General features: G+C 37.9%; 2 protein-coding genes across 2 annotated transcripts; one reads left to right on the forward strand and one right to left on the reverse strand.

Annotated features, from left to right (window-relative positions):
• Nucleotides 1–1,599: 1,599 nt before the first annotated feature.
• CFAP43 (cilia and flagella associated protein 43) lies at nt 1,600–48,110 on the forward strand (the record flags this gene model as incomplete). Its single annotated transcript, XM_010080286.1, has 39 exons — nt 1,600–1,714; nt 5,812–6,076; nt 6,866–6,951; nt 9,758–9,925; nt 11,326–11,476; nt 15,071–15,221; nt 16,875–16,937; nt 18,036–18,115; nt 18,838–18,969; nt 19,990–20,106; nt 21,219–21,299; nt 22,126–22,274; nt 23,288–23,391; nt 24,419–24,559; nt 26,050–26,219; nt 26,978–27,130; nt 27,571–27,701; nt 28,424–28,589; nt 29,157–29,278; nt 29,934–30,003; nt 31,438–31,563; nt 32,000–32,104; nt 32,847–32,963; nt 34,329–34,535; nt 35,139–35,345; nt 36,159–36,257; nt 37,017–37,094; nt 37,901–38,026; nt 38,505–38,624; nt 38,700–38,807; nt 40,493–40,579; nt 40,879–40,967; nt 41,360–41,567; nt 42,356–42,468; nt 43,273–43,429; nt 44,279–44,443; nt 46,397–46,477; nt 47,224–47,377; nt 48,019–48,110. Coding segments are annotated over 39 exons (5,054 nt in total), but the record flags the coding sequence as incomplete, so codon positions are not given.
• Nucleotides 48,111–50,431: 2,321 nt separating this feature from the next.
• On the reverse strand, nt 50,432–52,545 carry SFR1 (SWI5-dependent recombination repair 1). Its single transcript, XM_010080275.1, has 3 exons — nt 52,437–52,545; nt 50,915–51,301; nt 50,432–50,683 (listed from the first exon to the last, which is right to left on the reverse strand). Exons 1-3 carry the CDS (start codon nt 52,530–52,532, stop codon nt 50,492–50,494), a joined length of 675 nt encoding a protein of 224 aa, XP_010078577.1. The 5' UTR covers nt 52,533–52,545; the 3' UTR covers nt 50,432–50,491.
• Between the last annotated feature and the right edge of the window lie 2,216 nt (nt 52,546–54,761).

Consider the following 54,761-nt stretch of genomic DNA (forward strand, 5'->3'; position numbering starts at 1 on the left):
TCCCTCACTGCCAGCCCCCCAGGCAGGGCCTCCTGGGCCAGTTCCTGCCGCGGCAGCACGGCATCACCTATTGCCCTTCAAAATCTGACCCAGTCCCATCCTGAGGACGATGAGGAGGGTTTCTCTCTCCTGCAGCTATTCTGCTTTGTGATGAAAACCCAAGAGGACACAATAGGGAAGGGGGTGCAGCAAATGTTAGATTTAATTACTACCTTGCAATCATCGAAGGATTCGTGCTTGCTTCTACATCAGTATGAGCAGAGAGCAAAAAAGAGAACCGAAGCATGGACTGAAGTGCTCTCCATCACTTCTGCTCCCTCTTCAGTTGAGGTGAGGGCACCAGGGCCTTCCTTGGACCAGCTTTTCCTGGGGTCTAACAGTGGAGATGGAGGAGCCTTTCTCTTAATAAATTTCACACAGTGTCCAAGTTGATCTATGGCCCCAGAAGTAAAACGCTTCCCTTCCTGGGGCTCCACACACACCCACCCACTTTCAGGGCAGAGCTGTACATCATTAGGGAACGGGACGCTTACAGACACCAGAGGGCTGGGGCAGCTATAGCCAATGGAGGGACAGTCCTGGGCCTCCTGGCAATGGACGCGTCCCTGTCAAGCCCCCAAGGCTAATAGAGGAACCAGAGCTTCTCCAGTCTCGTCAGGTGATCCGTTCTGCACAGTGGGAAAGTTTTGCCTGTTGGTGACTTTTGGTTTGGTTTTGTCACAGGATTTGGGCCTCAGGCATCATGTCACAAAGACCAGTATTCTCTGTGGTGATCTTTCCGGCAGGCAAACACCGAGAGGGCCACTGGTGCAGTGACCGTGAACCTGACACCATTATCCATTTGAATGGCAGAACAACATGGTTTTTTGTTAAGTCATTGCTGTTTGATTATGTAATTAATAAGCAACTCAGCAGTGAAAGGGAGTGGCAATCCATTACACAAGCCTCCCATGCCCTAGGCAAACAGGAACTGTAAATAAGATGTCCATTGCCAACAAAATAATTTCTCCTGTCATTAAAAAACTGTGTTAGAGGACAGATTTCTCATTCCCCTGAGAGGCTGTCCTTAGGAAAGTTTCAGCAACATTTTGGGTTGTGAAAAAAAAAAAGAGAAAATTCATTTTAAGTTTCTTTTAGCAATTAAGAGGAGCTAAATCACAGCCTGGAGACAGGCATGTAGGAACCCAAAGCAGCATCACAAGTCCTGCATGCTACAATAGCCCTTCAAAGGCACCATGGAAAAATAAACCCATTTCCTCATCCTATCTTGGTTTTGCATGGCATACAGAGCACCTGTGGAGACAAGAGGGAAGTTACGGGCTTGTCCTGCTGCCTCTGGATAGGAGTGCCACTCTCCGTGGCTGCTCTATAGCACTGTGAGCGCATAGCAGTATCGCAAAACTGCACATTGCCACTGTACAGATAAGCAATAACGAACTAACACGAGCAAGCCAGACACTATAAATAACATTTCTCCCTTTAGGAAAGGGAAAAGGAGAGGTTATTGCTAATTTTGCTTTTAAAATACGTGGAGGCTCGTACTGTGTTACCAGGCTAAAAGCTGTAAGTATATAGAGAAATACTGTCCCTTCTTTCCAGGGGTTAACTTCTTTCGGCTCTCTTTGAAGAAAAACACGAGAAGCACCAGCACAGGTACAGCTACCTCACTAAGTGAAAGGCCAGACACTGCTGGAACAGGAGCAGTGAGCGTGCGGCCAGCGCAAGGACAGGCAGGGTGGCCAACCGAGGGAACCCATGATGTTCCCTCCAGGCTAGCTCATTCCCACATCCCATACAGCCACCTGCTTTGCAGACGTGGCAGCAATGATCACCCGGGTTAAAGGGCACAGAATCAGTGACTCAGGGGCAGAGCTAGCCCATTAGCCACAGATCGGTGCCTGTACGAGAATGGCCAGAGTGACTGTAGACAGCTCCTTTCATGGCTTTGCACCGACATCTCTTCTGTCCCACATGCTCCTGGCCCTTTAACTACCTCCCGTGCTCATTGGTTGGTTGGCGCGCGGACAAGGGCCAATCAGCTGTCTGCTTTAAGCCTGGCGGACCGTGTGTGTCAGCTAATAGCAGAAGCTGTTCTTGTTGCTAAGAGCTGAGGGTAAACGGGCTGGTAGCGGTGCGGGGCGGATGGAGGCGGCCGGTGAGGAGCCGCTCATGGAGGCCCCGGCGGACCGCTGCTGCTCTTCGGCCGAGGAGGCCGCGCTGGAAGTGAGGTGGGGGCTGGCTGGGACAGCTCCACACACGGCACACGTTCCGGAGCCTTTTGGCCCTGGCGGCGTGCCCGGGGCCCTCTCCTGTGCCCCCCGGTCCAGCTCCCTCCCCCCGGGTCAGCTCTGTGTAGCGGTCAGAGGACAGGTCTAGCAGGGAAAGGAAGAGAGTCTGCTGTGTTGTGGGTCTGTGTTAGGGCAGCTGGGGGTGGAGAAGAGGGAGAGACACGCTTGCACTGCAGCATATACGAGGGACTGAGCCGTTGGTGGATTTGGATGAAATTTCAGTTCTTTGCCCTTAGCACTGGGAGGGTCTGAAATGAGAAGTAAGCAACCCTGACTAGTTTTAAGCTTGAGCTTGATGAGTTGATAAGAAGTGTGGCATGTGTTGTTGTCTTTTCCTGTGTAGTGGTTTTTGCAGAACGCAGTCCTGATGAACTCTTTGGCCATGCCTTTCTTCTTAGTACTTGGCCTTGTGAATCCATACAGTTCAGTTTTCTTCATGGCCACATCTCTCTTCTGTTTTACCCTGACTGCTTCAACATCTAGAATTTCTGTGGCTGTTCCATACCTCTTAAACCCCCCTCTAATCTTCTGCCGTGGCTCTTAATTTTCCTGGTATTCAGCATCCTCGCTCCTGCCTTTCTCTCTCAGCATCTTAACCTGCATGACGGGTAATTTCAGATTTCCTTTTGCCACAAACATAACCCACACTATATACAGGAAAACGCTTCTCTTTCAGAGCGCTTGGTAATCCAACAACTTGGTTTTTGGTTTTGAACAAACAGGAGCTATAGATGAATTAAACCCTTCCTGCCCTATCTCGAGTGAGACTTTCACAGCAATCTAGGATGTGTAGACATTTTTCTATGTACTGGGGCAGATGTTTAAACTTCCTTGCCCATTGTAAGTATTCCAGCAGTTCCATCAATGCTTATGGCTAGTATGGGACATAAATCTGTAATTATAGGTGCAGTACTTTTTAGTGGAAAGAAAATTTTTTTTGTTCTAGTAATTCTTTCTAGTAACGGGAGAAATGGGCTTCAGCCTTAACCATTCTGATAACTGCAGAGTAAAAAAGATACCATCTGAAGCATGTCATTGCTATTCAGGAGAGGATCCTTGTGCAAACTGGTGTTGCTTCGAACAGCCGTGACCCAGGTTTTCTGCTTTATGAAAACACCATTATGAAATGAAAACATCAGGCAAAATAAAAAAGAATGTAACTGTTTTGAATGTGAAGCAAAGCCCATTTCCATGAAATAGAAAAGTTTAAAGTTTGCCTTTCTTATAAATCAATGTTAGCAGTACTAGTATGTATATCAGTTTTAGATTAAAGTGACAAAAAATACCTTGCAGTGGGTAATTGGAATGCTGTGGTTTTTGTCTTCAGAAAACACACAGAATTTTAACAAAACTCATGGTTTCAAATAACCTGTTTTGTATGAAGTAGGATTTTTCAGTGGCAAAATGTTTGTAAGGAAATTTCCAAGCAACTCTAATTACTTTGCCCCATCTACATTTTACCAGCTGGCAAAGTTTATGACTGAAATGCTTCTGAGACAATGTTTATACAGAACTGGAGACAGACACAGCATGGAAAGCACGTGGGTGAGCCATGGCTAATTACCTGACTCAGTGTGTACTGCACCAGTCGTAGCTGACATCAGATAACAGCCTGAATCCTTGTCCCCTTAAGCCTTTACTGGTTCTATAAGGATGATTAATTGCACTGTCATCCCACTAATTTATCACTCCATACGTATTTTCTAGACTTCATTTTACTGCTGTGAATAGAAGTTAAGAATACTTAATTTCCACTGATTCAGATCTAGTGTTGGAGAAAAGCATAGATCTGGTCCTGTGAGCATGTTCATAAAGGCCTGCTTATGTTCCCTGGCAAGTCGTACATCTAGTTCTTGTGTAAATAGTCCAGAAAAATACTCATCAGCTGAAATGTCTTCTCTTTGTTGCCATGGTATTCAGTTCATCTGCACAAGCACATGGTCGGTGTGCTCCCACTCCTCACGTACTCCTCTGGTGTGTAGTGAAAGAGGCCAAGAGCAGAGACTATTCAGAAAAAAATAAGGAGAAGTTATTGCTGGACATAAATATCTTAAAATGAGTCATTTTAAATGTTCCTAACTATGAAAGTCCTGAGGCTGTACTACAATCTTCTAGTAAGAGTACAGAGGATCAGCAGCTGAGCTGATCTTATGACTCTTATGTTCATTGAAGGAGCATCAAAATGCTGCTTGCAATTGCAGAGGACACAGATCTCTTCCAGTCAAATGCTCTTATTTGGAAGAAGAGAAAAGATGGAAAGTTTCTGAATGAAAATTAGAAGGGAAGGTGCTAGTGACGGTGTTGTACACAAAGGATATCTGTTACACTGCTGAAACTTTTCTGTCATGGTACTAGCAGGCTAAGTTGTGGCTCAGTCAGACACCTGTACTTAGTGGTAAATGCAAATGCCTTTGATAAGAGGAGCCTGATTTTATCCACACCCTTTCTGAAAAGGTAAAAACATCTGCAGGCAGTTATTAATTTGTTGGTACGTGGTAAGTTCATAAGCTGACTCCTCTTCAGTAATTTATTTCAGTCCTTGTGTAACACATACTGTTTACATTCCAAAGTTTTACCATGTTAAAGTACTGGATTTTTTAAAGGAGAACAGCCCTGGTTAGGTTCATATAAATACAAGCCGTGCCTTTGTATATTTTTTTATTTCTTTACAGAGATGAGATAAACTATGAAAGTGTAAAAAAGTTAAGCAAACATAACTGGGTCCCAGGTGTGGCTCGCACCTGGGTAATTCTTTCAGAATAAAGGTATACTCTGTTACTATGACATATGAGTACATAAACAGAGCCTGTAAACTGGCTAACTTTAGTGAAAACTGAAAGAAATAAAAGTGTTTCTCCATGCTTTTATGACAGTCGTTTGTGCTTCATCAGGGTGAGATCTTCGTCCTACTAGATCTTGAAGTTACTGTGGGTTTGCAACACCGGTATGAGGATGAGTCTAAAAAATCATGAAGGTGGTCAGAGGGCTGGAGCACCTCGACTATGAGACAGGCTGAGAGAGTTGGGGTTGTTCAGCCTGGAGAAGAGAACACTCCAAGGGAGACCTTAGAGCAGCTTCCAGTACCTGAAGGGGCCTACAAGAAAGCTGGAGAGGGACTTTTTACAAGGTCATGTAGTGATAGGACAGGGGGTAATAGCTTAAATATGAAAGAGGGTAAATTTAGATTAGATATTAGTAAGAAATTCTTTACTATGAGGGTGGTGAGACACTGGAACAGGTTGCCCAGAGAAGTTGTGGATGCCCCATCCCTGGAGATGTTCAAGGCCAGGCTGGATGAGGCTTTGAGCAACCTGGTCTAGTGGAGGGTGTCCCTGCCCATGGCAGGGGGGTTGGAACTTGATGATCTTTAAGGTCTTTTCCAAACCAAACCTTTCTGTGATTTTTCGATAAATCTCAAGCATCTGTTCAGTGTAACTTAGGCTACAACATTCCCTTTATCACGATATTCTGTGTAATGTGTGTCTTTGATTAATGTTCTAACATTCAGTTGCTCTTTCTTAAGTTGGGTTCAGGGCTTCTCAAACAAGAACCTTGGCTTTGTCAACAATCAAACTGTCTGCTACCCTTGTGGCAATTATGTCCTCTTCCTGAATATTGAAACAAAGAAGACTACAGTACTGCAGTGTCAGACTGGCCAGGTGGGAGCCCTTGCAGTGAATGGGAACAGTCAAGTGCTGGCCTTTTCAGACCGGAAGCTGAATCCCGTCATATATATCTACAGTTTTCCAGAACTGAGTAAACTGGCAGAATTAAAAGGTAGCAGTGTGGTAACCCTCCTTGTCACTATTTCATTAAAACAGTACTTAAATCGTCCGCTTTCTGAAGGGTTTTTTTTTAATAAGACTTGAAAACCAGTGTGATGGGAAACTGTCTCATGACAAGATGCATGGAAAGAGTTTTCCAGTGCACTACTTTTAGTTAGGCTTAAGCTAGGGAGGAATATGACAATGCAAAATGGAAGTGTAACAAAGGGAAAATAAATGGAATGAAATAGAATTCATTTTAGGAAAATATAGTCAGAATATAAAAAAAAAAATTCATACTGCAGTACGCTTCCAAGCAGACTGCTGAAAGCCACAATGAGAAACCTGAGATGTGAAAGGAATGAGGATTCTAGCAGTTAAACTTTGGAGTCTGCGATCTAATGTATATTTTTGCCTGCTCCATAATATTCCTCTCCTTAGTTAAGTTCCTTACCCTATCCGATTTTCAATTTCCTTGCCATATAAACAAGGATCATACTACTTGCTTATCATGTATATGAATGAAATTATGACTGCAAAGGATTTCAGGGTACTTGGGGGAAAAAATACTTTACAAATTTGAGGTACTATTAAAAAAAATGAAAAAATTCCAAGCAGTGATACATAGGGAACATTTTTATGATCAAATCAAAACAATCTGGAGTAAAGCAAAGGAATCAGGGGCCTGAAGAATGTTTTTGAAGAATTGGATATAAAGGAACTGAGAAGAGTACTCTATCTGTGATAGTATCCAGTAAGTCCGGGGCAATTAAAAACCATGTTCTTTATTTTTACATTTCAGGTCATGCTCAGCTGGACTACACCTTACTTGCATTTAGTTTCACAGGCCCATATCTAGCCAGTTACTCTTCAATCCCAGAATTTGTTCTTTCAGTATGGTAAGAGTAAAAAAAAAATCTCTAATACCATTTACATTTAATTCATATTTTTTTGTGTGTGCTGTTTTAGCATAAATTAAGTTAATAAATGTAAAAGACACACTGGTGGCCTTCATAACTTCTTTTTTTTTCCTGATTGATCATTGCCTGCAAACTTCCTGTACCAAATTTGTTCTTTATTTTCTAGTATTAGTAGCCACTAATCAAAATGTTACTTTGCTACAGATGTCTTCTACCTTCTTCAAAATTTTGTGTTTTGGAGTACTTGTAAAGTCTTCAGCATCAGTTAATTATCTGTTCACCCTTGGAAGTTGAGTACCATCCTGTTTATGAAAGAAAGTTGCCTGCTGAAGAGGAAAAACGTTCTAAAGCCAGTTTCTACTTTTTTGTCCCCCTGGACCACTCAGTATTCCTCTTAATTACTTGTGCTTGATCTTAGTTCTGTCTTATAGTTGTCCTCAATGTTTACACTGCCACATGTCACTGGTTTAGATCATAATTTTCTGCTCATTTTCATTAAAAGAAATGCTATATAATACAGTGTAGATACAGAAAGTTAGAATATTTAATGTTTTTAATTGTTCTGTAAAAATATAATCCTGCTCTTGCCTTCATTGCCAGCAAGCTTCCATTGACTGTGGAGTCTGAGCACTTCTTCAAAACAAATGGGGAGGGTGGAGTAGGTGGAAGACAAGTAAGGACATGTAAGGAATGTTCTGTATACTCCCAATTTAATTTTTCTGGTACAACAATTATTGAAGAACCAGAAACTCCTGTAAATTCAGAATTTAGTACTGATAGTAGATACTATTACAGATGCCTCTTCTTTATCCCTTATGAAGAAGAATAATGTTTGCTGTGAACTCTGATAGTACACAGTAGTTCAGGGAGGATATCTGTGTGTATATTACAGTAGAAACCAAGAAGACAGCCTCACTGGCCTGAAGAGTTTACATGCTTATCACTTAGAGCAGAAATAATACATGTGGTCTAATGTGTCCATTGTATGCACTTAAGCAAAAATCCACTGTCTTGAAAGACTTCTCTAGATTGTTCTTAAAAATTGAAATATATAGAAATATTTAAATGCTTTAAAGTAGTGGCAATTTCTGAGGCCAAAAAATTTAAACCTATTTGAGTCAGCATGGATATGACTATCAGCAGCTAATTGTCATAAATGAACTATCCTAGATTCCAGTCAGAAAGAATTTAGTAACAAAGTAGAATTACCTTGCAATGTTAAATTTAGAATTGATAATAACTTGAACAGAGATTCAAGAATTTACTGTGAGATCAGGACCTTCATTTTTGCAATTGGATTATATCGTTCATTCCTTGTAGGAATGTGTGTGCACAGATAAAAGAAGTCTCAGTATTTAGCATTCTTAATGTATGATTGTAATACGATGATTGCATTTCCTGTATTTGAAGCAGATAGTTTGTAATCAGAGGTAAAAGAGATGTTTTCAAAGTTATGTCAGTCTCAAAATATAGAAAGCCTATGGATAACTAAAAGCTGCCTTTCATCTGAGATATTTTATCCCTAGATCTTTATTATTTTCTGTTCAAAGGAGAGGCTTAATGCCAGATTCTTTTTCAGATACATGTACCATATAGTTTCAGAGCTTAATAAATTCTCTACAATAAAAGAGTGTTGGCACTGTCAGTTAGGTATGAGATGAGAACACACTGACAGATCTTTAGAGAGCTACCCTGATATCTTTTAAAGTCAGAATAGCAGCTTACAGCTATCTGTAATTTTAATGAGAGTTACTATGTATGTGTGAATACTTGTCATTTTTTGCATATGCTATCAGTATTAACCAGTGTCTTGCATCCTGGACTGTTTCTGTGAGTGAATTTATTACAGGCCAAAACAGGACTAGTAAATCCATTTACAGTAGTGTGTGCATTTTAGGTTTTTTTTCCTCTCAGCAGTAATGACAAATACTAAAGCTATAAACGTTATTTAGATGAACAGTCAGATATATTGTCAAAGAAATTAAGAAACAATTTTAACCATTTTCTTCAAATGTTGTTAATCAGTTCTTGGACAGCATCTAAAAATGCACATGCAGGCAAGAATTAATCTGGATAATGGAGAAATATGCAAATTAGATGGTGAGAACATAAAATAGGTTACACTGGACAAAAGAAAAGTCAGTGGAAAGCAGATTCCGAGGCTTATGTCAGCTATACAAAACAGCCCCATAGAAATTCTGCCCTGTTTTGTGCTCAAGTTAGTAAATGCAGCCATAGCTTGTATGTCAGCATTGACAACACAATTACTGTATTGTCTAAGTAATCATCCATTGATAATCACAGGGTGAATGTGTTTTATTTCCTAATTATAATACCTTCTAACTGCAAGCCTGCAAACACTGTAATCATTATTTTATGGATTGAAAAAGCAAGGCTGAGGTCTGGGGTGCTGAAGTTAATTGTTTGGGCCCATTCAAATATTCACTGATGGAACTGATGAGAAAAAAATCCATGTCTCTTGACTCTGTTGGTCTTTCCACAAAAGGAAGTGCATGATAATGCTTCTGAAATGTCAATTCTCAAATTTATTTCACTATTCAGTCTTTTTGTAGCAGTATTAATTTTATGTGTGGCTAATTAACCACCTCCTTTTCATTCTCAAGAGGACCTAACTTGTTTGACAGAAGAAATATTTTGTCAGTGACAAAGTATTTGTTTTCCAATCTTCATGTTGAATGTTGGTCATAACCACATCCAGATCTTTGGCTTCAAGGTTTTTGACTTATTTAATGAATTTGATTTTCTTTTACTCTCCTTAATGAAGGAACTGGCGAGAAAATATCCTCCTGTGCAGTGAGTCTCAGCCAGGGGTAACAGCAACCTCTTTAAGTTTTAACCCTGTGAATTGGCAACAACTATGTTTTGTTAGTGAGAGCTCCGTTACTATCTGGCATATTGAAAGGAATAATGACGAGCATCACCTTAAGCGACAGTAAGTGTAACACCCTTCAGGTTAAGAGAAAAATCTAGAAGTATATTTTAATAACAAAGACTATCAAACTAAATCTGTTTGCAAAGAATTTGATCCAATTTAGTTCATCTAGAAATTGCAATCAGTAATTTGCTAAATCACAACCAATGTGTATCTGTCTAGTCAAGTGAATTGAATTTATTATTTCATTTCTTAGCACTCATGCATCCAGATTATGCACATCATGAAGCTAATACTGGTCAGCTGCTTTGGCACCCTCTTTGGCAAAAAATGTGCATGACTGAATTAAGAGGTAGTGCCTGGACTGCTTTCCTGCAAGTGGCTCTATGTCGAATGTTCCTTTTGTAACTATGAAATGACCAAATTTGGATCAAGTTGCTTCCTAGTAAGCATAATTAAACAATATGTTGTTGTAATCACAAATTATACCAAAAGCAGGATCAGTTTTCTGTGTGATTTCCAGCTTGTGTGGCCAATTTACAGGTCCAGAGGGGATGGCTCTGTCAATGCACTTCACTGAGCACGGCAAACCTAGGATCTGTTTATGCTAAAATGTTTTTTTGAGGCTGGTATAAAAGCAGTGTGTATCATTCAAGTTGGAGTCCTTGAAGTATAACACCTGTGCTGTTTCAGTGGCAGCTACTCTACAATTCCCAAGTATGCTTAACCTCATTAACTATGAATATAACCAACATATTGCCATTGACACAGTTATTCTAGTGAAAGTATAGACAAGGCCTTAATTTGCCATCTGAAAAGAATACTAAAGGGTTTGTTGCCTGTTGTCGTTACAGAGTACATGTGAAAATACACGTCTACTTTTTCCTCACTTTTCATTCAATTCAGTAGAGGTTAAACCTCCACTGAGAATTGTTTATTTTACATAAATGTTTTCCAAGTCATAGATCGACATGGTTTGTAAGCTATAGAATTCTCAACTCCTGCATTGTAGCATCATACACTGATTTCCAGAGTGCAATAGGCGAATGCTACTACTAATTTTTCATCATTGTTAAACTTTCTCCAAGTAAACATTAAGCATGAATCCTCACAGCATAGGCAACTTAGGTATGTGACTTTATTAATCCTCGTTAATGAGGAGACAGTAACATGGAATGGTTGTTTATACAAGGCAACAAGAAAAGGCACTGGGCTAGAACATGGCAATCCATTTCTGCCAGTGAGGAACATTCCTCTTTAGCAGTAGAACTGCGATTACTTTTCAGTGAAATGGTATGTGCCATGTAGAATTATTGCCTGCAACAATCCTCTTGCAGAAGTAAAGCCCATTAGCTGAGCTGGTGTCTCAAAGTTTTGAAAACATGCTTCTCAGTTTTGTATCAGCATTTATTATTTGTAATATTTCTTCTCCTCAGAAAGTGTCTTTTGCTTTTTCACAGCCCTGTGAAACTCCCTGATGGACAAGGGTCCATGAGTCCTCATAAGGATTTGTTTTTCCCAGTTTCTTATAGTGAAGATCAATACTATGGCCCTGATTTGCCAGTTTCAGCCATTGCTGGACTGGTGGGAGATGAAGCAGAAACATTCATGGTAGATACTGATTTTTTTCCTTTTTACTATTCCAATTCATTATGCTTTTTGGGCAAATAGGTGTTAATGAATTAATAATTTTAATATCTGTTAAACAGGTACATCCCAGTAAATAGGTCTGTTGTCTCAACAATATTTTTGAAATCCATTTTGACAGGAGACTTACAAGATACACTGCTGCTGAACAGTGTGGTCCAATGTAGAGATTTCGGACACAGGTCCTACCATAGTAATATATCAATGCAGTGGAGGTACTAATTTGTATCCCAGAAGCAGTGTAAGCATGTCAGCATTCAACCACGTCCACGCTAATATGACCTGCTTAAACCTGGAAAAACTATTTCCATGCTAAACTGATAGTAACCTTCAGGTATCCTTACTTCCCTTTGAAATTTGTTTTCTTTTTGACTCTGAAAATGTCTCAAGCTACGGAAACATTGAAGGCTTTATTCCAGACAGCAACCCTGGCTTCTGAAATACATTTCCATACCACTGTCAGTGTTGGACCTGCCCATTTGTCTCACATTTGATCACTTACTTGTTAGCCTCCCTTGAGAGGTGTTCTCCCTTCAAAAGTGTTCTCATTTTGTTTGAAATTTACTTTCACCTGACTACTAACTAGAAGCATCTGCGAGTGTGAAAACATTTAGTGTGCAAATCTGCGATTCTCTTCTAAGATTAAGACCATCAATTTCTATTTGGTGGCTTGTGATGAGACACCAAAAAGTACCATGCATAAGATGATACTGACATTATACTACATCTTTTCAGTGGACAGATGGAAATTCTGTATTCTCAGATTACCGCAGGTTTCTGCTGTAAACTTTACTTATAAAGCAGAATAAAAATGGGGCATGATGCTTTCCTGACTTCATCCTCTTTTCATGGCTTCATGCATTCAGATTTGCAGAGGTTTTTAACTGAGTAACTGCTGATGCCCTTGGTTTCCAGGACAATCAGTAACTACAAACAAACATCCTGTGCTGATGAGGATTACACGTGAATGGTTTATGTATCAGATTGCTTAGAACATGGAAAATGAAGTTAATGTGTGCTCATCAGTGACATTACCTTTTTCTTTTGCCTTGCTGCCTCTTGTATTGTGTGCAGATGATGAATTGCAAAAAAACCACTTTGTTCTTTAGCCAGTAAAGTGAATTACAAGAGGTATTCGGGAAAAAAGCAACTGCCATATTAGGTCTATAAAGCTTAATAGAGTTTGTCTGTCCTTGAATGGATGTTATTCCATTCAGGAACGGTGGGTTCTTATGCTTGAATTTGCAGAACCATGTTGTGAACTGTTCCACATAAAAAAGTTTGTGCACTCAGCCATACTAGATACCACTATAGGGTCTCTGCATTCCCATTTTTGGGGGGATTTTTTGTTCATTATAACTAAATCTGAGTCAGTTGAGATCAATGTTTTTCACGTTGATGTAAGCATTCAAAGTGGAGAACCATTTATTTAGTCTATTATTTAAAGGAGCTGTCCTCAACCTGTAGTCCATGGTCCTTGGAGGCTGCAGCCCACTCCTAAGGAATGTGTGAGGGGCAAGTAAGAAAAGCGAGCCCCTTGCCAGTGCACTTGTTTGCTTCTTTGAAATGTGTTAGGATTGCGTACTCTGGAACAAGATACTGAGGCTGGGTACGTACCACAGTGTAACCACAAAGGGGCAGCAGACTGAAAGGAATTGAAATATCCTACAGCTTTCAATCATTTTCTTTCTTGCCTTTGATTAAATTTTGTTTCAATATTTCTTACATTTGGGACCTGAGTTTTCTGAATATGCTTAACCATGACAAGACCACTTTTCCTAGTACTAACTTTGTTCTATTGACTTTTTATAAAACTTTTCATGACAAGGGTCCATCACAGTTTGTTTGTTTGTTTGTTTGTTTGTTTTTTCCCCTGAAGAGGTGCTACTCAAGAGGGAAAGAAGTGCAAAAAAAGACAACATTATTATTATGCACCACTGTACCAATGCACAGGTCAAGAAGCAACCTGGTTTGGGATTTATGTAATCTCATCCTAAGATTAACATATTTTATCTAGTTGATGTGTAAAGACAGTCATGACCGCAGGTACAAAGGAACATTACAGCAGTTGTCTTTACACAAGAAGCTTCTGATTCACTTCAGTTACAACCTTCACAAAGATTTGTGATGTTCAAGCCCCATAAAATCAGTGAAAATGCCTACATTAAATGTTTTTCTGGGTGATGTAAAGCCCCATTTGTTATAGATTTATTACTGTTAGTCCTATTTGATTTATAAAACAAATATTAATATACTTTATTTCTGTAACATTTTCACCTGAGAAATTAAAAATGCTTTGTAAGCATAAATAGAGAGTAAGTTAGTTACCCAGAATCATATAGCACGTCCTTGTCATATTTTACTGATGAAATCTAGGTACTTATGAATCTCTGTCCTTTGTTTTCATCACAAGTCCACCCATATTTCCTCTTTTTATAGAACAGTTAGACAGTAGTTGTTTTGTAGAATTATAGACTCTTCTTCTTTTTCATCCATCGTATTGCCTAGTGTTACTCACCATTTCTGCTCACATGCATGGTTCTTTGAATCTTCTCTTTTAAATGTTCTCCCAAGGTCCTCTTGTGTTCTGTTCCCGTCTCTCCCTCCGTGAATTCTCTTTAATCTGGTTCTATCTATCAAGGTATTTATATGACCCCTATTACTGTTGTATCTGAACAGGTCACTGTTTTTAATAATATTTGGTGGAGAAGTTCTGTTCTTCCTGTTTTATGGATGACGGATTTATGAGATTTATTTTAGCAAAATGGAATTCAAGGCATATGGGAAGCCTGTGGCAGGGATATTTCTATAACTAATTTGCAGATGACACAGAAGTTGACAGAGCTGCTTTATACAGAAATTTGGGTTATATGATAAGATAAACTATTCAAACAAAATACATTTTAGTACTACCAAGTATGCAAAACCACATGTGAAGGTTATGTCTACAGAGTGGAAGACTATTCTGAAAAGCAGTTTGAAAAGCATTTGTCAGGGTGAGGTCATAGTGGGTGACCCTTTCAATATGGGCTTCCAGTGCTATTCTGATGTTAAAAAAACAAATAAATCTAGGGGCTCAATGTGTTGAATTTTATCATAATATTATAATTAAAAAATCAGGAGATAACCTGGTTATGGTGGGTCAATATCTTTGCAAGGGTAGGGAAGATACTAGAGGGATTTCCAGGCTAGAGGAGAACACTGTAACAGGCGCAAATACTGGAGAATTAATCCAGATAAATTCAAATTTTAAAAGATATAATTTTTAAATGAAATACAATTCAGAATTTAAATAAGCTTCTAGGGAGAGAGGTGAGTTCACCACTGCTATCTCCAGTCATAGACTTTTCTTGAAAATGTTCTTGTTTCTCAAGTTACTAGCCCTCAGTGAAGGGTTAACTGAATAAAATAAGGCTGATGTTATATGAGTGGTCAGACTCTATGAGGTAATTATCTTTTTTTTTTTTTTTTTTTTTTTTTTTTGCTTTGAAGTGTATGTAACTGCTTGTACAGATATTGGACAATTATTGATTAAGCTTGTTTATTTTTGTGATGAAGCCTAGAAAAGATATTAAGCCTTCAGTGCTTCCTACTGCCCACTGCTGGACTGCAACCTCAGAAATTTACATGGGCTGTAAAGAAGGATATGTTTTGGCAATTGATGCTGAGACATGCAGTGTTTCTGTTCTTCAACAAAAACCCCTACCTGGTAAGAAATAGCTGCCTTGTGTGTTTTATTCAAGTAGGGAGGAAAGTGGATAGGTGAAAGCTTTTTTTGCTTTCTTCTGTTCTCCTAGTGTGTACGTTACAGAAATTGTAAAGCTATATTGTAGGGCCATATGTCTTTTATTAGTATGATAAATACTTGAGAATGTCTTTTGGACTTCTCTGTGTGTTTCTTTAGCACCCAATAATTGGCTTTCATTTTTCTTTGGAAAAAAAAAAAAAAGCTCTAAATACATCAAAACTGATAAAATGAATGATAGTTCCAGGACCTCAGATCTTATTAAAGAGCCCTACTAGATTAACATTAAACTATTAATATACCAGCTATGTACAGTCTTTTTGCTATTAGTTACATACCAATTATTTTATTTTGCATGGAATATTGGATTGTCCTCATTTGGTATGTTAGATAATGCTAGAACAGATCTTTGAAGACTCATGACAAGTCTTCAAACAACAAAACTGAATTCAATGTAACATTGCTTAATATAATTCCTTGAGGTCAGCTGTTACATAAACTATTTTCTAATGAAAACAAGGCTGTAAAGACTATCAGACTTTACTGCAGAAAGCATGAAGCACAGAGAGTGAACAGAGATGTCTTTGGCTTCAAACAAAGAAATATGCTTTTAATTTATTTTAGAATAGGAGGACTTGGTAAATGTCCCTCAGATTGATTGCAACTTGCCAAGGCAATTTGTCTGCCTTATATATATTCCCACCTGTCTTTTTTCATGGGGATCTTTGGCAGGCTAGTGACTGACTAAAGTTTCTGGCACCAGCAGCCCATTCCGTGCCTTCTTTTTTCTGGGAATCCTGAGATCTCTTCCCTGCTACCTGCCACCTACTACCCTTTTGTACCCATTCAGAGGGCTCCCAAGGTGGAGGACAGCAAGGCACAGTCAGCATAAAATGTTCTGGCAATGGCAACCTATACCCTATTGTCCTTTGCTGGGATGGAAGGTGTCAGTCATACTGTGCACATGAAGTTCACTGGTTCAGTCAGGTCTAAGAGGAGTACTGGAATATGTTTCTTCCTAGGCCTAGAACTAGGTAATATCCAGCTGTAGACCAGCATAGAACTCTTTCTCTAACAGACACTGAATCAGTGTTAATAGACAGTCTGGTAATAACCTTGTTTTCTTATTTGGCCATGTAATACATTATTTTTTAAGCTGCAGTAAGTGTCCCTGACTTTTACAAAGTGCTGTATCTTTGTTCAGTTTTGATAGTTAACACAGAAATGAAGGGCTGCTCCTAAAAAACCCCAACAAACCAGCATTATTTCTCTGCTATTGAGATTATCAGAATTTTAAGTTTATCAAATCACGAAGAAATCATCAGCAAATAAAAAGCTGAGGTCTGACCAGAAATGTTTTAGCCAGTTCAGCGGAAAGCAACAAGAATATATTCCATTCAGGCTTTTCCTTGGCCTGTGTATCCTTCTTTGAGTCCTGTCCTAAAACTGTGTAACAAAAGTGTCCGTATTCATGCTGTACTAAAGCTTCTGCTTAATTTAAAAGATACTGCAATCTGTATCTGGGCTTTTGTTCAGTAGACTGGAATACAACTGACTTTTATTGCAATATTGACATATAAACAAGGTTGACATTATAAATTGTTTTCTTTTGTGCAGAATACATACGTAAAGTATCGGATGTGGTGTCGTATGTTCGTAGAGAAGTACAGAAGAAGAAAGGTATTTCCATGTTCAAATCAAGCTAATAGATTTTTAGTCAGCATCAGTGATGTCTGGGAGTAAAAATATATGAGTACAGGTGGAAGCCACTGCTCAGAAAACTCGTCTCACACTGGCCTCTGTAAGGCACATTAATGGCAATCTTTTATATTTTTACATGACAAATGATTAATAGCTTTTGTGCTAATAGACAGCCAAATTAATAGCCTCAGGTGAAACAGTGGCAGGGAAATAATTTCTGTTCATTCTAATTTAAACTGGAGTAAGTGATGCTAGAAGAGTTTCTCTACTGCTAGTTTTAGCAACTTTTTTTAAAAGCTACAATCACTTGTAATTTAGTTGAGTCAGGATTTGGGGGTTTGTTTCAAATGCTTTGTTTTTTGCTCCACAGTACAAAAAAGATATTCACATAATGGACAAAGTTCAGCATAGGGCCACAAAGGTTATTGCTGAGTCTGAGTACATGACATAAAAAGGTAGGCTAAGAGAACTATGTTCAGCCTGGAGGAAAGGAAATGGGGGATTCTACCACTGCTTCAGCTACCTAATGAAAGATTACAGAGAAGATGGAACCAGACAGGCAAAGGACACAGTTTGCATCAATGGAAATTCTGGGTAGATATTAGGAAAAATAAATTAGGTAGTCAGACATTGGGACTAAGTTGCCCAGACAAGCTATGGAATTTCCATTTTGAGGATAATCAGACCTCAGCTGGGTGTGACTTTGGACAACATGATCTAACATTAAAGTTGGCTCTGTGCTGGGCGGGAAGTTGGATCAGAGGACTTCTAGGGTCCCTTCCAGCATCAATTACTCTATGATTCTGTTATTGAAAAGCTTTAACGTGGCTGTTTAGCAGCCTTTACAAAATCAAATGATTTCTCAAATTAATTTCCAGTTCATCAGACCACAGTAGGACTGTCCCTTCACATTATGTATACCAGCCTTTCAATTCATTATGGCAACAAAAAGTGCAAAGAATATACAGCCCATGGAGCCTTTTTATTCACCAATACTCAATCATCCCAGATTTGAAGTTGAGACACACTGTTGCAATAAATTAAATTTGATCTTTTATGTTGGTTTTGTGCTCCCAGGTGGCAAACTAAAGGATCTGCAAAAACAAGTTCTATTTGCTATGGCATTTTGTGACGAGGGGCTGTATGCAGCTGGAAGTGTAAGGCATCCTTTATGCTTTTAACTTACTCTCATTGTGTGAAAATCAAAGAACAATCAAATGGAGTATATTTGCAGAGTTTGCAGCAAAGACGGAAGCTAGAAAAAAGGGGACAGCTGCAGAACTATAAAGGTCCTCTCTGGTGTTGTATGTGTTTTCTTTGTTATGACTTGAGATAAGAAATCAGGAGCAGGGTGGGAAGAGATTCCATTTTTGTAGCCAAAGAAGCAACAAAAGCAATCTCATTTTTTAACAAAAGACAGAAAGGGAGGATAGATGAAAAATAGGAAAGGAGAGAAAATGGCAAAGAGAACTACCAAACTGTTTTACACAAAATCTGACTCAATATTTAACCCAAATTGACAATGCCGTTGTACATTGCTGTTCAAGAGTGGGACAAATTTTTATACTGTCTCAAAAAACCCAACATGAAATCTTAAGTATTAGCTGATGAGAGAACCTGTTGTTATCAAACATGGACTAAGACTTGTGTGAAAGAGCACCTTCATTTTTCAATAGATTTATTATCAAGGGTAAGAGTCCTCTGGATTTAAACATACTAGGGGCAAATGAGACCATTAGTGATGGGATACAGTTAAATGGGATACTGTGATGGGATACTGTTACTTTAGGGATTTTCAGAAGTTCTTGGGGTTCAGTTTGCCAGAGTGGGCTAGGATAAATGACCTAGACCTGATGTGGATTTGTACTTTTCTGCACAGGAGGGCATTTTATTCTTTTATCACATCAAAGATCTGCAGTATGAGGTGAAAATCTGCGCTGATATCTTACAACCCATATCCAGCCTCATATTCTCTCCTGATTACTCTGTAATTCTGCTTGTCACTGACCAGGTATAGGATTTGAGATAATAGCATTGCATAATGGGATGTTCCTGTGATTCTGTGTGTATGCTGATACTATTAGTATGAAATGTCTGTAATGTAATCACATGAATGAACAAGCTGTATTGCAGGTGAACTTAGTTCAACTTGTGTTTTTAAGGAAGGATTGGAAAGACTTTTAATGAAGCACAGAACAACTGTCTCCTACAGATGGTGGATTTTAAAGCGTCTAATGCCGAGATTTTCCAACAAAAATACTTGTGTGTGTCCAGTGGAGTACATGTTCAGGGTCTCCAGTGTGTCCAGGTCATGTGGGACCTACGGTGCATGAGCTCTAGGCTTGATGTGTGCCTGCACAGTAAGAAAAGTCTAGCTTGCATACATCAGACCTACTGTGGCTATGCAGTAGAGTTGTCTTGTCCAGAGATCTTACCTGAGGGGTCTCAAATTCTACCTGTTTTTCCAGACCTTTAATCATTTAAATTGGCATTTTTAAAGCTCTTCAAATGTTTTTGCGGGGGGTGTGTGTATGTATCGGGAGGTTCTGGGTTCAGGACAGCAGTGCAATGGTAACTCCGATCACACACTCTTGCTAATTTCATTCTCCTTTTATAAAACAAGTAGAGCAGTTCTAAAAGCTTTGACAGTATTAGTTATGAATTGTTTCTAAGGGGCCTTGAGATCTTCAGATAAAAACATATCTTAAAGCTTTATATTTTTGATTTTCTGTTGGTTTAGAATATTTATTGATTCCTGGAGTAACATGAAGTAGGGTGTTTTAAAATTATTTTATTAATGCAATTTTGAGAAACATAACTTATTCTAAAATTATCTTCAACTAGTGTAAATCAATATCATCCACTAAATCCAGCTGAATTCTACTGGGCACTTTTTACGTCAGTTTAGAGGCAAATATAAAACTCTAAAGAGCAAAGCTCAGAAAGATGGGTAGTTTTTGGTGAAGTCTTTGAAAGCTTTTAATTAAAAGTTTCAAAGTCCAGTGATGGATTATTTCTCTCTATTTGTCAGGGGACAGTCTATACTTACAAACCTGCCCACAGTGGAAAAGCTGTCAAACTCTTGGACACATGTAGCAGTTGTTTTCTGGCAGCTGATTTTCTTACTCCAGGGAACAAGTACTGTGTGGTAAGAAATGGTGTTCTTATATATAAGTATCTCTTTTCAGGTAACTAATATGTTGCTAAGGCACACAATCAGTAGCCTTGCAGAGATTGCTACTGTTGTGATATTTGTTACAGTTGTGTAACGTCTCATTAAAGGAAGTAAACTGCATTAATGCAGGTATGGCCCATAAAAGGATCAGAACTTGCTCTAGAATGGAGGGTGGATAATCACAGATTGCTAAATGTCATATTGGTTCTGCTGTTGATTTTTGTGGCTCACTATTGTTCAAGAACATAGCTGAGCAAAAGGTAGATTCAGTTCAGAGAACAGATGTGGGGACAAGAGATTCCTACTGATGTTTTCCACCTTCAGCACAAATTGGAACAGCCTGAAAGATGCCTTTGTCCTGAGTCCAGGGACAAAGGTGACCTTATTCATTGATCTCTCAGTTCTGAGAAATTCTTTGCTTTCGTCCCATGTCTTTGACTCCTGCAAGACATATATTTTGGCCAGCAAGTCTGATTCATCTCCAGCCCATGAATTCTTCAAGTAGCCAGACTAGGAACCCTGGGGTCTCAATCAATTAGGTTTGCTGAATCTCTTTGTTTGTCCTTATCATGGGAATGATCAATTTTACCTGACTCTGAATGAGTAATGTGAGGGTTGATTGATCTCTAGTCATACTTTAGTGTGGAATTATAAAATTGCCTGGATACAAGAACTCAAGCACCATTATCATATGCATCATTTGTCATGTGAGAAAACAAGACTTCTCCTTAACTCCTTTCCTATGCAAAGGAAATTATAAGGAGGTTTTTCTATTGCTGTCTGAATGGTGGGAGTGATAATATTGATCAAGCTTAAATGTTTCACCCTAGATTGTCTCATTCTGCTTAAAGACCATTCCTGTAGTTGCAGCAATTCACAAAAAATATTAAATGTTTTCCCTAGGCAGGTCTACCTTGCAGCAACTGGACTTAAAGGAAAAGCAAGATAATTCTAAGCAAAACTAGTAACCCTTGATCACTATGCTCAGATATTTGTTGAACTTATATTCTATAGAAGATCACTAGTCACTTCCAGACTATTTGGTTATTCCACCCTCTTTTGACTGTTTTTCTTCTGTTCGACAGTCTGTAACCATTTCAGGTGAAGTACAAGTTTGGTCCCTGGAAGATGGAACTTACCTCAGCAAGATAAACCTTGAAATTGAGGTACACGTAACCAGGAGCTTATGTAGTGACTGATACTTAAAATTTTCTTTAATATTTTTCAATTCATAGCATACTATTCCAGAAATTTGTATCAACCAGTGCTGAGGAAAGCTCCATAGTGTCTTTGAACAATCCATGAAAGAGATTTTTTAAAAATAGTTTTTCAGAATATTTCCTTGAACTAATCACATATTTAATCAGGCCATAAAGCAGAGGAAACATTTCAGCCTAATGTCCTAGTGATGTGCCTTTAAGCATATATTTGTAAATAACAATCTAAATTTTAGTGATATTACTTTAGAAAATTTTTATTTTTATTGAGTGTCAGAACTGAAAGAAGAGTTTCAAGTATATAAAAACTAAATGCCCTGACTGGTCTGAAATACAGGTTTTAGGAATTGAGTTGATAAAAGTATTTCAAACTGTTAATGATTTGTCCTGATTTGAGATGCATTCAAACCCTGAAATCTGACATAGTAATGAAAAAAATCTCTTTCTATAGTAGCTATAAACATAACAGTGCATTCAGTGTTTTATTTAGGTGGAACTTCCTTAATTTAAAATCTGGATGGTGGATATAATGGCTTTTTGTCTGAGGAGCTCAGAATTAGCTTTTGGCATTTAGATACAAAGCACAGGTAAAATTCTGATGATGTCTCTAAAATCCTTTCTCTGTCAAAAAAAAAAAGTTTTTTTAGATAAACCACTTGGGGTTTTTTCTCCAAGTTTTATGCATTTTTAAATAGTAAAAGAAATTGCATACGAACGTGTAGCATAACATATAGAAAGATATGGAACTGTTAAATACCTTTTACTTCTCAACTAGGCAACTACTATGGCTTGCTGTCCCTCCTCCAACAGTGTTGCTGTAGGGACCAAAAGAGGTCACATCTATTTCCTTGATGTTACCAAAGCTGAAGCTCCACGGGTTGTTCACAGAATTTTTCTTTCTGAATTTCCAGTGCTGTCTTTGCAGTAAGTATGTAGCAACAAGGGCAGGAATATTGTCAATTTGTTGCTTGAGTAATGCTGGTATTTGAACAAAATTATTGAGGTTTTTATTCTAAAAATAACAAAGTAAAATATTTTAACAGCTTCAATTTTTTCCAACATATTCTGAATTGCTTGCAAGAGCAGTAGTAGCAGGATTTATATGAGAGAAATATAATAAACCTGTATTGTAAGAAGGTTTAATTGTGAGCACTGAATATACTGATATGTAACATTCTTTCTGATAGATCACCATATGCAGCAGTTATGCATAAGTCCACATATCTGAATTCAGAGGGTTATTTCTCACTGAATATAAATTTGAGGTTTTGTTTAAGCCTTTCAGTCATCCCTTCTTATATGATGGATTTTTATTACCACTGTTAATTATTCATTTGCTTACAGTTCCAGAATTTACCAAGCCTCCTGTAATTAGCTCTAGTAATCTAAAAGGATCTCTTTGTTTGGTTGGGTTTTTTTTCAATTATTGAAAAATATGAGAATATTTTACTTCTACTTTTTAAAAAAAGAGAATGGATTTTGGACTGTTAAACTTTAATATAAATCTGCCTGTTATTTTCAGACTCAGGTGTGATTTCTTCATAGTTACCTAAGATAAAATACTAAAAATAGATACAGAAAGCAAATTATTCAAAGTCAAATCAATGCAAACAAAGAAATGGCTATTCAAGATAGTATCAAAATCTGTGTAGTAGTTTTATATTTTTAGAAGTGAACTTCAAATAAAGATTTAATAAAGTTGTTAACATAGAGTACTATGGAGTATCATTAGCTTTAGTTTGACCACCCACTCAATTAGAAGTTGCACTCATAGCACTGAGCTTTTTGTCAGCCCCTAACCCTGTAAACCTAGAAGCTGAAATTTCAGTTGCATTTATGCCCTCAATGAAGTCAACAGAGTTATGGGAGTGGAATTATTTGATCCTTTTTATTGACTGTATTGAACTGTTTTCTACTTGGATTTATATTTTACCTAGCTATGATCAGAGTGGCCAGTTCCTCATCGCTGGAGCTACAGAAGGACATATCTTTATTCTAGATGCCCGACCTTCAAAATTATTTGAAGTTCTTGGATATGTAGGTAATATATGTTAACAACATTAATCACATTGTGTTTTCACTATTTGCTGTATTTTAAGTACACTTGCTGATCAGACTAAGCCACTCTCCTTCATTCTACTTATTTTTAGGACAACTAAACATATTCTTCCCACTTATTTCCCAACCATATTTTTTCCTTGACAATATTTTTTATTTTCCCCTGTAATTTCAGTTAACAAATGCATCAATATTACTTTTCTTCCTGGGCACATATAAGTCACAGGGAAGACAATGGATTAGTTGAGCAAGTGATAACAACTCCAGCACAAAATAGTGCTGGCAAAGAATTTAAGACCTTTGTGGCTTACCATATGAGAACTTAGACTAAAAAACTGCAGGTCATGATAGCTGGGTGTAATGTCCTGTTACAAATGTCCACCCTAGACATCTTTAACATGGGGACTGCTAGAATTGTCAGCTTTGCTGGCTAATACTGAAGAATAAAAAATCTACCAAAGTTTGTGAATTTATTTATGCAGTCTCTCAATTCCAATAACATTATACTTACAAATCACATCTGTGCATACAGATCTTCATCATAATTTTAAGTATAAAGGACATTATTTTATCATTTTAATTGGTTTGACAATATAGCATTACATCTCCTTAGGTAATTTTCAAAATTTCCCTGATCATGTTCTCATTGTCTGGCTGGCTTTTTAGAGGAGGGCTTTTCTGTGCTTTATCTGACTGTTATCAGCAGCCAGCCTCAAAACTGCTGCAATTCAAGCTGGATGTAAACTCAGATATGAATGTTTAATGTAATAACAACACTCTGGTGCTTAGCATTCACAGCACTGATGCCTCAAGCTGAAGCTGTGTGCATGCAGTAGTTTCTGAAAACAGATTGTCGCTTGTCTGCCATTTTACTGCAAATTCAGAACAGTGTGGTTGAGCTGAGATGTATCCTGAACAGGGATCTGGTTTTGTTTCATGTGGTATCTTAGTAAAAACGATGTTACCATGATTCAGTAACAATTTGCGTCGGTGTTTTCTACCTCCTTCAGTGTTGGCAGATGAAGTGCTGGATATTTCTGTAGTTTCTGACTTCGAGAATTACTTAGTTGAAGTGGTGGTACTCCTTAATATAGCACAGGTCCACCGAACAAGACTGGAAATTTTTTGTCTGTCTTCAGCACTCACAAGAGGTAAGAATTGAAATATATACTATTTGATATTTTTATAAGGCAAGAACATATTATTACCGTCCCTTAACACAAAATACTAACAATCTTAATCTCTTTCTTCATCTCATTGGTACATTCTCCTGGGACACTATTTCTCATACAGGAGTCTGTAGACTTACAGTGAGCTGAATCATTCCAGCAGAAAGACTGTGATATTTTGTGGGAAAGCCAGGGAAGGAAGAAGTAATTCACTTGCAGAATCACAAAGCCACCACATAACTACTACTGCTACTGGTGGTTTTTGGTGGTTTTATTGTTGTTATTATTATTACTACCGTGTGGGCAATGCCCAAAGCCAACCATAAAGAGGCCTTGTGCTTGCATCACCCATGTGCAGAGTAGCGTATCAGGTGTTCAATGTGGAATCAATCCCACCAGCCTCTTCTAGGAATTACTATAGGTATATAATAGCTCAATAGGAAAAGTTTAAAGGTTGATATATCTCAAAAAGTAATGATTCCCTGTCTTCGTTATAGCTTTGCTATATGAAAGCACCAAGGAAAAAGTGTGCTTGGTTGGTAGTGGCACCATGCTCTTCCAGTTTATGTCTCTTCCACCTAAGAATTGCCAAATAAATATAGTTTGAGGTTTCGATACAGTTGAGGTCTTCTGTCTGTCACATTAAAGCAAAAGGCAGCCTGTGTTCGTTATTAACATAATTCTATTTTTATATCATTTTACTCTCATAATATGCAAATGAATTACTAACAAAGCCTTTTGTGGAGAAAACTTCTGTAAAACTGTTAGCAAGTCTAGTGTCAGATTTTCTAGTTATTTACATATAATTTTTAAAAGGCCTTAAAATTTACAAAGTTAAAAAAGTAATCTTCAAGCAAGTTAGTATTTTCTTTAAATATTCACTAATGTTGGGCTTCTTTTTGTGCCCAGTTTTAGACATATAAAATGGGGCTTTTTTTTCAAAGCTGATGAAGATCTACAGTTATTGTATCCGTTTTAATTTCAGGTGTCTCTTTATAGCTCAAATTAAGCAACCAAAAAGAATGTAATGCCTGTCTGAAGGTGTAAACTTAAGTATTTTAACCAATACCACCAAGCTGTGTGTACTTCATGGCAAAGATGCCTAAACAAGTTGTAGATTAAAGCAATGATGACATGAACCTCCATGCAAAGTAATTAGTGCTGCTTATATAATACCCAAGAAGCAGGGTAAATACTGTATACAAATTGTCACACCACTGTGGTTAAATTATTTCTAGTATTTCTTTAGAGCTAGTAGAGCTACCTCTCTGCTTCACTGCAGTGTGCTACATCAGCACAACCCACAGAGTTAGCGTTAAAGCTAGGTATCTTAATTCCCAGTCTCCTCCTTGAAAACTCACATCATGCTCACTCCTTGCTGAGATTAGTTTTCATAATTACTTGATAGGTGAAGCACCTGCATTAGTGGTAGTGATGCCTCTTCCTCCCAGTTTCTTGTTTTGATCTTTCAGATAATGATAAGTATGTTAATGAACAAGGAATGTTTAATGTTAGTGCCATTGAAAAGAAGCAATATGATCTGGATTACCCTTTGAGCTCAGCGGTCAGATTGAAGGATAACATTGTGTATGGCTACTGTACCTGTGCACCTTTCATCTGTAAATACGATCTCTCTGAAGAGGTAATTCTCTGAAGCTGCTTTATTTTGGGTGGTGGTTAAATACCAGTGAACAAAGGCTGTAGATGAAGTGAATACGCTAGGTTATCTTAAGAAATCCTCTCTGCACCAAAAATACCTACTCCATGCAGAAACATCAACTTTCAGTTTCCTACCACCTGCTCAGAAACCTGGCAAAAGCAATCTCCTTGTTCTATTACAGAGAAAGCCAAATACTGGTTCTTAAAACTCATACAGCTTGCAGGCACTTCACATGTAGCTTCTGTATTAGGCTTGTGCTTTTGTGCAATCTGGTGAGTAACTTGAATAGCCAGCTATTGAAGGAACTGACTCAATTTGAGCCTATGACTAAGAAACAACTGCAAACTCAGCCCAGCTCTGCCTTGCAATGAAGTAGTGGGAGCTTCAGGAAGCTGCTGTCATTGCCTGCTGATGAACTGGAGCGCTCTGCAGCTCCTAGGTCTCTGTTTAAGAGTCAGGTCAAGCAAGAAGGTGTATTCCCAAGGTGAACGTTCTTCCTTGACAAGTCCTGTACTTTCTGAGCCAAGAAACTCAAGGCCCAAACATACTGAATACAGACCGTTTTGAAGAGAAGAGACACAAATCTGCAGCACAGCAATGGTACTGCTTCCTGAGCTCAGTAATCCAACATTTTAAATTGCAATGCATGTGATAACCCACAAAGTTCTCATTAGTTTTCTCAAAATGGCATTGATATTTCTCTCGTCTGAACTGCTGCTAACATTTTGTTTGTTTGGCAGAATATGTTGGAAGATCCATCAATAGTTTTATCAGAAAAGAGGATTCCTATCAAGCAGTTTGGATCAGGTTTCCTCTGTTTATCACCCAACAGACAATGGCTGGCATCAGCAGCAAAAGACGGTGTTTTGTTCATCTATCATACTTTTACTATGGTAGGTAGGCATCCAGGCACAAGCCTTGTTTGGTTTACAAAAGAAAGAGGTGTGAAAGCTACTCTCTTTCACTGTAAGTTTTTCTTCACTTCAATATAAAGTGTACCAGAAAAAGTTATGTTGAACGTGAACTGACATAACATTATACAATACAATTATTTTTATAAAGAATATGTATACAATCATACAAACTAGTTACCTTCTTCTCTAGTAAATCTTGAGGTAGATAATTTTACTACTCTTCTTTATCTCCTGTAAAGTCAATATACTACTAACTTGCCCCATAGGTAGTCAAAAATGTTAAACTCATAAATCCTAGTCTTTTATGTACTTTGTATTGACATCTTGGATTGACTTTTATCTAAAAATAGAGGCATAATTTACAGACATATTCCATTAGAAAAACATATCTGCTGATACTGCTTCTATGACTTTTCTAGGATATATTTGCTCAAAAGCATTGTCACTCATATCAAGGAGGGGGAATCAGATCCGTGGCATTTTCACTGGATGGCAAATTCATCCTCGTTAATGGTGAAAGTGATGGTGCCCTGGTGTGTCTGAAATGGAAGTATGTATAAAGTGGCAGACCAATATTGATGGTGTAAATTCTTGTATCCTGGCAGACTAATTTTTACATCTGCTTGTGATTCTAGACTTTCTTTTTATTAGTCTTGAATTAAGAAGAAGAATTGGATAGAGATAAAATCACTCCTCTCATCTTTAGAGGCGGTCTCCCTAGCTCATGAACAGTCTTGTACTTTGGGTATGGTTGCAAAACAAGATATAGGAGTAACTTCTGATAAGTATTACCCATAGCGAGCTTCATATGACTCTCAAACAAACCATCTTGAAGGGGCTCTCTGGGGATGTAAGGGATGTAAAGGATGTAATCTCATGAGATATGATTTTAACACAGAGATTAGGAGACATCACAGCTTTAATGGAAATTCAACTGTGGCTATAGAGAGCTCTTAGCAGACATTAGGAGTACGAGACACTTAAAATTACAGCTTTTCTGTGATATAACAAATGTTCAGGTAGATGCACAGATTAAAGATCACTCATCAGGGCAATATTTCTAATCTGGATAATCCATCCTTCTGAATTTTTGTTTAACTGCAAACTTCTCTTAATTATGCAATTCTAGAACTCAAACAATATTAAATCATATGTAAAAATATCAAATAGGCATTTTAAAAGAGCTTACTAACTGTGTTATAAAGAATATTTAATACTTTGTCCTTTTCTGTAATGCACAAAAAATACATCAGTTCCCTTTCTGTTTACTAGGAAGATAAAGGAAATTGAAGTTAAGGAAGCTGCTTTTCACTGGCAATCTCTTCTTGCTCATCTGAGCAACTCTATTTCGAATGAAAATAGCGTTTTAAAATCCATGGCAGAATGGCAGTTTGACCCAGAATCGACATTGGAATCACTTCCAGAAGAGAAATTTAAGGTGGTTTTTTTATTTTTATGGGGGAAAAATGTTTGGTCATTATCCTAAGATTACACATGGTAAAATCTGTCTTCAAAACAAAATCTGATCCTTTTGTAAAAGTAGAAGAATACCGTTGAGGACAGGCTGAATATGCGTAATTATTAATTTATGGAATAGTATTATCAAGGAAATGGAATAGTTATGGGAAGATGATGTTCACATCAATTTCACTTGGTTTCTTCAGCCACAGAAAACTCTGTGAAAGTATTTTTCTTCTCATGTGAAGTTTTGTGTCACTCCCAGTGTGATGTTACTCCTATAAATTGTGTGTCACTAGTTGTATATTTTTCTGTTGAAATCAAGCAAAGCACTGATTACAGAGTTTAGTATTGTCCAGACTGTTTGAGTCAAAAGGCTTTGTGTAGTAGCAAGGGTCTGGGGACTGGTTAGGGAATAAAAATGTAAAACTCTGGAATTTGGTGGTGATGGTGTTGCTTCTAATGTGAGTCCATTTTTTATTTAATTTCTGTCTCTCTTCCATTCTCTCCAAGTACCTGAGATGGATGTTTATATCCTTAATTTCAGGAGGCACCACTTAAATCTTACAATGTAGAAGTGACAGAAGACGATGGAAACATCACCAGTTTGCATTCAGCCAGTACCAATGATATGACATGGATAGGTCAGAAAATAAAGAAGGTACTTTCGTAGAACAAGTATTAATCAAATCCAGAGTTTTCAAGAGTCGTAGTGGTTTAGGGTACCAAATTATATTCTGTAAAGGAATCTAGTTTTTAAAGCTTTTCTGACATTTTGACCTCTCTCTAAGGAATTGCAATCTAGACTTTTATGGGTCCTGATGGGATGCACCCGCGGGTTAAGGAATTGCAATCTAGACTTTTAGAAATCCTAGGTCAAGGTTATAAACACATTAGAGAAGGTACCTAGCACAACAGGAGCTCTAGAGACCAAAAGACCACTTCTACACAAGGAGTAAACTACATGAAAATTGCCAGAGAAATTTGCTTCCTTTAGAAATTTATAAAGAGTTTTTTCTTCTAAATGTCAAAAAGTTGCACAGAAGATTATTACCAGAAACCAAGCAGGTGCTCTCTTCTTCCCAAGGGCCAGAATAACAAATTCTACAGCACTGATAAATCGATACTCAACAATATAACATTAAGTACAAAACCCCTGAGGTTTATTTTAGGTTAAGGTTGAGGTGAGTATGTTATTTAACCAAATCCCTTGGCATTTTGTTTTCTGTACAGATAATTTTCCTTTAGATTATTTCAATCTTTTTTTATCTTCTTGTGCATTTGTGTCTTTTAACAATGTATTTGTTGTATGTCAGGTCATAAGCAAAGAGACTCAGAAGTTTGCTAACCAGAAGAAAGAGCTGCAAATGGGAATTAAAAAGCTGCGTAAAACTGTGAGTTTCTTACAAGGGTGAGGGCTCAGCTTACCAGTTTTTTGAGAAGTACACTTCCATTATGGCTATCAGCTCTAGCACTCAGTTACATTTTTGTCATAAACTCTGAGCAGACAGGTAATAAAGAGACATGCTTCTTCAGGGACTATACACTGAACCTGTCAGGAACTACTATCTGGTTCTCGGTTTCCTTTGCTCCACATAAATATCTTGTGCCACCCTTATACCTTGAGCAATCTATCCTCCCCAGCAGGCTAATTTCTGCCTGTCTAACAACCTTACATTGTAGAAACTACAGTCCTCTCCTCTTCTCTTCCTTCTGTTTCCTTCCATAAATGCTGCTATATGGAAGAAGATAAGGCAGAGGGTCACCTAGAGCATTCTGCGCAATACTATGTCCAGACAGATTTTGATTACCTCCAAGGATGGAGACTCCATGACCTTTTTGGGCAACCTGTTCCACTACTTGATCACCTTCACACTAAAAAAAGTGTTTCCTGGTGTTTGGGTGGAACCTCTAGTATTTCAGTTTGTGACAACTGCCTCTGGTCCTGTCACTGGGCACCAATGAAAAGAGCCTGGCTCTGCCCTCTTAGCACCCTTCCTTCAGGTATTTATATACATTGATGAGATTGCCTCCAAGCCATTTTTTTTTTTAGGCTGAACAGTCCCAGTTCTCTCATCCTTTCCTCATATGAGATATGCTCCAGTCCCATAATCACCTCCATTGGACTCCCTCCATTAGGTCCACATCTCTCATCTCCCTCAACCTGCTAGCGACACTCTCGATACAGCCCAGGATACCCTTAGCCTTTTTTGCCACAAGGGCACATCATTGCTGGCTCATGTTCAACTTGGTGTCCACCAGGACCCCCAGCTACTTTTCTGCAAAGTTATTTTCCGGTTGCTGAGCACCCAGCGTGTCCTGGTGCATGGGGCTGTTCCTCCCTGGGTGCAGAATTTTGCACTTCCCTTTTTTGAACTGTGTGAGATAGATAACAACTTACTAAAGAGGTAACAACCTAGTAAAGTGATAACAACCTAATAAAGGGCTCAGAACTAGGTACAGGAATTTGCAGTTCTCTTTATTGAACTGCATAAGATCGATAACAACTTAATAAGGAGATAACAACTTAATAAATTTCTCAGAACCAGGGAATAAAGAATTGCATACTACAGATTCTTAGAAAGTATACACAACTCCACATATAACATCCAGATCAACTTTAAGAGAAAGATGAAACATGTTCACTTAGTACTCTGTCACTAGCAACAGGCAGCACATTTTACTAATTACCATGAAGTGGTTAAAAGTGTAGGCAATTAAAGTAATTTTCTCTGATATCAAGTTCTATAGTGTTAAAAAAACCCATTTCCTCTATTCATATTCAAATTACTTTTTATTCCTTATACTTCTTTTAAAAAAAAAAACAGATTCAGGAAATGATGCATGAAAATGAACAGGTGCCAGACATTGAGAAACTGGAGCTGCAGGAGTTCAACCTGGATGTAGAAGAACAGGAAAGAGCACAAGCACAGGCTGAACAAGAAGTCGCTAGGGTATGATAGAACGAGGGGAGAACATTTTAAAACTGGTAGTGAAAAGGAGGAAGAATGATTGAAGAACAGAAGATGATCCCAAAGTTGTGGTTCACTGCTGGGAACCAGGAAAAAAAAAGTCCTTTAAGTAACTTTTTGAAGCAGATGGAGCGCTTATGTAGACATTGCCGACTGGAATATGATCTATACCAGAAGCTGTGAATCTGACACTGTGGCCTTGGGCACATTAAGTTCTATAATGCTTTTCTTCGCATATAAAATGATGCCTTTCAGTAGTATGCAATATAGTTTTTTAAGATAGCTGTGATAGTCTAAGATGATGCAATATTGGTAGTTAATTTCATCTGTTAGGTTTATTTCAATAACTCAGTACAAATTGCCTATATCTTGTTATTTTGCATCACATCTTGTTGTTTTCTTTTCTGAATCTTGAAAGGTGAGGAAGGAGATTGAGATGGAGAATTTAGCCAACCGCTATTTGCAGGATGTCATAAAAAATGAGTGTTGGAATGCCATGTGTGTAAAAGGACGTGCAGTTAAGGTAACGTCTGTTTTCTAACTAATTTTCTGCAGTCTTTTATTGATTCCTTCAGACACAGAGACAAAATAAATAGAAATATAACATATTTCTGATTTGCTTGTGGTGTGGGAAAAAAATTAATTCTTCCCAGGGCTCATGAAAATCTTTCATTCTGTCAATTTTGTCTGACCCTGGCTGATTTTACCTTTGAAGGTGGATAAGAGTGCTGATAAGCAAATAAGTAATCTTCAGTTCCTTGTTCTCAGATATTTTTGTGCAGTATTGCTAAAAGGAGAGGTAAATATTATTTTTCTGTGTGCAGTCAGTAGAATTCTGCAACAGAGAACATAAAGGAAAAAATTAACCCTGATTTTGCCTATTTTAAACAGAGGGAAATTGGTTAAACTGATAATTCTGGATTATCTCAAGGGTGGTGAAAGACCAAGTAATTTTACAAAAAAATCTAGTTCTGGTTGAATTCTGTGGATAAAGAGGCCATATCCATAGATTATTTAAAAAAAAAAAGAAAAAAAAAGACGCACATTTTAAACCAACCATTTTCACTACCAAAAAGGCAAGTGTGTTTTGTCTTACCCCTGTATTTTTACTATGTTGTCTATATTAATTGATCCTTGTGTTTTTTCCTGATTTTAAGAAGACTTTATAACAGTTTAGCATTAATGTACTGAACAGATTAATTGATTGATGCTTTTGGAAGAACTTTTTACTTTGGGTTCATTTTTTTTTTTTATAATTTGAACAGTGCTTCCATATGGCTTGTGAAGTGAAGAATTATCCACTGAAGGAACGTAGTGAAGAAGAGTTGGAAACTTTGGAGAAAGTTCTCCGGTTAAAGGAGATTGAGACAGCCAATCATCAGGTACAACCTATTTGATGTACTGCATAAAGGCATTGCAGATCAGGATGTTCTGAGTTGGCATCTTAGCCCTTCTTTACAGAGATATGTTTCTAAAGTCCATTTTCTTGCTGTAGAAATTGACCAAGAAAATTTAAAAATACAAATAAAAATGAAGTGTTGTATTTTTATTCTGAACTAAGGGATCAGTATTAAAGAATCACAGAATAGCTGAGGTTAGGAGAGCCCTTTGGAAATCATAGAATCATTTAGGTTGGAAAGGAAAAGACCTTTAAGATCATTGAGTCCAACCGTAAACCTAACACTGCCAAGTCCACCACTAAACCATGTCTCTTAAGTGCCACATCTACATGTCTTTTAAATAACTGCAGGGAAATCGACTCAACCACTTCCCGGGGCAACCTGTTCATTGGAACAACCCTTTCGATGAAGAAATTTTTCCTAATATCCAATCTAAACCTCCCCTGGTGCAACTTGAGGACATTTCCTCTTGTCCTATCACTTGTTACTTGTGAGAAGAGACCAACACCCACCTCTCTACGAGCTCCTTTCAGGTAGTTGTAGAGAGCGATAAGGTCTCCCCAGAGTCTCCTTTTCTCTAGGCTAAATAATCCCTGTTCCCTCAGCTGCTCCTCATAAGACCTGTGCTCTAAAACCTTCACCAGCTTCATTGGTTTTCTTTGGATGTGCTCCAGCACCTCGATGTCTTTGTTGTAGTGAGGGGCCCAAAACTGAACACAGTATTTGAGGTGCAGCCTCACCAATGCCGAGTACAGGGGGCTATCACTTCCCCAGTCATCTAGTCCAGCTGCTCTGGAGCAATTTACTCAGGGCCATGTCCAGTCAGGTTTGGAATATATGAAAGATTCCACAACCTCTGTGGCCTACCTCTTTCCATGTTTGACAACCCTCACAGGAAAAATGTTTTATTATGTTTAAGTTGGATGTCCTGTATTTTGATGTATACATCTTTCCTCTCAATCTGTCACTGAGCACCACTTAGAAGAGTCTCACTCTGTTGCCGTTACTCTTCACCATCAGATTTTATATGTATTACCAAGATCTCCCCCAAGCCTTTTCTTTCTTGAGGCTAGACAATTCCAGCTCTCTCACCCTGTCATCACATATTATATACTTCAAACCCTTAATTGTATTAGTGGCCTATCACTGGACTTGCTCCAGTATGCCCATGTCTTTCTTTTACTGGGGAATTTACAAATGGACCCAATATTCCAGATATGATCATTTCAACTTGTATTATTTTGATCAGTGAGCTTAATTGCAGAATATAACCTCTATAATATTTTAATACATGTGCCACTGGATTGTGTACAAAATTAACCCAGCTATTGTGTTTGTGATATTCAGGTTCAGAAGAAAAATCTTGAGATTGAATCAGAGATTGCATTATTTAAGGAAGAAGGAGAGAAGGCAGAAGTAATGACTGATGATAGTGCATCTTACTGCCTCACTGGAAGTCTGAGCTCTCAGTATGGTGGAGACACATCTATCCTATACCGCCAATGGGACTTGTACACCAGGGAGCAGAAAGTCAATCAGATAGTATTATTGAAGGTGATGGCCTCTGAAATTTGTATTACAGAAATGACACTGTCATATCAGTTGGTCTCACAGCAGTCACAGTCACTGCTAGGTTTTGGGCATACTGACACTATACAATGGAGAGTTGCACAGGTCTCTGAGTTACTGAGATGAAAGCTGATGCAGTAGAGCACCATGTGGATTTGCCAGTTCAGGTCTGGAGATGAAAGCTGATGCAGTAGAGCACCATGTGGATTTGCCAGCTCAGGTCTGGAAGAAAAACACTTTTATGGACTTGGTTACCCAATTTGAGAGTATCTGTATTTGCCCACTGGTGCTTCAGCTTAAGAGTTTGTACAGCCAAAGCTAGCTTGCCCATCTCAGCATGCCCTGTCAAAACATAGCCTCTTTCCATATTGTTTGCTGCTGAATGAAAGATCATCTGGATCTCCACACCATTTCCTTTCTCTCCAGTCTTACCATCCCTTCATTTTGAGTTTTCAATGTTTACCAGTTTCTCTCCCTGTCACACAGAAAAACATACGCATTTGTGATTCTGATGGCTTGGGGAGTGGTATATAATCATGGATGGATATAACTTGTGCAGTATTGCTGTTTCCTTTTTTGGTATTTCAGGACATAATTTACAAAGTGAAAACTGCCTTTAATAAGGAATTTGATGTAGTTGCACGACAAAAGGAGCAGGAGATAGCACGAGTGAAAGAAAGAAACGTGAAGATCCGAGAAATCTTGTCCCAACTTGACCTCCAAGTGGAAGTGTGGGAGCCAGCTCTCATGGATGATGAGATACCAGAGCGAGCACTCACTGTTCAGGATTCAGAGGTCTCTGAAAAATAGATATTTCTCTTTCACTCACTCAAATACAGTTCTCTAATTTCTTTCCTTTCCAGACATTGTGCCAATACTAAAAAAAACTTAAAACAGATGTGTCTGTGTACTTAAGATCATCTTTTTAACTCTTTTGTTTCCCTTCCCTTTTTAGGGATAAAGGTCTTAATAAGTCAATCTGGAAATAATAAAATGTATACAATCTTAGTTTATTGCATACAGTCTTAATTTATTGCTGTTAAAAGTTTTTAATTGCCCATAAATTAGGTAGAAATTCCCCCTGTTCCTGACTATAAAATTCAAACCAGGCTTGCAGGCATTACTTCCATAGATCAGAGTTCCTCTGTTTTCTTTGAGCACCATTTTGAAACTAAGTAGTTTCAAACTAAGTATCTAGGTACTAAAGCATACTTAGTACTGTACTTATAAATTCAATTGATAATTTCTAAAGAAACACTATATTTCTTATACAATATATTCCACTGATCTTATCTGCTCTTTTGGTCAGTCTTTCCCCACTTCTCTCTGCTCTCCCACCAGTCCATGTTATACCACTGTCAGAAAACATATGCACAAAACACAACTAATATCAACAAAAATTACGGTAGTTTGTATTCTAGCATTTTTAAATATAGCTTTTGGAGCTGTAAAAAAGAACAACTTTCTTCTTAAGGAATATCATGACAGAGCAGAGATACAAAAAGCACTAAGAATTAGTATTACACCATCTTTCCAAATTTTCTTAGTCCACATGTGATCACGTTTGGAGAAAAGAACCCTGATGTGAACCTCATTTCCTTCCTTCAGATTAAAGCTGAAAAATACTTATCTCAAGAAGAAAGAGAGAAAGCAGAAATCCTGGCTAAGCTTGAAATGGAAAGACGCCTTGCGGCTATGGTACTTAAAGTAGTATACTTTTTACTGAATAGCCCTTTATCTCTGGTTAGACTTATTTAGTTAATGCTGCACTGGAATATTCCAGTAATGTAGTATGGGAGAATAAATTTTAAATGGTAGATGATGATGATGTGTGCCTTTTCCCTCTTATTATTTACAATCAGAACTACATAAAACAGCTGAGGGAAGAAAAGATTTAGCGTTAGGCTCACAGTTTTGAAAAATGTGCTTAGTGGGAATTAGAAATGGCATATCAAGTGTCTGGGGACTACATACATTTCTAAATACATGCTACTACTCAATCAGGAGCTTGGTGCTTGATATGTGTTTGTTGACTGAGCAACCTCTGTTCGTCAGGGATCAGACTGGAAGATCATAATGCTTTCCTCTGGATTTGAAATGCATCTGTGAAAAGCCCAAGGTGGTTCTGGCCCCATAAGAGATGTACAGTAAGACAGTGACACTACAGCTTCCTTCATCCTAGCTTGACAACTGTCCAGGAGTAGTCTATGCATATGTATTCTTTCCAAAACTGCCAGAATGGCAGCTTTAGTAAATTACTTGGTATATGAACTCTATCCACTAGAAAAAGCTGTGAGGATTTCAGCATGTTTCACACACATCATCAAACAGCATTAATCTACTTGGACTATACACAGTATAATGGTATGGGTGATATAGAGGTGAACTACCCTGTTATCATTCCCAAAACTCCCAATTACTACACTTCCTTTTGTACCCTAAAGTATTTTTTGTGGTTGTTCCCAGGACAATGAAAGACTGCGTGCACTTGATGACATGATGGGTGGAGTGCTAGAAGTCAAAAAGGAAGACATCTTGAAAATGGTGAGCTGTGTTTCTGCCTTATCATTTAGGTAGCTTGTGGGCTTTTAAGGAAATGTGAAATTGAACTAGCAAATATTTCTAACCTAAGTGATAGGAGAAAGTAGGAGAATTGTAGAATTGCATTATGCCTAGATAGACACTGGACTCAAAAGAGACCATAAGAATCTAGTGCCCGCATATAATTTACTCATCAACACCTGTCCATATCACAATGGAATACTACAGGAACCTTATCTACTGTTACTATTACAACAACTGTATTGCTGGAGGAAGGGTCTATTATCCATGGCTGTGATCTTATACAGAAAAATACTGTGTTCCATTTAACCCAGCAGAGATGATAGTACAGTAGTAAAGGAAGGAAAGAATGTGAAGGAGTGTCACAGAAAAAGGATACGGGAGACCCAAGTGGTCTCTCTGGAATTGATCTGTTTTGGTAAATTAGGACTACATTTAGAAGGATACATTAGCGTGGAGTTAGATTTGGGATTCTGAAACAGAAAATGTGGTATATCTTGTACCAACAGTAGTATGTTTGAGTACAAAATACTTTTATATTACAAGATCCAGCAGTGAATTCCTGTAAGTGAGTGATAAGAGAGTAGCACAATATAAATACACCAGAACTACTGGTGCAAGTAACAGACCAGAGAAACAGAATATATATGTTACTTGGACTTAAGGCTTGTGCCTTACTTACCACTAAGAAATATATTTTATTAAATTTCATGTGTGCTATTGTTTGTTAGTGTGCTGATCGTGACTTAATATTGCTTTTGAAGCATAGTTGTCTTTAATACTTCCAGGATATTCCTCCACCTCCTTTTATATCCAAGCCTGAGGATGTTTGGAATGATGAAGAAAATAAAATATTTAGAGAATATGAGAAAAAAGTCAAGGAGCTGAATGAAGAAAAAGAAAAATATAGAAGGGTAAATTAAAATGAGAAAAGGAGTGGTTTTGTTCACAGTGCTCATGACCAAAGCTTCTGATCTTTCTTAGTAACTACTTCTAAAAATTAACACCGATAAATAGAATAAATCAAGAACAAAGGAAGAACAAAGACCATGTGGCATACTTAATAAGTGCTAGCTTAGATAGTAAAATAAGGCAATTTCTACTTATACCAAATGTTATAGGTCCTTCCTTCACAAATGTACCAGTATTCCTAAAATGTTTTTTCAGGTTCCCTTCCCAGAGTTGCTGATGCCATACACAAATAACAGAATTATACTTATCCTTCAAAGTGTTATTTGGACAACATAATTTGTTAACCTGCCAGCACCCTCCTTCCAAACAAGTAATTACTGGGACCTTTTGGCTGAAGGATATAGTGCGATATTGTGCATTCTCCAGCATCTTATAACGATATCAGAACTTCTTTGGTCCTCCTGTCCTTCCTTTCCCCAGGCACTGGAAAATGAATTGAAGAAAATTGAAGCTTCCATCCAGGAAACAACACAAAATTTTGATGAGACTGTGTGCAGACTCTCTGAAAGGAAAGTGAAATCAGAGATGGTCATCTATCAGGTATTGCAGATAACGTTAAATTTTCATCTCTGCCTCTGTGCAGCAGGAAACATTTTTGTTACAATCTTTTCACAGGAAGAACTCAAAATAGTCAATCTCGTTTATGCTTTACTGTTGAATGAAGAGTTGGACACTAGAGAAGCTGGACTGAATCATTTCCTTATGAAAAAGGAGAAAGAAAAAGTAAGTTATCATTTGGAATGCTGTTCTTAGGAAAAGTGTAATATTTACAATATAGTTTCTTGTGAAAACTGCTCTTTCCAAATCAAAATTTTGCCATAAATTATTTTCTGACAATTTACAGGGTCACTGATTGTTTTTCAACTTGTACAAGTGACATACATTATATATTCATATGTTTTTGAACAGATACTCATCTTCGTTCTTTGGTAAAACTCCATACCTTCAGAAGGGCATACTGATATTTGTTTGCTATATAATTTTTAGTATCCAGTATCAAGCTGGAAGCACCAATTATGATGCTTTTATGACAAAAAGATGCACAAAATAATACGTAATGCGATCACATTTTTCACTGAGGTGTCTAATGTAGGCCAGGGCCACGCTGACTTGTGTTTGCCAGTTCAAAGCATAGACAGAGGTGGCATGTGAGTATCTGACCGTGGAAACAGAACACACCATGGAGTTCAAAGCGTTTGTAGTCTCATCGACCAGTTTGATCTCCTGAAGAGTTTACCCATCGCTATCAAACCATATGCAAGTCAATGACAGGAAAGCACAGGTAGTAGATCTGGATTTCAATACAAGTGCTTACTGCTCCTGTGTGAGCTGATCTAGGTGTTCCTGCTCTGGCAGGGGGATTGGACTAGATGATCTTTCGAGGTCCCTTCCAATCTCTAACATTCTGTGATTCTGTGATTCTGTGCCCACAGGAATAATTTTTACTAACATTTCTGATTCCTGTGTCCTGACAATACCTGGGTGACTCAGGTGATCTAAATGGTGGTAGTCTGCAGGTTGGTTCTGGCTCTTGGGACAATATTATCTCATTTGCCTGCTTTGTCTTTGTGGAGCTGTTCCTGAGTCCACAGGGAATATGTTAATGCCTCCCCATTATCTCCTACTTGGCCTGTACAGATCTCTGTGTTTGGAGCTGCAAGCAGCCACTTGTATGTGAGCTACAGGGAGAGGTTCCAAAGTAGCCATCTAGCCCTTACCACTGAATAGGCTGAACTAGTTTTAAAATTATCTGAGGCCGAGTGTATATCAGCTTACATTTTTCAAAATGCTTTTTTTTTTCCAAATTTTCTAAATGTTTCCATTGGTCTATCTTTTGGTCTGTGGAAACTGTCAAATACAATAAAATGGTCTCTCCAGCCAGAATAAAAGCATTTGACAGCCTTGATAAAACAGATGAGCTTAGTATTCTGACACGTAGCAGAACTATGTCGTAACAACAGGGAAACTGCATTCTAAAATGAAGAACGCTCCATGAACAGCATTTGAGAATTTTTGACTGGTCTTGAACAGCATTTGATAATTTTCGACTGGTCTGACCTGTGATGACGTGAAAGGAAAAGGAAATCTCTATGCAAGTGAAAACAAGTATCAACATAGGTCATTACATCCAAAGTTTAAACATAAGACTTTTAAGCATTTGTATAAGATATTTCTTACACAGATTTCTTACTTCCTTAAGCAGTGGAATAGTTTAATTTTGCACCTTCTCACCTTTTAGCAGTATCTACCAGTGACCCCCTGAAGAAGGCATTATATTGTTAGTAAAAATAGCTCACAAGGTTTTCTCTAGAAATAAGAAAGTGTCAGCTTCATCAGTATATATGAGTGGCCATTCAGTGCTTCTTCTGGCTGAGTTTCATTCCTGAAATCTTTTGGTTTTGCTATAGATCAAGACTGCAAGAACAATCCAGACTACAAGAAAAAAAATCGAAGCTTACATAGACACCTATGAAAATGCAATAGATGAAGAGAAGGTAAGACTCTCAACAAACACAAGGAGTTTCAGAAATTAAAAAGTCAATGCTGTGTCTTGATAATGAGAAGAACATACTTCACCATAAGCATGGGATAAGTTCTGGTCAACTTGCTGGTCACTGAAATACAAGCAGTAAAGGAGTATATGTGCATAGAATGTATTAAATAGTCACAATTCATGTGATGCTTGAGAGTGCTTGGAAGAGCAGCATATTCTGTATTTCTAATATATGGGTGGATTGATGCTTTTTAAAAAATAACATTGTGGTAACAAGGAAGCTTTCTGTTTTCCTCCTAGAATCTGGAATACGGTTTTACAAAGGATTTTGCAGATGTACCTGCCGATCTCCTTGATGAACTTTTACAACTTTACAAACATCGACCAAAGTAAGATCCCCCCAATTCCATCTGTTTCAATACTAATATTTCTTGTGTGTCAAGAATGAGAATGCTATTTATTTCAATAGTCTAAGTTATTTTGATAATCAGTAGACTGCCTGTTTTTTATTGGATAGTTAACGATTGATTTCTTATCATACCAAGGATTGCTATTTTGAGTACTTACATTTCCTTATTCACCCCACACAATCTATTTTAATGCAATCTAAATAACCACCAGTTCTCAAAAACATATATTCTTAATTTGTGTAAGATGCAGTCTTACCTATTTGCTCTTTTCAAGAGATTGAGAGGACAAAATGTTTTTAGTTGATGTTGAGCATCTTTTATGCAAGAGAAAATAAAAAGTAAATACTGTATATATTGTGTATGTGCACTAGGACCTCAGTGACAGAAGTGTTCCTTGACACCGCTAACCCATATGGGGATTGTTCAGGCTCAGATGAAGATTACAAAGATGCACTTACTCTTTTAATGAAAGCCATGGATGAACTGGATAGTCCTGAGCACATGCCTAATGGCTTAGACACGTCTATATGGGAACATTTTTGTCTAGCTAGACGAAATAAAGTGGAGATTGAGGAGCTGGTATGTAAAATTCTTCATTTTACTAGTATACTTTGTGATATTTTCAGGTCTTAAACTTCAGTGGAGTTCAAGTGTAGGGTCAAACTAGTGGTGAAATGACAATGCAGCATACATAAGGTGTATTTCAATTTGAACATTTCTTCTGGCCACATTCAATTCAAAATAATAGAAATGTCATCAAGGGAAACCAGCTCTCGCTCTCCTTCAGAGGAAAAATTAGCATATTAATGTGGATGGATTTGATCAGAATTATTGTGACTTTATTATGGTTTCATTAAAAAAAAAGTTAATTCTCCTTTTCTCTATCCATAGCAAAAAACTATTAAGGTTTTTGATTTCCATTATTTATGGAGTCGTTCCCTCCCATTAGCATTCTACATTTGCACTGATGCATTCTCATATTTTTCTAGAACACCAAGAGCAATAATTAACAAAGGGTATTGCTGGAAAGTTCTAGCAAGCTATTTGTTCAGTTTAAAAGGATGAAGGTATAAGTCTAAATTATCCAGAGACAGAAATACATGATCTTTGACCAAGAGAGAAGGAAATGCGATTTCCCTTCATGTGAATAAACTATGCATAAATGAATACATTATTTTCTGAGCAGAGCGTAGGAATTGTAACTGCTTTGTCTCATGTGCTCTACTGCGATTCTGAGAATACCAGGCTGCATATTTATACATATGTATGTCTTCTTAACAACTTGCCTTCTCTGTTCATCAAGAGGCTTTCTCTAACATACTGACAAAGTTGAAAAAGTTCAAAATGTTATGATACTGCTTGCTTAGGTGAAATGGAAAACCCTAACACTGGCAGAGATTCAGTCCTTTCTCCTGAGAAGAATCAATGACAATGAGATGATTAAGTCAGAAATAGAAGACATAATCCAAGAACTCGCTTGGTAATTTTGTTTCTTTTCCTATGTTCAGCTATATTTCAATACTCCAACAACACAGAACGAGAAGTTACATGAGGACTTACACCGCTGAGTTCTCCAACACTCTTTCATCTAGAATTCATCTGAGACCTGTGATATTTCTGAAATAAAGTGTTATTGCCACACATGCGAGCAGGCCAAACCGGTCTTAATCTGCCATCTTAAGTAACAATATCAGTAAGGATGGGAACATCATCTTCAATGCAAACTGACTGCCCCAAAAGCTACATCATATAGTGAATCCCCGAAAGCCTTCATGGCTTGTGCTAGCTAGCTCAGTTAAATTTTGCTCATGTAGGTCTAAGATACAGTGACCACTCCTAGCTGCAATATGTGTTCAGTCACGTGACACCTGATTTCACTGAGCTGCTTGGACCTGCAATATTTCCTTTTTTCATGTACATGACATAATTTGCACATTCATTGACATTCAGGAGCAAACCCCAGGATAAATTATATAAGAAGACAGGTACAGGGAGTCTCCTCTATTTTCTTATCAATTGTTAAGATTTCTGTTCAATAAGAACATGTTCTCTCAGTACATATGCTAGAGTATGTTAAACTGAATCCGGTGGTTGAAAACTTCATGTATGGAAATAAGTTGCAAATTCTGTTGTCACTTTGGGAGCAAATAGAAGACAGGCTGTCAAAGAGTAACCCCTACATGAATATACCACTTACCAGTAATAAACATTTTGAGAATCATGGGAGGATTTATATAATCCTGTTGAAATCAATAAACATTATTTTTCTTTTCTGCCATTTTAGGCTGCGGGAGGAGAAGATGAAACTTCAACTGAATTTGACTGTCCAGTTTTTGCTAAAACAAGGACAGGTGGAATTGGAAATTACTGAGATCCCAGACTACACTGATGCCATTCTCATTAATAAGAGTGTTATTGAAGAACTGAATTGCTCTATCATGGTAATTTACATTATCTGAAAGAAATTTAAGCTTTTTAAACAAATGCACTGTCTTTCAGGGGCTCTGCTTTTTCTCCAGTTTGACGTTAGTTTCAGTTCATTACTACACACCAGTAGGCTCCTTTGTAATCTAGAGGCTACTAAGAATTCTGTAATGTCTCTTAACATGACGCAAAGATTGCTTTCTTGATTGTTTGATCAATACAATTCAGAGCAATGAAATGGCAACAGTTTTTAGACATAGCATCACTTACACACACTCTGTAAATAGAAAATGCTGATATCCCGGGCACCAGTCCAAAAATTCCCTCAAGGCAGTTATAGGCACATTAGGAAGCATTTGAACAGTAGCTTACATTAAGATTTAAAAAAGTAATACACTTTTTAATGTAAGGTGAAATTGGTGATTATAATTTAACCAGTTTTTCATACTCTCATTAAACGTTCTTTTTTTTTAGGCATTCTAGCTGTACAAAAATTGCTTGTTGCTGCTACTGCACAAAGCCTTCTGTAACAACTGCAGAATACCTTATACAGAGCAAATTTGTATTTTGTACAGATACAATGCCTTTGCCTTCTGATAAAAGATAGAATGATGGAGAGAGGAGTTAGTTGTAATTTTCTTCATCAAAGATGAAGAAATTAATCTACAATCCAAGGCTGTGGCATAAAGCATTAAAGGGAACAAAACTCCATGAAAGAGAACTATATGGAGCGAAGTCTGGAAAGAGGCTGTGGTATAGCATGTTTTCCTTACTAAAATTATAACTTTGGAAGCTTGCCCATCTTGTTGTAAATAATTATTCCATAATCTGTAAAGTCTGTTAATTAAGATTAATCTATTTTTCAGGCTCAAGGGGAAAAAAAAATTGCTAGTATGGTGGAATATAAAGACTTCTCTAAAGAGATACTTCAGCTGGAATGGGAACATAAGAAAATGAGAATGCAGATAGAAGACCTGGAACAGAAGGCTCGGGATATTGTAACATTACCTATATCAAAAGATCGCCAGCTAGTGAGTTACTTTTTCTAATTTATATTTTGACCAGAGAAAATTTGGCTGCCTGTAGGCATACCTCTTAAGTTTCTTACTACTGCGGAGAAACCCGATGCCTAATAGGTCAACAATTGAGCATTCAAAGGGAAGTTTTACTCTTGAAATTGATCAGTGATGAAGTTCTTTCAGATGTTCAGGTGTAAATAAAGGCAAAATTAGCCCTAACTCTTAGTGTTTCAAAATTGGCACTGAGAGTAAGGAATCAGGATTTTGCAACCACAAGGAAGAGATCTTTTAAATGAGGCACCGTAACTTCCCTTTAAGTGAAAGGTCTGAGGTGCTCCCATCTGGTATCTCACAGAAATACCCTAACTTTTCCTCAGTATACAAAGATAGAGTGTTCCTACAGAAGCCTCATTGAGCCCCACTCACTGCCGTTTGTTGGCCGAGCAGCAAAATGACAGGGAACTGTTTGCCATGTCTGGCAAGTAAAAGGCAGCAGCTGGCCAGCAAGTCAGGACCCACATAGCTTTGAATAAGCCCAGTTGGCAGGCCAGAAAACATAGGCAAAGTTTGTGGGAGAGGGCCAAGGATACCAGTGGGAGAAGAGAGGAGGAGGAGGAGGGGTCGTAGGGGAAGCCTGAGGGTATTGCAGTATGGGATGCAGAAGACTGCAGGGAAAGCTGATGGGTTTGTGATGATGAGGTGGGGGGCAGAAGGGTTTGGAGTAAGGAATTTTGGAGTGAGGAGGATGGGCAGGCTAGAGATATTACAGTGGGAAGAGCTATAACGCACAGAGAAAACAAAGAATGTTGGAGAGCAGGTAAGAATATTGCAATTCAATCAAAAGATTAGAAGAAATTCCAAAACACATGTTTTGCTCAGGCTTCATTTGTTTTGCTGTTCACCAAACTGCTTGTTCACTTCTGAATTCCAGCCAAGGGACTTCCGTAACACCAACAAAACAGCTTTCCGAAAAGGTGATGTGACAACACACTGAAAAGTTCTTGTAGCAAATTCATCACTAGAGTGTTGCTGTTAGCTCAAACTTCATTTAAACTGTTGCCCTTCAGAGTTAGACTTGCCCATAGCAAAGGCATATACCAGTTTAATCAGAATTTGAATGCTCTGAGGGGCTTGACTTTACTTCACTGAGTAGAAATGCGGGGTTACTAGGAAACACAAGGCAACAGAGACCCCAACAATAGGAACAGAAAGAATAAGGGCTTAGATAAATGCATGCGGGCAAGGACCCGAGAACACCTGGAATGAGGGCTATTTGTGAAGCAGTGAGTGAAAGCAGCTTGGTGCTGCAGGCAAGGAGCCTGCTGGGTCTTTCCTGTTTCTCCTTTTCTAACTAGAGCAGCATTTTACCTCTCCCTTTGGTGAGACAGTACTCTGGAGAGATGACTCTGCTTCTATAGAAACCTGTTTACTACCCATTACGGGTCATACAGCCTTTTTTACCATTTGTCATTTGATAAAGAGATATTTTAATAGCAGTGTGCCCAAGAAAAAATCTTTAATAAATTCTCCGAAACCTGAATTACTATGCAGATATAAGAGGAGTAAGAATTCCTAGGAAGCCATTTGACAGAAAATAATCATGTTTCTCTGGCCTAAACACAGACGGTATGTGTAGCACTTTGGCCTCCAGCTGTATTAGCTTAGACTACCTTAAGAGCAAAAGCATAGCTTGGGTTTTTGACAACCTTACAAATTTGCTTGGTCTTTTTTTTCCAGTAACACATAATAAATAACATTACTTTTAACAGCTGTACAGTCTAGTATTCACATGGCATCCAAGGATATCTTTACCATGTCCATTTATGGTCACTAGTAAGCCTTTCCACTGTGCAGAATTCTATTTTTTTTGAGTTCCATACAGTATGATTGTCTTTACAGAAGTGTGTAATTGTCGAAAACAACTAGGCTTAATAAGATGTCATCTTTTTGTTTTTAATTCTTCAGTTCCTAACTGTGCCGAACTATGACAGCTGCGTTGCCAACCATATTTCAGTGATGGAGCAGACTCTTGGCTTCATGGATGAGGTAAAACCTAAGTGAACCACCACATTTGAGAGACACATCCTTAGGTTAAGTGCAACTCCTAAATATTTCCTTCCTGAATATCTGAATGCAGATCTGCTTATCACTTTCTACACTACATTGCCTATAAAAGTCACTCTTCCATTTCTAATGAAGCATTCTTCCAGTCTTCACTGCTTAATATTTTTCTCCAGGAGTGCCAGCCTGATCATAATATCTCTCTCCCCCTCTATTCAAAATAATACAGACACAACAATCTGACTTACTGGCTCCCTCATCTATTCCAACATTCAAATTATTATTATCCTTGGTTTTAAGTGATTCCACTGGATTTTCTCCACGTTGCTCTAGCTGGCATCAGCCTCCTCTTCAAGCATTAGTGTTTAACTTGTATTTAACTTACAGCCCATCTGACAACTTCAGCACAACCTTTTCTTCAGCAGCTCCTGACTTCCTTTCCTCCCTTTGCCTTTCAAGTTTTATCTTTAATATATCTCTCTCCCCAACCCATACCTCCTTGTTCCTTGTCTGCTACTTATATTAGAACTCCATAAAGCATACTGGAATACAGTGTGTGTGAAAGACACTATACAAAGTAAAGCTAGAATGTGCCACTAGTCAAATCAAAATACATGAAAGTTTATTGTGCTACAATGAAATGCTTAGGATTATAGGTTTCATTCAAAAGTTTGTCTGAACAGCTTTTGTATAAGCTCATATATTTGCTTTATTCACTTGGAAATGGACAGCTGCACAAGAAGAATGTGAAGAACCGACAAAAAAAAATTAAAGAGTTGAGGAAGTGCCTCAGTTTGAAAGAGCAAGAAAACTATGACCTCAGCCTGGAGCTGAAGGAAATGCTTGTCTCTGTTTCAGAAAGAAGACATATCTTTGAGGCAGCCGGTGAGTCACAGTAATGCGCTCTAAGTCACAAGCAAAAAACATTCAGAAAATATCTCCAAGACTAGACGGTCCTGTTCTCCATCAGCATCAGCTAAAGGGCAAGGAGCACCTATTTATTACTGTATGTGCACAATTAGCAGTGCCCTTTCTACCACAATTTAACATTGTTTACTTAAGAACATACCTAGAGATTGCTGTTCTTGTAACCAAAGTTAATTGACTAAATTGCTGAAACTATTTAAGTCAAAATATTAGTCATTAATGCCATCATCAGACAACATGCTTTCCTTTTTTCTCAGAACTGTTCAACCCACTTCTTTCCACTCATTCAAGGGAACAGAGGAAGTTGGGAATGGTATTCACTGCTAGGAAAACTATAGAGATCTTTCCACTGGTAAAACAGCTGGAGATTTTCAAACAGTGGGTACTTGCTAGAAACTAAAGGAACCAGGCCCAGTGCCTTTTTGAATTTTTTTTTCTTTATTCAGTACTAAAAGACTCTTAAGCCCAACTGTGAGACATTTAAAAATGCTTGCCTATTTTATACAGAATTTGGAATAACCCCAGGACAGGTCCAATATAAATATAGATTATGCATCCCCTACAAGTACAGTCTAACCTTTATGTCTTGTTTTATGCAGACACACAAGTTTCTGAAAAGATTGCAAAGCAGCGTTACCGAGAAATTTTGAAGCAGAAACACCTACAGCGTCTTGTAAAGGAACAAGAATAGTTTGAAATTTTTCAGGCAGAAGTTGAAAGACTGAGATCAAGAACATTCCCTATTCTTTAAAAACCAGAGTCCAGGTAGATATATAATACTATGGCCTTGTCTAAAATGAAGAGCTTGGACATCTACCTTTTCTCCCCAAACTTTTTGTTCCACAAATTATTTATGCTATAACTTCTTAAAAAAATAACTTCAGATTGAAAGATGCATGTTTTTCTGTTTTTTTTACATTTTATACCTAGTGTTATCCCCCTTATATTTCAGTTCATAAGATGTAATTCTGCTGTTCGGATTACATAAACCATATAGTGCATTACAGAACACAAAGGGTAGAAGAACTTGTAGACTGATAGAAGAACAGGTGTATTTGTAATCCTTAGTCTGCAATATGCAGTTGTAGAACATTTTGAAGGTGAAGTACTGCAAGAAATCCATGAACTTGCACTTGCTAAAATTCATGTCTGTGGCTTTGACTTCGTTTTGCTTTTTAGTATTTACACCTGTGATGGCACAGGTGCAGATGGCTGAGAAGATGAAGGTATGCTTCAGCATGACCATGTGTGCTACTTGGCTGAGTCCTGAAAGCTACTGCTTATGTTAGCATAGTTACCTGCAGCCACCAGTAGCTGTGGCTGCTGCAACTGGCAGAATCACAGGAAAACCATATTTGGAAGCATCTGGCCTCCTGAAATAGTTGCTGCTATCTCTCCCCCCTTTGCATTGATCGGTCTATTCTCGTGCCAGATCTCTCCAAGACAGCTAAGAAAGATAAAGAACCTTTGATAAAATTAATGGCTGCTGGAGACTGATGTACCTACTCAATTCTTATCCTCCTTTCATAAATTAACATAAAATCTGAACTCATTCCATTGTGAGAGCCTTAATAGCTTTGATACCTTAGTTTAACAAAATTCTACACTTTGTAAGTAAAAACTATTTCTGTTGCCATCTAGTACACCATCTCATTACAGCTGCACACCACCTCCTTTTTTGCTTTATCATCTCTAACTGGAGCGTGTAAGGATTCTAATTACATCTCCATTCTTCTTGCAAGACTTTTTTTTTCCTGATGAAACCTCCCTAGGAGTAACACGTTTCCAAATTTGCCAAGGATCTCAGGGAAGAGAGGAAATGCCCCCTTCAGCAGGCACCATCATCTTTTTTTTTTTTTAACCTACTGAGGCAGAAGAAATAGTGTCTTAATATAGAAAATGTGATTAGCAATAAAAGGTGGTTCTTCATTAATTCTCTGTGGACAGCAACATTCAGTATTTTTAAGAGCAAGTTGTGGGTACAGGTTTAAGTCTAATGAGCCCTATCAATGTTAAAGGATCTTTGATTTTCTTTCCCTTGAGTTATGTAAGGAATTACTTCCTTATTAAGGAAACAGGAAATGTCACCCATAAACAAAACAGTTAAGGTACAACCAATAAGGAATGTAGTTAAGTAGTTAAGATTCATGTATTGTTACACTTGACAAGTGATGATTTTAAGGAGAATAAAAGCAGACAGAAGTCACCACACTATATGCACAGGCCATCGTGAGAAAATAAGCAATTTCAAGTTAAGATTAAAAAAAAAATTAAAAGACAACACTTATTCGATAATAAATGAAATGCTGAAGTTTTATTCAGCTTTATAATGCTGTATTTGAAGCACTCCCATTAGGCAAGGCCTTGCTTTTTTTTTTTATTGGAAGAGAAAACACCTGGGCTCGCCCAGGCAGTAGTAGAGTAGACAGATGTTGGTTGCAATTTTCTTGCCTTCCCTTCTATTATTTCAGACTGTGGCAGAATGCTTAAGAGACAGCTTCCCTTAAGACAAGTGTCCAGACCAGTATCTGAAAATCATCGCATTATGGCACATTTACCTCAGTAATAATTAAAGCTATTGAGAACATCTCATTGCAGCTTCAGAATATTAACAAGGAGAAAAAGTTATCTTTACTTAACTCACAAAATGCTGTCATTAACGGAGTGACAGCAGGAAAACATTTGTAAAATGGGGACGTATCTATGAAAAAAGAACTGAACTCTTCCCCATCTGAACATCAACAGAAATTACAATTCATTTCAGTTCCTTATTTCAAGACAAGTAACTATGCAAAGACTACTAAAATAATGGCCTGCCTTCTATTAAAGTATGACTTGATTTAATTTTATTTTTATTAAATAACTATTCACTGATCAAGTTATCAAGACAAGTTTTCCATTAAGTAGTGCCTTTTACAGTGCCTGCTGTCTAAATACGTAGCTTTACAAGTATCTCCTGAGAAAACCTGCTAAACTCAGAATAAAGTCCACTCTCTGATCAACGCTTATGTGATCAGCATTCAGTCTTCTCTGCTTATGTGTGTGTGTAATTGAAAGCTTTGCACATGTAGATTATATATCTACAAAATCTTCTTCTGTTCTGCTGTAGTGCAATAACTGGTCTTCTAGTCCAAAAGTATCTATCAGCTGAGTGAGACTCACTTTCTTGCCATCTGCAGAGAAGGCTGACTGTAGTTCATATAGCATCAGCTGGGTACTACTTCTCCATTTCACTATCAAAGCCTGCAGTTCAGACAGGTTGTTCTGAAATTGGGAAAAAAAACAAATAAAAATTTTGTCATTTGCTGAAATGTTGGGTTTTTTGATACCCTGCAGATCTATTTTTATAAAACAGCTGTGACAATATATAAACTCTACTACACACAAAGGAGAGTGAGTCAGTATTGTTGTTTAAATGAATGAATGAGGATTACACTAAGAATCCTACTTCAAAGAATTACTTCAAAGTGGGTTTTTTCCAGAGGTTTGCCTCACCTTAGATCTGTACATCTTAACCAATTTGAGCCTCCGAAGTAGTTCTTCCTTCTCTTGCACTTGTTTCACCAGCCTTACTTTTTCTTGCAGGGTCTGTTGCTGACTAAGATCAGCCTGTAGCACATGAGAATTCCCTGCTGATCCACAGAGATCATTTTCCTGTAGGGGACTTCTGGAACATGTATGTCCAGTGCCATTTCTTTCCAGGTTTTCAGAACCATCTTGTGATCTGGAACAATCTGTACTTGTCTTTGCCAGGCACCCTTTGTCAGCATCAGCACAGTCTTTTTCTTCAGTGTCTATTTTGAGCCGCTTTGCCACTGTAAAATTAGCATTAAATGAACGTCTTGTTTTCCGTAATCGCTCCCTCAGAGCTGCACTCATTGGCTAAAAAAAAGAAAAGAACAAAAAGCCCCAGAGGATCAGAATAATCTAATATTTCGATGAAATTTCAAAGAACTATTTACTTCAGTTATTATTTACATAGAATATATCATACATGTAAAGATCATCATAAAGGCAGACTTCCTAATTCTTACTATAACTTCCACAAACAAAGTTTTCTTCCTTTCACATGTGTTTGCACACACAGCTGCAAGATATGGAAAGATGTACTTCCACATTTTCTAGGAGCAAATCCTACCACTGAGGCAAACCTACTCATCTAGTCTTTGTGCAGAAGATACATGGCATATTTCAACTTGGCTGATTTTATTCCATCATGTTCAATTTCCCCTCTAGTTTAATGGAGATAAAGCATGAGGGTTTTTTGCTGTTATGTCCCACCACACATACACTCTGTATTAGCACTAATATAAAACTTCTGTATTCTACTTGAGAATATTAGAAATTATCTGTATAATTTTGACTTGTTCATGCTTTGAGATCCTTCACTGATAAGCATCTAAAAAGTGATTTTTTTTCTTCAAAATAAGTTAACAATTATTATTTTTTATAATCTGTTTCTAACATTTTTACCTGTGAAAATAAACTAAAATATGGGAGAGAAGTGTTAAGAAACACTTGCAAACTAGCCCTATCCAGCATAGGTCCAGATGCCGTGCATGACAGCATCACCATGACACATGCAAGGATGGATACCAAAGTAGAGCTCAGCATTACGGAGAATATACAAACTGAAAGCAGTGTACTTTGTTCAAGTGCAAGCAGAACTCACGGGAAGTCATTCTGCATACACAGCAACCCAGGAAACTAGGATTTGAGAAGACTGATGACACATTAAAAACAAAACAAAAAAACCCATCACAAACCCTAAATAGTATTTAAATTTATTGGTATGGCATTGGGACCGTACTGCTCGGTCACTTTGTATTCACAGCAAACATCTGCATGATCAGAGCAATGTATACCAAGCACATTCTTTACATGGACAACCTTGTAGCTATAAGGTACTTATCTTTAGCCATCCAGCCTTCAATGACTTCCAACTACTTGATGATTTCACAAGCATTTTTGTTACTATGAAAGTCATATTACTGTAAAAACTAATAAATTTCCATACCTGTTTCCCTGAACTAGTCCCCTGTGGAGCTGCTGTCCCTGAATCCTTTGGTGTATTGCACAAAGATGTCAATTTATCAGACACTGGTTCTTCCATCTCCAGATGGATAGCAGTTTCTGTTAAAAGATGGAGTGAATTATGTATGGTACCATTTTCACACGATTATAATGAGCCATGTGGCCATAGAAATGAGTAAAAAGCTCTAATAAGAAATACTAGAGCTTATTTTCTAATTGTTAAGTTCAAAAAGACATCTGCGTAAGTTACACAACTGCTTCACGTGCTAAGTAGCATCTTGCTTTGTGAATGGATTTTCTTCAAGAAGAGAAATGACACTAGTAACTGGTATAAAGCGTCTTACTATGAATTTTGTATATTATTTTTCCCTCACTCATGAAGCTCTATAGGATTTTTTATTTAAAAAGTTGAAAAATATTATAAAAATTCTTGCAGATATTCTCCATCATAATTTTTTTTCTATATGATATCCTCTTCAAGTGTTAAAAAGGAGCAAGACAATTTATGAAGTACTTGAACCCATTATAGCATGCCTATAAATCCCAGGCTGAATCCATCAAAAAAGTTCACTCCAAACAAACTGTATTTTCTCAACCTGAATGACCCTTACTGCTTGTCTAACTCAAACAAATAATCCTTACTAAGCCAGGTTGTGAAGAACCAGTTCTTTCATTTAACTACATCCCAAGTAGTGATAAAAGGATTGTTTGGAGCATTCTGGGTATACTGCTTAAAAAAGTAATTACTCACACAAGTAGAATTTTAGATTAGAAGAAAGCATCCCCAGTTTGCTCAGAAAAGCACCTTAATTAAAATGATAAGTCATGCCTCTCAGCAGGTACCAACTTCAAACTGATTTTGCAATGTTTAACTTAGTTTAGCACTTGTGACCCATCTGCTAACGACCAAAATGCAACTGGAAAATCACCAAGCTACAACTCTGTTTACCTGCAAATTGCAATTAGGAGTTTCAAAAGAGAAGCCTCTTAAAAATAAAACCCTTCAAACAAGTCACTAGGCAACACAAGACTGGCATAAAGGGCTTCCTCTTCAGAGATGAAACATATGAAAGCTTCAGGATGCCAAAGCCTTACCAACCCAGCAACCCTGGTCTTCCTGGCTCTACACCAAAAAACCCAGGTCCTCATTTATCTTACAAGTCAACATTCCCCTCTGTTGTTCAAAATTCAACATATGGTATTCTATTGAGAAACACCAGACTTTAGTAAAGAAAGGCTAGTTGGGTATTTTAACAATCTATCAATTAAACAAGAAACCCACAGCAGCCATTAAATATAATGGAAGTTATCACTATTATTACTTCATGTAAGTCAGAGCCTAGAAGAAGCTACATCATGCCTACATATATAGTATATCACAAATATGTAATAAATCTTACTAAGCAACAAAATAAATTCGAGCCTAAGAGCTAGCTTCAGACTTGTTCCACTCTTTCAAAATAAATACTGTGACTCTCTGCCTTTACATTCTAATGCAGATTTTTAATAAATTCAAGCCTAAGAGCTAGCTTCAACAGACTTGTTCCACTCTTTCAAAATAAATACTGTGACTCTCTGCCTTTACATTCTAATGCAGATTTTTGTCTTCAAGCAACCATGATGTGAATACTTTTTCCAGTGGTTCACTAATGCTGTTACTTTAACTCTCTGTTTGTCAGCACATTCACATAGATCTCCTGCACCCTTAAATCCTTCCCCAAGACTTCAGCCTAAGAATCCATTAAATTTTCAAACAATGATACTATTTATAACACAGAAAAATAATCCTGTCCAGCAAGAAGAGCAAAAACTTGGGCTTAGAAGGGGAAAAGACAACTTTGCACTTCAGTACTTACTTGATTTTGTACTTCGGCAAATCCTCGATGTCACCTACCTCAGTTCTCCTGCTTACAGTTACATCATGTAAGGGCAGTCACTCCTTTTATGTTCTCCTCTCACCAACCCAAGGCTCTATTAACACTCAGTAACAATTTTCCCGAGCTAGTTTTCCCCCCTAAGGAGAAACAGAAAGGAGGCTGGGCAGCTCATGAGGAGGGCCACAGATCCAAGGAGCTTTCCGAGGTGATGCACCCTGCAGGGACGAGAGGCACCCCAGAAACGGAGCCCAGCGGAGAGCCGCAGCGCAACCACAGCCCACGCCAGAGGCTGCCCACAGCCCTGGAGCGAGGGGAGGCCCCTCACGGGGCACAGGGCCCCCAGCCCTAGCGAGGCCTGGCCCGCCTCTGGGAGCTGGGTGGGCCAGGAACAGGGGCGGGGGTCAAGGAAGAAGACAGCCCAGGGGGACCCT

The sequence above is a fragment of the Pterocles gutturalis genome, unplaced genomic scaffold (assembly GCF_000699245.1).
Source record: "Pterocles gutturalis isolate BGI_N339 unplaced genomic scaffold, ASM69924v1 scaffold12451, whole genome shotgun sequence".
NCBI classification, from domain to species: Eukaryota; Metazoa; Chordata; class Aves; order Pterocliformes; family Pteroclidae; genus Pterocles; species Pterocles gutturalis.

What these genes read in the sequence shown, in the direction of transcription:
- SFR1 (XM_010080275.1), bottom strand. Translation starts at nt 52,532, where the DNA reads ATGGAAGAACCAGTGTCTGATAAATTGACATCTTTGTGCAATACACCA. An exon ending in GGACTAGTTCAGGGAAACAG is followed by an intron (nt 51,302 to 52,436) that starts GTATGGAAATTT and finishes TCTTTTTTTTAG; the next exon opens with CCAATGAGTGCAGCTCTGAG. An exon ending in TTAAGATGTACAGATCTAAG is followed by an intron (nt 50,684 to 50,914) that starts GTGAGGCAAACC and finishes TCCCAATTTCAG; the next exon opens with AACAACCTGTCTGAACTGCA.